Source organism: Sphaerodactylus townsendi, linkage group LG05 (assembly GCF_021028975.2).
Source record: "Sphaerodactylus townsendi isolate TG3544 linkage group LG05, MPM_Stown_v2.3, whole genome shotgun sequence".
NCBI classification, from domain to species: domain Eukaryota; kingdom Metazoa; phylum Chordata; class Lepidosauria; order Squamata; family Sphaerodactylidae; genus Sphaerodactylus; species Sphaerodactylus townsendi.
In genome coordinates this window covers 52,619,351-52,680,298 of record NC_059429.1, presented here as the reverse complement: position 1 = coordinate 52,680,298, position 60,948 = coordinate 52,619,351, and the positions used below count along the sequence as shown (strand labels likewise).

The 60,948-nt window shown below is 40.8% G+C and overlaps 1 protein-coding gene across 1 annotated transcript; it reads left to right on the top strand.

Moving 5' to 3' along the window:
- The first annotated feature begins 487 nt into the window (after positions 1-487).
- Positions 488-29,278, top strand: GIPC2 (GIPC PDZ domain containing family member 2). The gene is made up of 6 exons (XM_048496886.1): positions 488-749; positions 13,145-13,330; positions 21,501-21,681; positions 23,936-24,045; positions 25,269-25,350; positions 27,359-29,278. Exons 1-6 carry the CDS (start codon positions 489-491, stop codon positions 27,508-27,510), a joined length of 972 nt encoding a protein of 323 aa, XP_048352843.1. The 5' UTR covers position 488; the 3' UTR covers positions 27,511-29,278.
- The last annotated feature ends 31,670 nt before the right edge of the window (positions 29,279-60,948 follow it).

Sequence of the window (60,948 nt, the reverse complement as noted above, 5' to 3'; positions counted from 1 at the left end):
GCTTTTTCTACCAAAGTTTACAGCCTGAAAGTTAAGTGCGCCTAACATCGTGGCTTCGCCCTAACTGCGTATATTGACTGAAGAATATCCTTGGCGTTTTCTTTTTAGCTGGGGGAAAGGAAGTTTATATATTTCTTTATCTCCTCAGGCTGCTTTGACAGAAACCGTTAAGAGAGACCAGGGGGATGCAAATCCCATAGGCTCTGCGAGTCAAGTCCCGGGGCAGGGACGGCGCGTTTACAACTAAGAAGCTATTTGCGGCGTAAAAAGACGCCTGGTCCCGTGAAAGCTTCAGCCGCCAGGTTGTCCCTTTTCTCATCCCGGCCGCAAAGCGGCGCCGCCATTGGCTGCGAGTTGCAGTCACCTGGCGCGTGAGCAGGGCGGTGCGCGCACAGCCTGCAAGGGCAGAGTCCAGCATAGCAAATAGCAATCGCAAAGTGCAGCAGGTGGTTTGAGTTTCTAGCATTTTTTTCCGGGCGGGCGAGAAGATGCCACTGGGGCTGAGGGGCAGGAAGAAAGACAAGTCCAAGGAGACTTCCATGCTGGTGGAGGCTGAGGCTGTCGTGGCGGGAGGGAGAGGCGACGAGGCCGCCGCCGCCGCCGCCTCCCCACCCGCTCAGGTTCCTATCCGGCTCCTCTTCCACACGCAGCTGGCGCACGGCAGCCCCACGGGGCGCGTGGAAGGCTTCGCCAGCGTCCGAGAGCTGTACGCCAAGATAGCAGAGGCCTTCCACATTGCTCCGACGGAGGTAGGTCACTTTTGCACTTTCCCGGAGTGATTCTAACTTGCCCTCGTTCTCCCCGGCAGGCGGGCGTGTCCCGGCAGAGGCTCGGGGCCATGAACTCTAGTGCTGCAACTGCGCTCTCTCTTCACCTCCCAAGTAGTATTCACACCTGTGAGCAGTCGGCTTTACTCTCCAGTAACCTCATACAAGATTGCATCTTCTTTGCCGCTTGTGTGAACTACTTTTGCCCCAGCCTGCGTGAATGCCCGAAATGGGGATTTTAATCTTTATAGTATTTGCAAGGAAGGAATTCTTAATTCCAGATTAGTTGATGCCGGGTACAGAAGTTTCCAGAGGACATCAGAGGACGTGTAAGGAGAATTTCTGGAAAACGGAATACCCGAGGAGGAGTTGTCTTTAGATTTGAGTATACAGAAGGATAGGCTCAAGTTGTCCTACTTCAGCTGTGAAAGAAGTGAACTCTCTGTACTCTCAAAGGCAATTTTTCATGTTTTACTTCACATGTTCTACAGCTGAATCTTGGTCTCTGTTGTCCAGGTGACAGTGGAAACAAAGAAGTATACAAGGCGGTGTGCTGTACATACAGGGTCATTCTCCCTGCTTCCCTTTTGACTCTTTGTCATGTTTTTACTTATACAGTGTGGAACCTCGGTTTTCATTGCCTTCAGTTTTCATCAGTTTTGGTTTTCATCGATTTTTTCAGTGAAAAATTTGTCTCGGTTTTCATCGATTTGCCTCGGTTTTCATCGATTTGCAGTAAGGTGCAGGGGTTTGTGGAGAAAAATCACCCGGACAAAGCTGTTGCAGGCCGTGTCTGCAACTTGTTTAATGATAATATCTTGCCCCATTTCAGACTAATCTTAAAGAGGTGTCAGAAACAGACCTCTTTGGACAGCTTTCTGGTGTGACTTTGGTCCACTGGCTCTGAAGCTGGTCCTAGTGTTATTGTTTGTTACTGTTTTCAGCCAAAGATGTGTTTTTGGTATGTTTTTTGGAGTTCCTAGAACAGATTAATTGGATTTACATTGATTCCTATGGAAAAATTTGCCTTGGATTTCATCGATTCTTTTCAGATGGATTACCAACGAAAACTAAGGTTCCGCTGTACTGTGCTACTCTTTCTTTTTGGTGGCTCCAGACCTCTAATGTCCCATTTTTTAAATTGCACTGACTCATTGCATCTAATTCGTCTGGAATCCTTGTGAGAAAGGCCGACTATAAATAGTATAAATAAAGTAAAGGCTTAATAAAAAATAAATGCTTAATAAAAATTATTCAGTCTTAAATCAGGCAACCATTTGTATGAGAAACTTCCTGCGTTCAGCTGTTACGTGAGCTGGGTGCCCCCTGTCATCTACACCATTATTCATCTTAATTGGAATGTCTAAAAGTGTATGTAAGTAGCACATGAGTTTCCAGTGATGTTTTTGATTGTGCATATGGAACTGTAAGTAGTTATTTGGTATGTTGAAATGGTAGTTTGGGTTTGACGTCCGTGTGGCATCAGATTTAGTTGCTGTAGTCATAATATCCAGCCTAGGACAATTTTGGTGCCTGAGTCAGAAAAGCTAATTGAATTCCCTTGACAGAAGAAATATATTTTTAAAAAATGAACAAGAAACCAAATAATTGAGGACATGCTTCTTTTTTTTTCTTCCTCCTAACAGTTCATTTAAATTTGCTACCTGAGCTGGGTTGTCTCATCCTGCCTAATGTCTGAGCTGGCCCTGTAGCTATTGATTTCAGGAAAATATGTTTACACCATTTGATAGCTGTCATCAAACCTTTTTACTTTGGGTAAAACTTGAATGCTGCTTTGCTGGTAACAGGCCAGAAAAGGGGAAAAAATCTTTCATTTTCAAAGTTGTGGGAATTGTCCTATTTGTATAGCCTTGGGTATAGCAAAAGAAGCAAGCTTGAACACATGTAATTATACGCCTAGCTACATGGATCATTTTACCTTGACATTGCAGCTTGCTACAATAGTATCTCTCCTTTATTATCTTGAAGAACAGTTAGGCCTTTGAAAGACATTGAAGCTTTCCTGAATGACAGAGAATTGTTGTTTCACACCAGAAATTGAGCTGAGCCTAGCCCAGCAAAGCACAACCAACTTTTCACACCAAATAGGGCAACTCTTTCTCATTTCATTAAGTTAATCATGAATTCAGAGTACTTAAAATTATCTGTCCCTTATATACTTGTTCATACTCTAATAACTCTGATTGTGTGGTATTCTCATTCATTTGCCAAAAAGGTCTAGGAAAAACTTTTGGCTTGTGTATTTGCTTTTTAAACAAATGATTATGTTTTACAGTGCAGTCCTAAGGAAAGGTAATCCAATCTAAACCCATTGAAATGAATGGGCTTAGACTGGAGTTACTCTCTTTAGGATTGCATTGTTATACTGTGATTTTCAATTGTAAGGTGCCAGAAGCAGAACTCTGAAGAGGCAGTGTAGAAATATTCTAACTAAACAATCTGGGACAGGAATCAAATATGCCTCCTCTTCACACTCCTGTACTTTGAGGGGGCAGGAAAAAAACCCTTCAGGTGAATAGTTTTTTCCCCTCTAATAGTGCTGGGTTAGATTTTTTTTTAAAAAAAGTTACTTTGGGAACAAACCGGATTCCTTGGTTCATAAATGAAACAAATATAGAAATTTAATTTTTTGCAGAAAGTATTTAAGCACATTATGTCACTGCAACTTGCTGAAATTTCTGTACTCAGTCATTAAGTACTTAGTTTATATTGGATCATGTTGTTATGAGAGGCTTGAACTATACTGGACTGCCACAGGGAAGCCTAGTCAGAGAAAGGTGTCTTGGCACAGCCAGACAAGGTTTGGAGTTGAAAAAGGAGAAACTGAGCCTAGCAACTGGAGCCTCCTCCTGGTTTTTAGCTGGTGGTAGAGTCAGGCCTCCAGATTCCTCGAATGTTAGATGTGGAGGGGAAGGGTTGTGCTCGTCCAGGTCTTGCTTTTATTGGCTTGTCTTTTCTGTCCCCATGTCTTTGCTGGTTCTGAGATAGGAGTAGCCCCAGCCACATTTTCCTCCTTCTTTAGACAGGCTCTCACAGCTTTTATGTGCCACAGTTAGTAGTTCTTGGGCCACTCAGCCCTTTAATGCTTCCTCCACCTCACTTTAGCTTCCTCCCCTCATCCACTTCCTCCCCTCAACCCTAACCCTAACCTGCACCCCCCCCCTCCCCGTGGCACTCCTTCGCTGCTCACTTATCTTTGTTCAGCTGGCTGTAAAAAGAGCTGCAGCCAACGGAAAAGCTTCTGCCTGGCCTGACAGGGGAAGGGGGATGGCCTGTCCCCTGCGGCACCTCGCCCCCCCAATTACCTTAGTTCAGCCAGCTGCAAAGAGTAGCCAGCTGAAAAGCTTCTTGGGGGCCTGGGCGCCCCCTCCCCCCACAATGCCTCACCCCCCCACTTACCTTAGTTCAGTCAGCTGCTCTTTGCATCCACCTGAAAAGCTTCTGCCTAGTGGGGCAGAGTGAGAGGGAAGGGGGCACTCCACCCCCGCAGCCCCCAACCCACCCACCCACTTACCTTAGTTCAGCCACCTGCAAAGAGCAGCCATCTGAAAAACTTCTGCCGGGCCTGGCAGGGCGGGATGAGGGGGGAAGGGGAGGGATGTGGGGGCGATTTTCCACCCCACGTGACTCACCAGGGGTGCCTGGGGGGTTTGTCCATGGATGTCCCTATTATAGCGACGCCAGTGGACTGTGCAGTGTTGCTTAATACTGGCATAGTCTTAATAGTCTCAGAGAGAACAAGGCTATATGGGGTTCTTTGTGACCTTTCCGTTGTCCTCTTATGCAGCTGTTCCTTTGTATTCCAGAATACAACTCTCAGGGGTTCCTTCCTTTCAGTCACTTCCTTTCTCTCTCCGTCTTCCTTTGTCCTCTATGAGGACTGAACATGCTTTCTACAAACTCTTTCCATCTTACCTTAAATGTGTAGCTAGAAGCCGTTATTCTGCCTTTCCTATTTAGAATTGAGTTTTCTTACAATAAAGAACTTGTTTCTTTTCTGAGTAACAAGCCTAAGCGTGAACCTCAGGTAACCAGACTATAGAATTCAACTGTTCAGAGATTCAGTTCCACTTTAATCTGCTGACCTGGGGTGGCTGGCCTGTTGCATCCTGTTGGCAGCCCACTGCAGGGGCCCTGCCACAGTGAGAGCATCAACAGGGACGTGGCAAGGCTCTCTACCTTCTTGTGGATAGTTGTGTTGTATCAATTTGAAACTGGGCCAGTTTGAAACAAGGCCAGTTTTAAAAAATAACTGCTTGTCTGCCTAGATATGTTACAAGTGAACATCTGAGATTTTACTGATTTCTTATGTCATGTATGACACAACAATCAAATCAAAACCAAGGAGAACAGAAAATTGGCCACAAATATCAAATCTGCACACAATGGCCACAAAAAGAAAATCTGCACACAATTTCCAATTCCTAAAGAGTTTGTTCCATGTGATGCCCTTTGGTGATTTTTTGGAAGGGCATATGATCTTCTTCATTCCCACTTGGTGGCAATCCATTTCTTTTTTTTCATATCATCTCTTGAAGGTTTTTTTCCTGAGAACTCCTAATATTCTCATTGTAATTACATTTTTGGATGAAGCACAATTGTTCATGCTATTGGAGCAGAGTTTCTCCATATGATCATTTGTTTCATTGAGGCAGATAGATTTCTCCATAGAGTTTTCCAAAGGATTGGAGTCAACAATCTCATTGAGAGATGAGGAAGAGTCTTTTGTGAAATTTATCTTTGTGAAACAAATTAAGTAAGAAAACTGTGAAGGAAAATCTTAGCTAAATCTGGCTTTTATCAACAAGATTTGATAAAGAAATAGTTATTTGTAACCAGTGGTTTGCAGATGAAATCCTAAAATTAATCATACCTTCATTCATATACAGTGAAAGAAGCAAAAAAGAAGAATTTAAGAGGGGGGCAAAGCAGCAAGGTGAAGGACAAAAATATGGGGGAGGAAGCACTAAAGGAGAAGTTAAATGATTGCACAGTGGCATGAATAACAGCCCACCATTTTAAGTATAATCATTTTAAGTATAATCACACTCTGAGGTAATCTAGTTCAAAACATTTCAGCTAAAAAATGCAGTAAAAGGTCTTTTTCACATGAGTAACAGTATTTCCAGGATGATAAGGAAATATTTATGTGTTTTTAGAAACAATGGAGAAAACGGTGGTTGGAAACAGCCAAATGGGGTGAGGGTGAGGGTGGCGGGGGGGTGGGGGGAGGGCAAGGAACTCTAAAGAGGAAACGATTTATCACCTAGAAATGTTGTAAATTACTTGTGTGGAAAAGATCTTAGACAGGAATATTTGCAACAGCAGCAGGAAACATGTTAAATTAACAGAAGTCCCTTTCAGTTGTTCAAACTTAAGAATTGTTCGCTAGGAGTCTGATTTGCAGATGTATGCAATTCTGTAACATCTTTCTTAAGGATAGTCTCAGCATACAGTTTTGGTTGGCTAGATCATTTTATTTTCAGTTTCACTTATTTCCTTTTATTTTTACTTGCCTAAGCACAATTTTCTGTAGCAATTAGATTTTATTACTGTGCAAAATATATATTTCTCTCTTTTGACTCCTAACTGTAGAGAGAAAATAGATCTTGTTATTGATGGTAACTTTTTAACATAATGCTATTATGAAAAACTGTCTGTTCAGTTATTCAGTTCCATTAGATAATTAGGCAGTATTGTTTGCATTCCTCTGGGTACCAGTCTTCACTTTCTCTGATTCTACCTGTGCCTGTTTCTCCACCTTCTAGTAATTTTTGGTCAGTGTTTCATATGATTTATACCCAAACGTACCACAAATAGATTGTATCTATCTCATGCTGTGTCCTTTTCCATGCAGCACTCTGCTTTCCCCCATGGAAGGCTGAAAGTTACTTCTGATTTTCATGCAATAAGAACAGAAGAAGAACCTTGCTAGAGCCAAACGAGTAGTGTTGTTCAGCATTCTGTTTCTAACAGTAGTCAGCCTGATATTCCAGAAAGCCTACATGCAGATGTGAATGGAACATTTCTCACTATTATACGTTCCTAATGGATACCAAGGCATGGGATGGAAATTAATATAATTTATCAAGGCCCAAGGGTTCAGGGGAGTCCAACATGTGGGGAAATGGGTTTCACAAGCATTTGTTTCCTTCTGTGTGTTCTTGAGGAAATTATGCGGCCATCCCAGGTCAGGTGGGTATCACTGCCCAGTTTTTAGGTCATTTTCTGCCTGGGACCTTGAGCTGTTAAAGACATTCTGTGCTTTGGCTCCTCCTATCTTTGCACTTGCTACCAAGGCAAATAACATGCTTAGTTGAACACTCTAGAAGATTAGGATTAATTGCTGTCCCCTCCCCCTTTTGCTAAGGTTGCCTTCTCTGGGTTAGGAAATACCTGGAGTTCCCCATTTTCACCAGGAAAATGATCATGGTCATTTGGAGATCAATTTGTATGCATACATTAGATTTGTAGCCCACCCTTTCCTGACTGTAGTCAGGTTCAGGGTGGCTCACATCAAAATTCAGACAACAAATATAACAATAATTTAAAAACCCTTATAATTAAAATTCTAACTTTAAGTGCAACAAATTTAACCCCCTGATGAGGACAACCAGAGAAGGAGGAAACAGAGGGAAACAAGAAAATATAGGGGGTCTGCAGGTGCCACCTGGAGGTTGGCAACCCTTTTCTTTAGCTTTTGTTAATCATGCATTAAACAGTGGCTTTAATATGGGGCACAGAGATGATTGAAAATATAAGAAAATAATAAGTGTGCACATCTTATGTAAACACTGCAGACTGAGCAGTAATAAAAATAATTATTTCATTTTTGGATTGTATAAGCATCTATTTTGTTCATCTCTAGCAGAGGCTCTTTCTTTTCTTGTCTGCATAAAGGTCTCCCATACCCTTTAGCTTCCTGCAGTTTTCTGTAGCTGTATTTTTTTATTTCAAAACTAGCTGTACCTGGCCACGCGTTGCTGTGGCTCATTTGGTGGAATACCATCTGGTGCATGCCACCCCTAACTCCCTCCCATTCCTTTGCTTGCCACCCCTTCCTTCCCACCCCCTCCCTCCACTAGGGGCCAGGCCCCCTTCCCCCTCCCTCCCCTCCCGTGCATGCCACCCCTCCGGCTCCCCTCCCTCCGCTTCCAGATAACACCCCTCCCTCTCCTCCCCTCCTTTCCCTTCCCTTGCATGCTACCTCTTTGAGGGTCCATAACTTGAGGGTCCATAACTTGCCTTGCATGCCACTCCTTTGAGGGTCCATTTACCAACACCATGTGATGTTTAGATATGGGGCACCCTACCTCTCCTCCCTTGCATGCCACCCCTCCCTCCCTCCCCTCCCTTGCATGCCACCCTTTTGAGGGTCCATAACTTGAGGGGCCATAACTTCCCTTGCATGCCACCCCTTTGAGGGTCCATTTACCAACAGCATGTGAAGGAAGAAGCATGCATCCTGATTGGCTGATGCAACATTGTGTCAAAATTCAAAAGGAATGCATAAAAACACGCATGGAGTCAAATGGAACGTTATGTCCAAATTTCAGAGTAATCGGTGAAGGACTTTTGGAGATTTGGAACAAATGAACAAACGAACACTTACATTTTTATAAATATAGATTTATTAGCTGCCTTTTCACCTAGTAGGAACTGCAGACTGCCTACAATGTAAATAATAGAATGCATATTAAAAAAACCCCAATAACACCCCCCAGTTAAAACCAATAATTTAATACTGCCACCAGGCAGAAAAACCGATAAGAACATTTTCATTCTAACCCATTTCAGTGGAATCTGCTGAATTGGTTCAAAGGGTGGTTTGGTGAGTGCCCACAGGACTGTAGGTAGGCTCCAGGTCAGAAACTGGTGTATTTATGGAGGATCCACTTGCACCACTCCCTTAAGAACCATGCTACGTGGGGATGGCGAGATAGTGGCATATACTTGAAAGGAAGTAATACCAGGGATAAGGCAGCAATCTGTCTTCAGAGAGTAGGACATTGAACATGCAAGGTGTGATCATCTTGCAAGAAAGACAGGAATGAGGTCAGCCTGGGTTCCAGCATTGAAACTGCTTTTCTGATACTACTGATGACCGCTTTCCAGGTAGCATTATAAATGCGAACCATGGATGGTCGCTTACATCATGACATCAATGAGATGAGTACTCCAAGCCCACTATCTTGGGCTGCTCAACCTCCAGGCAGTCAAATGGAACCACCCTGGTTGTGGATGTACCATTGGGCTTTGCTGTAGCATGTCCCATTCCAGTGGTATCTTCATGGGATGAAAGCATGTATTTTTCTAACCCATTAAAACAGTAATCTGACTAGTGGCCATCCCCAAATCCTATGCCAGTGAATTCCTTAACGGAACTGCATTGTATTAAAACATTATCTACTTCCAGTTACCTGAACCTATGACCCCACATTCTCGCATTACGAGAGAAGGAAAAAAATGATACGCTTTCAACTTGGCTGTGCAGATATTCTCGTGATCATTGCCTTGCCACTTCTCTTCTGGAATATTTTTACAACGTAATGTATGAGATAGGTAGGTGAAAACACTTCCTTTTTGTTGCCATTGATTTTTTCCCCTGCCACACTGCCTCCAATGGGCTAAAAAAAAAGTGACTAAAAGAAAAAAAACCCACCTCTCTGGCTGCCTGGAAGTGCTCCTTAGGGCTAATCGAGTTAATGGGTGCCCCTTATACCAGAAAGAGGACAAACACTGGCACAGCCCTCTGCTGTTCCCTATGCCGTTTCAGCTACCCCTCTCCATCTGGAATGGGCAGTTAGATTCTGAGATCTGATGAGATCAGTCTGCACCATGTGCTTCCTTCCCTCCCCCCTCTATAGTGTCGCACCAGATTATAGATACAATTTATTGAAGACTAGGGAAAAGAGGATACTGTTTGGGAATGTGTATGGTCTATTTCCTTTTTTTTGGTGCTAACAATATTTGTCAAATTAACACGGAATCTGGATTATTTTTAGGAGTACAGAAAAACAGTGTTTTGTTTTTCTGGCATTACCAACTTGTATAAAAATAGATAGAGAACATAATGAGTCAGCTTCTAGCTAACATAAAACTTATTTGTGCAGAGGCTGTAATTTGTGTTCTCTATCCATTTGGAATTTTAAATAGTTACATTATCTCATGTTTTTAAATGTCACATATCTTTCCTGATGCCAGTTTTAATCTAGTCAAAAGTGTAAAGCTAGTTATATGATGGACTGGATGTAGAGATGCCATCCTCCAGGTAGGACCTGGAGATCCCCCAGAATTACTGCTTATTTCCATACTACTGATATCAGTTCCCCTGAAGAAAATAGATGCTTTGGAGAGAGGACTTGATGGCTGAGGTTCCTGTCCTCTCCAGGCTCCATCCCCAAATATCCAGGAGTTTCCCAGCCTGGATCTGGCAACCCTACTGTTTATCCCCCACAGTTGGCCAGGAGGACCTGCCAACCCTTGTTGGAAGAGTTGTATCCAGTGGTAAATCTCCACCAATAGGAATGGGAAGATTTTTTTTGCTGCATTTCTATTTTCACTGCTGATTTACCTCTCATGCTGTTCCTGTGGGGTTCCATGTCCTCTAGGAACAGCATTTGTAGCAGATCTTTGGACTCCAGTGAGATGGGGGCAGCAAGGAAGTCCCATTCTGCTGATTCTACAGAATCCTGCCTGATAAGTTTATGTTGACAAGGTCAAAGAAACTTTGTTTTTTATGGGGGAAAACACAGGAATAGAGATCTTTTTGTTAAACAAGAACACCAGGGTTTAAAGAGCTTGGAGGCTGATAATGAATCAGTGGTTATTTTCTATAGGATTTTCAAAAAATCAAATGTAATCTCACAACAATCCTATTTCAATCACATTTTCAATGATTAATTGCAAGTTGAAATTTATCATATGAAATTATTGGAAGCCATTTTCCACATGCAGATCATGAGACATGGCAACTCTTTCTCTTCTGCAAATACATTGAAACTAGCAGTCTAGAAAATTGTTGGTGGGTTAATGGCGCCCACTGAAGGGGCCAACCCCTCCTGCTTTCCTTTTCCTTGGCCCCACATCACCAGCTCCTCCTCCTCCTCCTCCTCCTCCTCCTCTCCCCCCCCCCGCACACCTGCATTGGCATACAAGGGTTAATGTCTCTCACCGAAAAGGGCGACTCCTCCTGCTTTTCCTCCCCCCCTTCAGCCCTGTGTCACAAACTCCCTCTTCCATCTCTTACCAGACACCTGTATCCTTTCATGTTTAGACTGCTATTGGGTAGCTAAAATTGCCCTAAAATGGCCTGAACTGAATTAATCTTGATTTGGTTTTAGACCAGGTGAAACTTCATTTGTTTATTTTAGAACTAATGTAATATATACACATTTTGCTATCATTCTGCATCACTGTGTTGCCAAACATTTTGTTCCATCCATCTCTCTGCCCCTTGATGTCAGATATATATTCCACTTTGTTTGCCTTTGCAATCCATTAAACAAATTTTGACTATTTCTACAATAAAAGGCAGGACAACACGTAGTTTCACTGTGGTAGTATAGGCTGATCAAACACCCCACATGGACTTTCAAGTGGTAAGTATATTTCCTTGCATTCAGTCTTGCTTTGCCCTTTTAGCTTCCTGCTTCACCTTGTCCATTTTTTGAAGTGACTTGCTCTTCATGTAGGCTTCTAATATGATGTGCTATTATTAAATGGTTGGAATTAGCTTGAGGCTTGAGTTTGCTAATTTCTCAGTCTAGGGCTCATTCCGCACATGCAGAATAATGCACTTTCAAACTGCTTTCAGTGCTCTTTGAAGCTGTGCGGAATGGCAAAATCCACTTGCAAACAGTTGTGAAGGTGGTTTGAAAACGCATTATTTTGCGTGTGCGGAAAGGGCCTTGGTATTTGTATTGTTCCCCTCAATAAGATTTATTTCTGTTTCTTCTCTATCTGAATTCTCAGATACCATGTCCCTTTCTCATAGTGTGAATAACCACGCCGATTGGTAGCGTTCCTGCAATCAGTGGAAGGTGGTTTTCTTCCCTATGCTTAGGCTTGTTCAGTGTGGATTAAAGCTTGGATCTGAAAATGAACCATATTCACATTGTCTACTGTTCGTATATCTTCCTGGTTACACTTTATAAATGGGTCCATAACTCTTAGAATGCTTATAGAAATTGCAGATTAAATATTTTGTTTAAAACTCCTCTGTATTATTGGCTATATGTTTTGTGCTTGGTGAATTCTCTGTACAAAGTGCATTTTATTTCATTGAGAAGGAAAGATCATTAGCTTGAACAACTTTATCTCATATGAACCTATTAGAACTCAATATCAGGAATATGACAGTATACAGCCCTATATGCAACTACCAGTGGAGCAGTAGCACTATAAAAGAAGTCATCACTAACCTTCAGAGGTCTTAGAAAAGTTAGTGATGACTTCTTTTATAGTGCTACTGCTCCACTGGTAGTTGCATATACTTTATCTGTCATATTCAAATAATAATTCATATGAATAAAGGATACTCAAGATCTGGAGATTCTTCGCAAGCTCCAGAGGGTGGCCTTTCTTTACTTTTGGCTGTAGCTCCTCTCAGTGGATACCAGTGAAGCAGCACAAATTACTATAGTTGACACAGCCACCATCCAGTGCTCTTAAAATCCACCTAGCACTTCTGATGAGAACACTAGAGCCCTGCTGGAAGATACCAGTGGTCCAACTAGTTTAGCATCATGTATGGTATCCAACCAGTTACTGTCAAGGCTAACAGCTTACTACTGATGTTTCCTCTTGGCGCTGATACTCAGATATTCCATTGCTTACTTTCCCACATTTCCTATTCTTTTATTTCTACTTTCTGTTTCCTGCCATTTAACTAATTTTCAATCCTGTTTCTTGTCATTTAACCAATTTTTAACCCATCCTGTTATCCCATGACTGCTAAGCTTATGCAGAAGTCTTTGGTGAGGTACTTTGTCAAAAGCCTTTTGAAAGTCCAAGTGTATAATGTCTACTGGTCACTGTGGTGGACATGTTTCTTCCCTTTCTCAAAGAACTCCAAAAAAATTGGGAAGGCAGGACTTTTCTTTGCAAAATATAATTTGATTATCCCTCAACAGCCATTGTTCCTCTATGTGCCTGATAATTCTATATTTGATTAGAGTTTCTATTCATTTGCCTGGGACAGATGTTAAAAGTAACTGACATGTAATTTCCTGGTTCTCTCCCTTGTAAAAATCAGTTTAATGTTCCTGTTCTCCATTGGTAATTTCCCATGCCTTGGTGGATGTCTTTCTGAAAGTTGGATTTATGATACATTTGTTTCGTTATTTCTTTTGTAGATCATATTTTGTACTCTGAATACACACAAAATAGATATGGACAAGCTATTGGGAGTGCAGATTGGCCTGGAAGATTTCATATTTGCTCATGTGAAAGGAGTGAAGAAGGAAGTAGAGGTTTTCAAATCTGAAGATTCTCTTGGGCTTACTATTACTGATAATGGAAATGGATGTGCTTTCATAAAGGTAAGTGGAGTCATTTTTGATGGAATGAAATAACTGTTGGAGAAATTTGTGCAGCAACAACAAAGCAGAGGGACTATTTTAGTAGATTGTATCAGCAAAAATGTTTCATATTCTGTTTCCCCCATGTTTTTATTAATCAAAGAGTTCTACACAGTTGAAACAACTTTTCTTTAAAAATGTGCTTGCTTCCCTTAAGCTTTGGGAATAAAAAGAATGGGAGAGAATGTGATTGGAATGCATGGACCTTTAGTTCTGTTCAGTGGCGTAGCTAGGGAAAATGGAGCCCGGGACAAAATCTGAGTTTTGCGCCCCCCCCCATATGGGCAGCGTCCCTCCCCCACCATGACCAAACAACATTTTTTTGCACCAGGTCATCTCAAAGTCACTATCACATTATAGAACATGCCCCAACACACAAATCTGAACACACCCAGGTTTCCCTAGTTTAAACAACATTCAAAGTGATGCTATTTTTTGAAGGGTGGGAATCCACCCTGAAACAGCATCACTTTTAAAGTTGTTTAAACTAGAGAGCCCAGATTCTCCTTTTAAATCCACCTTAAAGAGAGACTCTGGGCTCTCAAGTTTAAACAACATTAAAAGTGATGCTGTTTCAGGGTAGATTTCCCACTCATCCACCCCAAACAGCATAATTGTCAATGTTGGTTGTTGTGGGTTTTCTGGGCTGCGATGCTGTGGTCTGGTAGATCTTGTTCCTAATGTTTCACCTGCATCTGTGGCTGGTATCTTCAGAGGTATATCACAGAGAGAAGTCTGTTATACACTGTGTCCAGACTTCTCTTATAACAGACTTCTCTCTGTGATATACCTCTGAAGATGCCAGCCACAGTCTTTGGAGATAATTTCATGAATTCCTGACCACAATACAAAACCACAACAACCAGTTGAAACTTTGGTTGTGAGAAAGCCTTCAACAATACTTTTAATGTTTTTTTTTAATCTAGGGGCCAGATTCTCCTTTAAATCCACTCAAAGGGGTGGATTTAAAGAGAGAACCTGGGGAAAATTTAGGGTGCCTGTCAGGAGAGCAATGTTTAAGCTAACAGTACCAAAATTTAGGCTATCTTTAGGAGACTATACTGATTATACCACCCACGTTTAGTGAAGTTTGGTTCAGGGGGTCCAAAGTTATGGACCTTCAAAAGGGTAGCCCCATCTACCATTACCTCCCATTGGAAACAATGGGGGATTGAGCCTGCACGGGGTCCCATAACTGGATCCCCTGAACCAGCCTTCTGGAAACACAGGTGAGTATCAGCGCAGATACTATCCTGATGATACCACCTAGGTTTAGTGAAGTTTGGTTCAGAGGCTCCAAAGTTATGGACCCTCAAAATGATAGCCCCATCTACTGTGGCTCCCATTGGAAACAATGGAGGATGGGGTCACCCCCTTTGGGGGTCCATAACTTTGGACCCCTAGAACCAAACTTTACAAAACTTGGCTGGTATCATCAGGAGAGTCACCCTGACGATAGCCTGAAATTTTAGTTGCCACTAGCCCAGGGTAGGAACCTGCGGCTCTCAGATGTTCAGGAACTACAATTCCCCATCAGCCCCTACCAGCATGGCCAATTGGCCATGCTGACAGAAAACTGATAGAATTCAGTTCCTGTAAAAACTGCGCCCCCTGCAGGCCAAAATTGAAAAACGCAGTAAAAAATACAGAAAGCCACAAATGAACCTGCAATTTTTGCGCCCACCACAAGGTGGCGCCCGGGGCATATGTCCCCGGATGTTCCCATGGTAGCTACGCCTGTGTTCTGTTTTCCCCGCCTGGGAGAAGGAATGATGAACATTTTAAGGCTGTGGGAGAAACATACACTTTGAGAAACATAACCCAGTTTCCCCTCCCTAGGAGACGTGCTCCAGTCAGGTGCTTCCTGATTAGAGTAGAAGAGCAGCTCTAGTGGGGAACCTGAGAAAGCTGTTCTCCTTGAACTGGGTATGTTATGGCACAAGCAGAATCTTTTCCTAGATTGGGCTCTGTGAAGTCAGGAAGCACACGTTTACTGAGGGTTAAAGGTTAAAAAGGACAAAATCGCCTCTTTGTGCTGTTCTATTTCTCTCTGATTTTTTCCCAATGGATGTCAACTTAGTTTGCTGTCAGATTGTTCTTAATGAAGGGGGAATGAGCTCCCCTGATTCCTTAATACTTAAGTGTTTCAAAGAACCATTAATACCACCTTCCAGATAAATTCCAACATACAGTTATTTTCATTGTTTTCCTTTTGTCCAGTTTTCTTTACATTTAGATTTTTCAAAGTTCTTTGAAAGTAACATTTTCTACTTCTCTCTTAGTATGCTGAGTATGTTTTTGAATTTAGTTTAACACAGTGAAAGCCAGTAGTTAGCATGACAGAGCTAAAAGAGTGTGACATTTTTCATACCAAGCAATGATAATTTGATCTTGCAGTAGAGATTTATTAGAGTTGAGTTTTGTTGTTAATGTTGGATATATTGGTTAATATAGCACAATTTTGCCCAGTCACAGACATGTGATGCTGAATGCAGTAAAATCAGTCTTCCCAAGAAATAAAATGCAAAAGGTTAAACTTACATTTATTCTTGTTGCAGTTGAAAGGAAAATAGAACTCCTTGTCTAAATAATATACTTCCCTATACAAGTGGCCAACTATTTCTGGCATCATGTGAGTGCAAAGTATGGGGTATTTGCTTCTACAGGACGAAGCTATAGAAATGTTTGTCCCCATGCAAGTCCATTTGGAGAGAAAACAAAGAGCAGTGGCTACTGAGTCATAAGGACAAGTGATCAGATGGCACCTCCCAGATACAGAAAAACAGAGGAACCAAGAGATAACACTTATATACTTAGAGAGATTTAGCAACCCCTCCCCCCAATGTCTAGGCATGTAGAGTCACTGTCTCCAACAATTATGTACACCCACACATACACCTCTTTCATTTGAACCCTTTTTTTCTTCAGCAAAGACTCCTCAGTTAATAAGAAGCTTTTTTGGAAAGTTTATTGTAAATCTCTAAAGTTAGATGTTAAAATCAGCCAATAGATAATAGGTTGGATCTGAGCTAGCAATTGCATTAGCAGAAGATACAGGTTCTTGCACATGCCTCTCCTCCCAATTCATGCAAGTTTTCTTCTCCAGTTGCTGTTTTCCTACACAGTTTCTATGGATCACCTGGCCTTCTGAAACTGCTGCTTGGGTGATGCAGGGGGTTATTGCATGCAGGGGGAGATGGGAAAGATAATTTCTGTGAACCAAGATTTGCTTGCAGTTCATCATTCTGACTCAACCAAAAAGTGTAGATTTGATTTAAAACTTAGTAGATATAAAACACTGTCCGGATCTGTCAACCAGATCAGCAAAATCTATCTGACATCTAGAAGGAATGATGCAATCTCCTTCTTGAAGAAGTCAGCAGGTTTAGGCATGACTCATACCCTCATGAAGCACATCTGTATAGATAAGATGCAACACTATCATTGGTTGTATATATGTATATAAGTTGACATGGTGCTGGCAGTAAGGTGTGCTTTGGTTCACCAGTTGCTGCCCTGCACTCTGTCGGTCAGTTTCGTGATTTGCACGAATAAAGCCCTTCTGTGAAGTGAACAAGCTTATGTTCCTGTGTCATACTTATCCTGATTGCTGTTACTCATACTCCCACGAATACTGCCTGCTGGATCCTTAACCAACACAGTATGGTGTGTCTGGACAATACATAAAAACAGAGTTAGGCAGTGGCATAGTGCCAACGGGATAGGGGGGCGCGATGCCCTGGCCAGACACTGGTGTGGTGGTGTGGTGGGGCATTCCGGGGCAGGTAACAGCTGTAGAGTAGGAAAAACATTTTGCTGCTTTATTTTCAATTGTTACCCACAAAATTAGATCTGCTGCAACCCCAGTAAGGTTACCAGATTGGCATCTGGTCTCAGCACCCCCTATAGAGAAATTAATTACTAGGCTAAAAATTAACTAACTACAGAGATGCGATTATACACCTACTGTGGTGTTAATGGTTTTTAAAGATAAATGGATTCCTTTACTTGCCCATTTATTCACCCTGATAAATTCTTCAGGAATAATGCTGGTCTTGGAGAAAATCTATTCCTATTTATAAAAGATGTTCCACGGATAACCCCAGCAATTACAGTCCCATAAGTCTTTTGTCAATTATAGGAAATCCTTATGTATTATATCTACTGAGGCTTCTATCAGACTGGGCTGAATTTCTCTTGATAATAAGTTGAGAGTAATGAGGATTCAGAAAGGGTAGATCAAGTATTGATAATTGTTATAGCCTAAGCTTGCATATAAATATGGTAAAGACCATGGTGGTGTTACCCTAAGCAGGACATTTCCACTTATAAGTTGATTGAAGGAACTAGTTCGAGATAGAAAGCAAGAGAGGGTAACTGGGATGGATAACCTATGTATACCAGGATCATCCTGGGTGAAAACTCTCAAATGAACAGGCATTTTATTAAACAATAAAAATCATAAAGCAAGCAATATATTTTAAGCAATTAACATACACACACAAAAAATACAATAGCTGACTAAGAGAAAATGGAGGAAGTTGGAGTGGGTTTCAGGTATAGGTATTAGTTACTGGCCTTGAAGCAATGTCTAGGGAAAGCAGGGCTGAAGAGGGAAATGACCAGCATTGCCAGGAACAAAAGAAAAAGCTCACATGCAAATGGGGAAGTGCACACAGATCAAGAACGCACACACTATGAATGGCCATAAGACCAATAATTATACTCTAAAATGGGTTCTGAGGCAGTATGAGGTAAGCTGGCAGAAACTCAGAGGCAAGGTTTTGATTGCTTGTCTGGGGTTCCAACAAAAAGTTAGGATAAGTTTGATGAGTTGTCAGGACCCAGGAGAATGCCTGGACTTAATTTTGATTACTGATTGATAGCTGGGATGAGTGTAGATAGGGGAAGTAATGGTCCGCTCCAAGCACTGATTAGAATGAAGTGATAGAATGAAGATTAACTTGCACCATTGTATAGCTAGGCATACCTTAGGGCCAACCACCTTCATATAGCCAACCATCTTTATTCTTAGGCTTGACACACAAGTTGGATCCCCAAACTATCTGAAAGTCATCCATCTTGTAAGTAGCAGTGTCTTGCTCTTATTCAGTCTTTGACCCTTGCGCCACTGTGGCTCCCTTTCGCAGCAGAATGGGTCTACCTGCTTACAGTGGTGTTCTGCATGTGATCATCATTGATTTTTAAGCTGTGTTTGACAAGGTAACATGAAAAATTGTCGTCTAACCTTCAAAGTCTGAGCAAGGGAAGTTTTTCTTAAAATAGAAAGCCCCAGGAGCCATACTGAAAAAGAGCACAGTGTTGTGTATAAGATCTTCAATAAAGCAGGGGCATGCTTTCTTCCACCCGAGTAAAAATGCCTGCATAGAAGCAGCCTTAGTAATGATTGCAGATCTCATCTTCTGTTTTCACTTAATATGATAGCATTAAAAGGTTACACTATTATAGTCAGCGTACAGATATTAATATGAAATATTATCCATGCTATATGATTAATTGCTGTCTCTAATTTGGACTATAGTGAAAGATTCCCTGAATAATTGGAATTGTACAGTGAGAAAGATATAAAGAAGAATTATTTTAACTGTATGGGATTGGTTGTCTAATGAAAAGGTGAGGGAGAATAGTTGTAGGGGTGTGTGGCTTTGTTCTTTTAACAGATTAGGTGCAACAAACTAATTCAGAAATGCTTTGTTGTCTTGTTTGATGATTGTTGATGGGATGGAAAGTAAGGTATACAATTGCATTTTGTGTCCATATGCATTAGAAATTACATAACCAGGGGAGGGGGACCTGAACATTCCTACCATATGCATTTATGATAACAAAATTTGAAAAGAATCCCAATGTGTTCCTCAGAAGCAAAATACGGACCAAAATTATGGAATTTTCCTGATATATGAGAACATTTGGAGTATGAAATGTCAAAGAGAAGGGTAGTGTAAGCCCTCTGACCAATCCTATAAAATATATATATTTCTCACAGCAGTATATTTTCCTTTAAAAATCATATTGGCAAAAGCCAGTTGCCAAAAGCACTCCTATGGGTGTAGGTAGCCGCATGATCACCTGACCACAGCCAAAAGGTCAAAACTACTTTAACAAAAGCTAAGATAATGAGTTACTCCAGCATAACTTGGAGGCCTCATTTGAGTCACGAGAATGCTTGATTACCACACCTTGCTATAGAAACTGTTAAAGACAAAGAAGATGGAAAGCTACATTAGCATCAGTTGCTGAATTTCACTATCTCTTCTAGCAACAGATGGTTCCTTCCTTTGCATTTTCCCCAACCTATAGATATGAGTCTCCTACAAGAAGATCCCATCCTGAATCAATCAAAGCCTCATTCAAATCTGAATACTGAAGGCAAAGAGACTGTAAGAGTTACTTTGCATAAAAGCCATTCTGTGCTTCCCTGATATAATCTAGGACCAATTGACTCCCATTGTCCGAAGGTGTAGAACAGTAGACGAGGGGCGAATTAGCTCACGCAGCAAGCCCAGCATGTGAAATTCGAGAGAATTTAGAAAAGGGAAACTTAGAACTCACTTGTTCCGCCCTCTTCCTGGGCAAAAGGGTATAAAAGCTCAGGTCACCCCAACACATGTGCTCTTGGCCACATGTTCCTCTCTTGGTCATGTTGGTCTTGAGACACAATATCATCTTCACTGGGTCTCTGTGCTGGCGTGGATTCCCTGCCTTCTACTTCTACCCTTCTAAGAATCGTTAGGTAACGTATTACCCCACAAAAACCCCTCCCTCTCTATCTCCAATCTATATTTTTAACACCTTTCTATATCTCAGGAACTTGAATGTATGTGCCCTTGTGTCTTACTGTGTGTGTGTGTATTTTTAAACAAATTTATATAAACATTTAAATTCAATTTGGACTCTTGCTTCTCTGTGGAATATTCATTGCCAGAATTCATTCCCCGTATTATACAGTCTAAAAGATCTCCTCTTGGCCCCTCTCGCTGCCAACGTGAGAGCTCATTCCCCTTTGCTACTTTTGTGTGCTGTTACACTTTTTAGCAGCTGGTGGAGAATCCCTTTAATAAAACCCTTGCCCCTGTTAAGGCCATAACAGTAGGATAAAACTGTTGTTTCCAGTGTATGAAGTTTTCCTGGTATGGGGAATTTTCCAAGTATTCAAAAATTTACATTTTAGAAATATGGGGTAATATTTAAAGATTGGTAGAAAAAGAGGTCATACAAAATCAGTTTCTCAGATCAGGTTTTTTTTTCAATACCAAGAGAATGAGGGTAACTGCAGGGATTCTTAGATTGAAATTGATCTTCTTTTCATTTTTTCCTACGGTAATTATCTGATTATTAATTACTGGTAAAGAGTTGACTAGATTGATGATATGAACCAGAAGGTAGGGACTATCCCTGATAAAGAGGAACACTTTGGAATATCTGAGAGATCAGAGTAAAGTATAAGCTATAACTGTGCTCCCTAACATATTAGTTTTCTAAGGGAAGGCAACATCCAAGCGTACAGTCTTCTATATATGTTCTTTTTGGTACTGGACTAAAATTTATTTATCCAGGCTTTTAACTAAGGTTTGTTTGTTTGTTTGTTTGTTTAAAAAAACAGGTTATATGGCCTGCTTCTAGCATGAGGACTGTTTCATGAATATCCTTTTAAAGTCATATGACCTGGGTTGTTTTTATGACTGTTTATTATTGATCACTTTATGCTGTTTTGTTATTTTGTTGGTTGTATTGTTTTACTTTGCAAGCCATCTTGACTGTTTCTTCATTATATTTAAAATCTGAGCTTTGTATGCAAAAATGCATGAATATGTATATTGCCAATATTACCACGTAAAGAGGAGCTATTGCCATGAAAAGAAGAAAAGGTTTCTAATAAGCTCCTAGGATTTTGAAAGTGTGCATGTCAAGGACCTGTCAGGTCAAGCAACTGCTCATTTTTAAACCTAGGGTCTTTCCTTTGCTTTTTTGTTCATTTCCACTCCATCCAACAATTATATTAATAGTTAATATTTTTGTCAGTGCCAGTTCTTGACTCAGGATAGTTCTGTGAACCAACATTTTGTTTATAGTATCAGTTTCCACTAATATATTTTTTCTTACCTTACAGAGAATTAAAGCAGGCAGCCTTATTGATCAAATAAAAGTGATATGTGTTGGTGATCACATAGAATCTATAAATGGAAAAACTGTAGTGGGCTGTCGTCATTATGAAGTTGCTAAGAATTTAAAGGACTTGGAGAAGGGTCAGACATTTATGCTAAAACTGATAGAACCACTGAAATCCTTTGGTGAGTGACATATATAGCAATATACCATAATTGGTAGCCCTGGTTGGCGTTTTTTAAAAATCTGTTATCAAATAGAGTAAAACTGCTTACTTTGCCACCAAATAAGAGTCTGGTCACCTTGAAAGTAAAGCTTAAAATAGGTTTTCACAACTTTTGACCAATTAACTACAGCCACCAGGAACTCAATAAATCAATTTTTTCTTGCTTAGATACTGCAAATAAAATGGATGTCAGGGCTACATATAATTTGGTGGTTCATATTAAGTAGACTTGTTTTAATCCATTAAACAACAAAAAATTTCTGAAAATAAAGTGTTGGAGTGATAAGGAGAATAGTGCTTTGAAAAGGAACTTTTTAATAGTTTTGTTTCAGCTTCCCAGCTTACTTATCAGTGACATAGGTATAGATTTTTATGGAGGGGTTGGGGGGCAGGGCCACACCCCCACCCACCCCTAGGGGGGTGGCCATGTCTCCCCAAGCCCCACCCCTGGCCTCAGAGCTTATAAAAGCAGCTCTCCAAGGCCAGGGATGGCAGACTCCCCTGCCCTGCCTGCCCTGCACCCCCTGGGCTGGGTCCTACCCAGCAGCCGGCAGTCCCTTCTGCCCTCCACTCTGGGCAGAGGTGTAGCTAGGGAAAATGGAGCCCGGTGCAAAATCTGAGTTTTGTGCACCCCCCCATGGGAGGCCGCTGTGATGCTGGAATCCACCCCCAAGCAGCATCACTTTCAATGGTGTTTAAACTAGAGAGCCCAAATTCTCCTTTTAAATCCACCTTAAAGGGAGAATCTGGGATCCCAGTTAAACAACATTATGTCTGTTTAGTGGATTATCCCCACCCTGAAACAGCATCATTTTCTATGTTTAAATTGGGGACATCAGATTCTCCCTTTAAATCCATGTCGAAGAGGGTGGATTTAAAATAAGAATCTAGGCAAATTTGGGGGGCACCTGCTGTCAGGGGTGCAATTGTTAAGCTAGCAGCACCAAACTTTCAGGGTATCTTTAGGAGACTCTCCTTCTGATACCACCCAGGGTTGGTGAAGTTTGGTTCAGGGGGTCCAAAGTTTTGGACCCTCATAAGGGCAGCCTCATCTACTATTAGCTCCCATTGGAAACAATGGGGATGGGGGGGGACCTCCTTTGGAAGTCCACTACTTTGGACCCCCTGAACCAAACCTGGATGGTATCATCAGAAGAGTCTCACAACAAATCCCTGAAATTTTGGTGCTGCTAGCCTAAAAACTGTGCCCCCTGCAGGCCAAAAACTGAAAAAAACATTTTAAAAATACAAAAAACCCAAAACATGGGGCCGGAGCTTTGGACATGTAATGGGGGGTTTGAACCCAAGAACCCCCTATCCTTGTTACTTACCCACCCGCCAGAAAAGTGCACACTCCTAAAAAGTTATTATGTGGGACTTGTATAGTAGCATTGCAAGCTATACAAAACTGTAAAGCAAGCCCCAGATGTTCGCTAAATATCCCCATACAGTACAGACTACTTTAATTTTGACTTTGCTTTTGATAACATCTAGAACAAAAATAATTATTTTTTGGGCTAAAATTCCAAATTACTAACCGTATATACTCACGTATAAGCCGAAGTTTTCAGCCTTTTTTTAGGCTGAAAAATGCCCCCCTCAGCTTATACGCGGGTCACACACACACACCCCGTGCGGAGCCACAGCGCTTACTCATGAGACACGAAGCCTCGTCCCCCTCACTAACTCACGCTTTCTTTCTTGCAGGCTCTAAATTTAAGGCGTGGTTTCAGGGAAGCTGCCGTCTTTCTTTCTTGCAGGCTCTAAGTCTACAGAGAAGCTGCCGCTCGGGGCATCCTGTTCTATGGTTTTCTTAAAAGGGCAAGAAAGAACAGGCTATAGCGACAGCTTCCTTGAAACCTACTCTTAAAATGTAGAGCCTGCAAGAAAGATAGCGTGAGTTAGTGAGGGGGACAAGGAATTCTCTGCTTCGCTTTCTCCTCCCTTCAGCCACTTTCCCTCTCCCCAGATCCATGCGCGCCCGCCTCGCCCCTCCTTAAAAAGCCTCCCAAAGGCTTCTGGGGCACTCCTTTCCTCCAGCTGTGGCTCCTTTGCCAGCTCAGCACCCTGCCTCCTGATGGATCTTTCCCACCCTCGGCTTACATGCGAGTCAATAAAATTTCCCAGTTTTTTGAGGTAAAATTGGGTGCCTCGGCTTATATGCTGGTCGGCTTATATGCAAGTATATACGGTACATGATATGTCTGTTGCAGATATGATTGAACCAAGGTCCAAAGGTGGAAGTTTTGCTGAGGGAAAAATCGTCAGAGGAAAAGAGACTCTTCGACTGAGATCGAAAGGCCCTGCAACAGTGGAAGAAATGGTGAGTTCATACTCCATAACTTGTTAACTTTTGTTGCTGAGAAGTCATAATTAAATATCCAGTTTCATTTTCTTTCCATTCATAACATTACATGTGAAAAATCCCAGGAGTTTTAACAAAGCTCCTTGTCTACCAGGAGTCATTATTGGTCCATAATTTAATGGTAGAGTGGAAAACTCTTTTCTCATTGGGAAATGACATGCCACTGAGCTGGGGAAACTACTTGTTCTGCTTTCCATGGGCAGCACCCTTCCTCTTCTTGAGAACTGCCAATGTCGTGGCTCAGCCCATATGCCTTTATGAGATTCCAAGTATCAGATTCCCTGGGATTAGGCTGTAAAAGAGGGTGCCTGTTAAAATAACTAAATACAAAATAAGCGGAAAACCCTAGTGTCTAAAGCAGGGGTCTGCAAGCCGCGGCTCTTTCAGCCTTATACTGCGGCTCTGCATGACCTGGAGGTTGGAGGGTAGTGTGGGCATGTCCCTCCAGCCCTCCAGAGCAGCGCTGGAAGGAAAGGTGAGTGGAGGGGCTGAACCAGAGATGGCTCTGTGCGTGAGGGCACTGCTTTTCGCATCCCCTCCACTCACCTCTCCTTCTAGCACTGCTCTGGAGGGCTGGAGGGACACGCCCATGCTGTCCTCCGACCCCTGGAGGTTGTAGGGTAGCATGGATGTGTCCCTTCAGAGCAGCTGCCATCCCCCCTCTGTCATCTCTGCAGCTGCCATCCCCCCTCTGCCCCACAGACCAGGCAGTTGCCTGCTCCGTCGGGCAGAGGAGTTTTCCCTGCCCAGCGTCTCCTCCTCCCAGTGCTGGAAGGAAAGGTGAGTGGAGGGGCCAAACTGGAGGCTCTCCGGCTCGGTAGATCTTCGGGGCTGTGGAAAACGGGTCCAAATGGCTCTTTGGGTGGTAAAGGTTGCCGACCCCTGGTCTAAGGGGTCTTGGCTGGATGAAGGGGTGGGGTCCATACACTAATCTACATTTTACAATTCAGGGATTGCAGATTGTAGTTCATGTGATAATTTTAACTGTAATATGTTTTGGGTAAAATTTAAATGCTAAACTTAAATCAGTTGTTGCAAATAGATAGATAGATAGATAGATAGATAGATAGATAGATAGATAGATAGATAGATAGATAGATAGATAGATAGATGTTTCAATTTAAAATGAAGCCATTTTGGTCACCAGAATTCTATACTTGTCTTTCATTGTTTTGCTAAAGCCTTCAGATATTGAAGAAAAAGCTGTTAAAAAGGTGGATGATCTTCTGGAAATGTACATGGGAATAAGAGACCTTGAACTAGGTAAGTGTTTATTTAACTTTGGTAATCTTCTCTAGTTTTCTCTCACAACAGATTTGCTAAAATCTGAATTGGAAAATTTCCTGTGAGTGGCATGATTATTTTCTGTTTTAGCTACAAGGTTAGAGAATGGATGACTATATAGTTCTACTATTTATTGTATTTGAATTATTTCTGTTGATGTTATGTTTGTATTAATATTTTTAAATATATATCCAATGTTATGGTAGAAATTCATTTAATTAATCATAATCATATGACTTTCACAATCCAGTTTCCACAGTGAGAGAAACTGAGCCTTCGGACACCTTAACCAATTTATGCATTATAGGCTTTTGCAATCCAAAGAAGTCTACGTCACAAATTTGCTGATCTTTAAGGTGCCACAGGACTGTACTGCTGGAACAGATTAAAATAGATGCAGATTAACATTCAGTTTGTTACTCAGGAAATTTAAGTTTTGCACATGGCATAAAACAAGAAACATGTAAATCTAAGGTCTGTAATCATGTGTAGAATTGCACTTTAATCAATTATTTATATGTATGAGAAAAGATAGATTTTTATAAACATCTACCAGCTAAAGCAGTTCAATCAATGATCACTAGAGGTCAGTACTTGATCATTAAATATATATGCATGACTGAAATCAGATGTTTGTTTTAAAATAACACCATAATATATTTGACTACAAAAAAGTCCTAGTAAATGTAATTACCAGAGTAAAAATAAAGTGGTTTCTAGAACTCTGATTGTTATAACAATAACTTTATTAGAAATAAAATGTTACTGTTTGGAAAGCTGCTCAGATTTTGAAGTTTTTTTTCAGACTGGCAAATGAAATGTTTGAGTCTGAATCTAGTAAACTTTTATCTCAAATTTGAAAATTAGACATTTTTTCTCTTCTGTTACATATTTCATTTTTTCTCTCTTGTCATTGTGTGTTTCATTTTATTTATATACTTTTGTGGGCAGGGGGAGGGTGGGGAGAAGGCAACAATAAAAGCTGCTTTGGTTCCCAATTAGGGAGAAAGGCAGGATATTGATTTCTGTTCTTTCCATCACTATAAGTTTCTACCTGGTTGGAAATCCTGAAAAATGTGAGAGAAAAGATCAAAAATGTAAGAACTGGATCGATGTCATAAGATTTGTCCTGACTCCTTTGTACATTGAACATGATATTGAAAGATACTTGCAGATAGTTCACTTTGAGACCAAGTGAGAAAGGTGGGTTCCCCCAAATAGATTTTTAAGCCATCAGCCATGCACCATGCTGCTGCAAATGCATTTCCCAGATGTGTAAGATACTGACCCCCATGCCACATTCCCAATCTCAGGTGGCCAGAAGCAAGCCATTTGCCCCACTGGGGAGCTGCATGGGCGGTTTCAAGCCAGCCTACACTGAAAACTCTTATTTCGTCATATTTATCTACATTGTCATGACTCGGGATGGAAATATCCCAGTACAACTGGAAGCAAAGTTTACTCCTGCCTTTCTACCCATTAAAAAGGTTTACACGTAACCTTATACCCCTCCTGCCATGATCTTCATGCCAGAAAAAAAGACAGAATCTCTTGCATACTTGACCAACTGTCCCCCTGGCATTCAGAAAAATAATGAGGAAAAATGTTTGATTGTGTGAACATCTGTGGACAACTGCCATTTTCAATCTTTAATCCATTTTAGGGCTTTCTTTCCTTCTGATGCATATGTATGGAGTCAGCTGACAGACTTTGGGAATCGCTGATCTCACAGATGTTCTGTGGGTTTTCTCTTTACTGGCAGTTAATTTTAATTTCATAACACTCTGAAAATGCACCAAGTATACCTAAATTCTTTTTGGACACTTCCCATTTGAATTCCAGATGCTTGTAGCTGGCAGCAAGGGCTTGGTTTCTGTGACGTCCTTTCAGGCTTTCTTGGGATATCTGAATGGCTGCCGAGTAAAACAGGATGCTGGACAAGATGGTCCTGAATGGCTCTTCTTATGTCCTCTCTTTTTGTTTTCAGCTGCAACAATGGTAGAAGCTGGAAAAGGCAAGAACAACCCAGATGAGTTTGCAGTTGCACTTGATGAAGCTCTAGGCGATTTTGCCTTTCCAGATGAATTTGTCTTTGATGTATGGGGAGCCATAGGTGATGCAATGCAAGGACGGTTTTGATGAGAATTAGGCACATTTAAGATTAGTCACAATGTTAAGTCTGGGGACTTAAAATATACCTGCTATCTGCATGGCATGGTTTGTAAACATGTCTGCTAAATAGAAACATCTGATGTATTTTAAGTTAATATGGATTTCTTTGCAAATTGATTTGGGTTCAAGATTTTACTCATAAGAGGCTTTTAAGCTGATATGACATTTAATTTGAATTGCAGTCATTGGAAATCTTTATTTTTTAAATTATTCTTTGGGCACTTGTTTTGCACATTTACTTTTCTTAATTTAACATAAAGGGCATGTTGAAAATCCAATGAAAATGGACTGTATTCATAATGAAAAGATTATTGCCAGTAGTAGTTGAAGCAAAATAGTGTTGATGAAATGATTTGCTAACCAACGTCTGCCTTTTCTTCTTTCCTGCACAATGACTGGTAGTTTGTTCAAGCACTTTTTCTTTAAGCAACTCCTTGCTGTGCAGCCCAATGCATGTTTACTATTAAAGGGGGCTTTTTCCCAGGTGAGAGTGCAGAGGATTAGAAACATATGCTTCAGCTCAAATAGAAGCAGCCAGGGTTGAGGGGAGGAACTTCTGCTTTGAACATCCTTGCACATAATTGGTTCAATGCATAGCATATTTCAAAGCAAAGGCTGTGAATGTCTGATAGGTACTGCCAGTCAGGGTAGAAAGGAGTGAACTAAATGAACAGTTAGTCTGGTTTAGTATTAGGCAATTCATCTTTTAAAATTTATGGTGTTACATAACCACTAGGTACAGGAAACAACAGTTTCTGATGGCGTTGCTACAGATAATAGTCTCGAACTCTGGAAAATTCCCAAAATGATTGTTATATTCACTTTTGCACTTTTGAAGTCTATAAATCATAAATACAGACTAGGTATAACTTTTTATTTGTATTCTGGTTTGTCTTTTGTACTAATGTCATTTATAAATAACACATTCCAGACTGAATAGCATTATTTGTGTCGTTTGGAAAATGTCTATGTACTGTTAGAGAGACTTAAATTATTGTATTTAAAACAAACAAAAAAATCTGGAAACACTCCATGTTCAAAGTTCCTGAAGTTTTCTTGTAACTGATTACTAAAAATTTTGTTTAATGCTTCATCTGTGGTTTGGAACATTGTAGTGTAATTAGTTCTCAACTATGCAATGTAGGCTACAATGGAAATATAAAAAACTGGTAATTAACTAGTTCTTTGATGCAGTTCATTATGAACTGATCTTATGAAAACCATTTTGAAATGAAAAATATGAAACAGCATATTTTTAAACATTATTCCCAGTTATTTTAATGATGCAAGTACAGGAAGCATTCTGTGGGACTTCTTAGTAAGTGATTTAGATTATTATAGTCTTATTGTTGCATGAAAGCATGTCAGTTTTTCTAAAAAAGTACAAGTGTAACTATTTATTGATGTGTTGATGTCACAGTAACAATGTACAGTTTAAGTTTTAGCATTTGATTTTTAAAGCAATTTTTGTAAATCTTGGATTATGCAGGTTTTTAATGTGCCAATAATTAATCAAAGCAGAAATGAGATTAAATGGGATAATTCTCAGTTAGATAGTGTTTCACTGGAACATCTTCTGTTTGAAACTATGCAAGCTTTTGAGTTATGCACTTCTCTTCATCAAATAGAATGAAAAGACTGCTAAATCTTAGCAGTGTACTGAACAAGAATGTTTACTAATTGGAACAGTTTAGCCTCTTCAAAAGTTGATCTTCAAATAAAATTTTGTGACTAATATACTGTCCTCTTGAAGTGATTGAAAGATACTAGAATTTGAGACCTTAAAACAAGGTTTTTTCCTTTTTTATCACTCAGGTTTCAGGCTAGGGTTGCCATCCCTAAAGTGGGAAATATCTGAAGATTTTGGGGTGAAGCCTCAGGAGGGAAGGATTTGGGGTGGGAAGGGACTTCAACAGGGTTTAATATCATAGAACTTCTACTCTGCCCTTTCCCCCAGTTCCCCCAGGGGAACTGATATGTCAGCTGGAGATCAGTTGTAAAAGTGAGAGATCTCCAGCCATCCCCTGGAGGTTGCCAATTCTGTTTCACTCTGAGTGATAGTGCTTGATACCACAGACGAGTAGATCAGCCAGCTAGTAGAAACAACAACATGGGATGCATAAATAAGTCAGATTGCCGATTGAAACAAACCTGGCAAAACATTGAGTTCACTTAATTTGGAATTAACCATAGAAATCTAAGTTTTTGTTTAAAAAGCTGACATTTCTTATGATGATGTCAACAGGAACATTACAGGCCTTTCCAAACCTTCCCCATTTCCCCTGTTTGTGCCAGTCCATCTTATCTGACTGCTAATGATGGCTGCTGTTGTCCCCTTTCCTCTCCCCCCACCCAACTTGGTACATTATATTCTATGTTATATTTATATTATATAGAAAAATAATATATGCAGTTTGTTGTGCACTGTAGAAAATGTAGTCCCTAGGTACTGCTTGAAATGGCATCTGAAATGTCAGAGATGGGGACAGAAACATAGGAAATGTTTGGGGCAGAGAGGTTCTCTGTCTGTTCAGCTGATTGGACAGCTTCCATCTGCTACCAACTTGGTACAGCAGGAGCACAACAATGGGGAGAGGAATCCTTGAGCTTTGATCTAAACATGCGGAGTCAGAGGAAAAAACACGGGTGTAATGGTCACCTTCATATTGAACTGAGTGATGAAATTCTGAATGATGAAATTAGTGACATCTCTTTTTGATGTGAAAATGGTTGGGATATTTTCATGAGGGAAAATGTTAAATTTGAAACATGCTTGGCTGATATTCCTGTATCCTTTTGATATACTGTGAAGTCTGTGGTCTACTTCATACACCACTAAAAACTTCCCTGTGTACTGATGGTCATAAGTATATTTGCTCAAATAGTTTTCAACAGCATAATTTTCAAGTCAGCATCATAACTCCCCTGAAGGTAATGGCTCTAAACAAGTGGGACATTAAAATAATTGGTTCAAAGTGCTTTATTGTAATAAGACTATGTGTTACCAGAGGCGGAGCGAGGAGAAACTGTGCCCGGGGCACCACTGCCCCCGCCCATGCCCTCCCCATGGCCTGACCACACCGCTGCAGATCCGCATGGAGCATTGCACCCCCCTGCCCTGTGGGCAATATACCACTGTGTTACTGATGATTCTGTGCAACAGATTCTTTTGAATCTTTAACTATCCTGCCTGGTTCAATAACAGTATGGTGGAGTAGTGTCTCACTGTTAATTCATTTTACTTAAGTAACGGAAATGAAAGCTGACAGCACTTTTTGGAGGTTAGTATGAAGCACATCCAACTCTATACTGCTTAATACTTATGCAGTACACAAAATCATACACATACACATACACATGCATGCATTACTACAAATAATAATAAAGTCCTGGTCTCTGTGAGAATCATAAATGCTGCCCAGGGGAACCAGAAAAAAGAAAAGAAAAACTGAATCTTTCAGGTAGGTTGAGGACTATACATGCACCATTCTCACACAGACAGGTTTGACAAAAACGAGGGGCTTCGCATCCTGTTTCAAAGTTTCCATAGGGCTAAATTAAAATATAATTTCAGGATGAATGGGGATCAGTCTAAAAACAATAAACACTTTGGTCTTTTCCACATATGCTATTTATGCCATTTTCAGGGTGGAAATAAAATGTTTCTTTGGTGGAGTTCTGCACTGTTTTTCTATCCTTTTGTTTTGGTAACTTTTCCAAATCACTTTTTCCTCTGTTGAATCTGAAAACACTTTTACAGTGTTTATTTTCACTGAAACATTTCTGATCCAGCTTTCCTCACAATGCAATCATTCTGAAATGTTTTATTTTTCCTGCCAAAACCATGGGCTGTTTTCCATGCTCCCTGTTTTGGAGCTTGCTCTGCCATTTTTTTGGTCCCTTACTTCACAACTTCACCCCTCTTAAAATTTATAATTTCTGCCCCCCCCCTCCACTTTTGGTGTGATTGTCTCTTTTTAAGCCAGGATAAGTAGTATTTAATTTCTTGATGAGTTGTAACAATGTACTTTGGTTTTGTACCTTAACTTAAAAGAAAAGCAACAGAAGCTTGCAGAGCTGTAACAGTGTTTCTAGGGATATTAAAATGGGACTGCCTTTCCTTGATTACACTTTGAAATAACTGTATGTCACTGATAGTTTAAAATTATTTAAAATATCCTGCCTTTCTGTCAGATTCCATTCAAAATTACAAGCAATATGCAAGAATAAAACTAAAATACTGAAACGTTAACATAATAAAATCGAAACTATTAAACAGCATCAATTCATTCATCACTATTATATCTCATTCTTTTCCCAGGGGCTTAAGATTTAGTCAAGGGATAAGGTTTTCCCCTTCTCCACAACTCTGAGCCCCCTCCGCATGGGCACCTTAAACAAATCTGTCCTGTGTTATTTCCTCCAAAGTGGGTTTTTTGAGAATCGCGCTATTCACGTGTCTTTTCAAAAATCCTGGGTTGCAGCCACTTGCAAGCGAACAGCTGGTCAGGAGGCGCTTTATTTGCCTCTGTTTTCCTTTAAAAAAAAAAATTGCGGCTTACATCTGCATAGGCACATAGGTGCAGATGGACATCAGCATGACTGTGGGTGTTCATTTGTGCATGCCGGCATAGCTATGCTTCAATGGGAAATAATTTTTTTAAAAATACACGTCTCCATGCAAAGGCACGACAGCAACCTGGATTGTTTCCATGGGCTCCAATCGCTGCCTGCACAGATGCATGTGAATGTGAAAATGGGAACATGGGTTACTTTATCCCGACTGCAACCCATTATACAGGACCTGAGAGGTTGTTCTGATTGCCCCAAATAATTCAGTGAACTGTGTGACAGCAGATCAGGCATTTGGACTAGGGCCTGCTTAATCCAATGCCACACTTACCCACATATATATGAGAATATTAGCAATAATATAGCACAATTTATTAATGGCAGTATATAAATATATTGTCCAACTAACTTCCGAGCCTTCTAAAACAAAAGCACCGTTACAAGATCTAAAAAGGTAAGGCATGATACAGCAATGTGGCCTTCTTGGGCAGGAGGGGGAGAGCTCCAAAGTCTGACTGAAACGAGAAACGGCTGAAAACTGCTGAGAATTATTCCATTCATTCTAATGATAAAGCCTAAAGTTAGTTAAGTACTTCTTCTATCATCTTTCCAAGCAATGGGAAAGACACACATTTTGGTGGACTCCCTTATCCTCTGGGTTGTGTATGTAGGAAATGTGGAAGACATGCAATGTTTATAAAATGAAGTACTGAGTAGAAAAATGCACCTATGGAATGTTCTCTCCCTTAAGCGACAAAACCTAAGGTAATTTAGTGATTCAGGGATTTCAGTCAACATATAGAATGAGAGTTTGTATTTATAACCCACCTTTCTCTCCTGTAAGGAGACTCATGGTGGATTACAAACTCCTTTCTCTTCCTCTCTTCACAATAGACACCTTATAAGGTAGGTGGGGCTGAGAGAGTTCAGAATGAATTGTGACTAGACATTCCTGGTCATCCACCAGGAATGTAGGAGTGGGAAAACAAATCTGGTGAACCAGATAAGAGTCCACTGCTAATATGGAGGAGTGGGGAATCAAACCTGGTTCTCCAGATTGGAGTCCACCTGCTGTTAACAACTACATTACGCTGGCTCTCCTGATTAATTTCTGCAGAAGATTGTGATGGCTTATACAGTTTCAAAAGTTTTTTTTTCAGATGTGGACAATCAAGAATAGTTAGCTTTTTTGCTGATACCAAGTATTGGAATGGAAGTGGGCAGGTCCACCCTGAAATCCCAGGTCTTGCTGGTGGTTTTGGGCTAGTTTTTCTCTTCAGCCTAACCTACTTTGCAAGATTGTTGTAGAAATAAGGTGCAAACTGGAAGAACCATGTAAACCAACCTGAGCTTCCTGCAAAAAAAGGGATAAAAATGTAACTAACGATCTCTACTCAGATTAAAGAGCCGCGTGGCGTAGTGGTTAAGTGCTTGCGCTGCCACTCACACGGTCAGGAGTTTGAGCCCCCTGTAAGTCAGATATCCTGGCAGCTGGCTCATGGTCAACTTAACCATCCATCCATTTCTTGGTCAGTAAATGAGTACCTAGCTCATAGCTAGGGGGTAAAGAATTGCCGGGGAAAGCAATGGCAAACTACCCCACAAAAGCGGCTTGCCTATAAAATCACTGCTTGCAGTGGTACTTCAGGGTCAGATACGACTGAAGGGGAAACTTTACTTTTAAAAAAAAACTCAGATCCAGCAAGGCAACTCAAATTTCCTTACTATATAATTTAGTATACAATAAAGTTAATGTAACATAACCAGAAATATGGCTGTCTGGGATCACCAGCGATTTAAGTCTTCCTATTTATTCCACCACACCATTAATATACATTTGAGTAATTGTCAGCAACATCAGGAAGCAAAGAATGCCACTTTCAAAATGGTATCTGTGCTATTTGGGGGGAAGATTTACTACATTATCATGAACACCTTGCTTGCTGATCATCCTCTTTAAAACCTCCTTTCCAAACAGTACAAAAGAACAGAACTTATTTTACCTATGTAAATCAGGGAGGAAGAAAGCCAGAAGAAATACATTTTGCTTGCTGTTGGAAATGATAGTTGGCTTCCAAGCTCACCCAAAATCTGGATCCCTGAACTTAACAATTGGGTGACTGCCATTTGCCCATTAATATCCATTAGGAATAGATTTTGTTATACCAAGGGAATGGGAAAATCCATTTTTGTATGGGAAAAATCCAAAATGCTTATTAATAGGGTCACTGTGAAGTATGCCTTGCATGTGAATAATTCCTAATGCTATGAATTGAGCATACCCCTGCATTGACACAACTTACATCTTGTGCAAGACTGAGGATCATGGAGAAGCCGCTTCTTAAAACTTGGAAACCGGACACACAGTGGTGGAGTCAAGATTTTTGGGAAAACCATTGATATCCTGAAGAATAACAATGGATTGAAAGTAAGGCTAAACAGGTAAGCGTTTAGTATGGACAGGGTCATAGTATGGAAAAGGACATATATATTAACAATTTTAGGAGTCCTGACCTGGCTGCAGCCCATTACCATGAGAATCATATAATTAAAAAAATGAGACTTTCTTCTTTGTGACGTGTGTGTGTGTGTGGATAGGGGTGTGTGTGGGGGGGAGCACTTGTACAAGTTTGTTTTCAGATTAGGGAAATACTACTTTGAACCCTGAGCCTAGGCTGTTCTCCTGCATTATGTCTAAAGAAGCCTTGGGTGGCAGAAAATAGAGTGATACAACCTCTGAAGTTCTTCACTCTACTTCATGGAGAGTCCATGTTAGGACCAGCTCAGGATACTCAGTATAGTCATTTTAGCTTTTAGTGAAAGTTTAGCCTTGATTTAATCTAGATACAACTTGTGTGTGTGTGTTTTAGTGGTCTATGGTATCCATAATACTCTCTTCTGATATAACATTTCAAGGGAATCTACTTTCTTCCTGTCAGCTTCATTGTCCAGCTTTCAGACCCATATAGAATAACTAGCAGGCCCGGCCACGTGTTGCTGTGGCTCAGTCTGGTGAAGTGGAAAAGAAAGAAAATTGGGAACATAAGAACTAGCCTGCTGGATCAGTCCAGAGTCCACCTAGTGCAGCACTCTGCTACTTGCAGTGGTCCACCAGGTGCCTTTGGGAGCTCACATGCAGGGTGTGAAAGCAATGGCCTTCTGCTGCTGCTGCTGCTCCTGAGCACCTGGTCTGCTAAAGCATTTGCAACCTCAGATCAAAGAGGATCAAGATTGGTAGCCATAGATCGACTTCTCCTTCATAAATCTGACCAAGCCCTTTTTAAAGCTATCCAGGTTAGTGGCCATCACCACCTCCTGTGGCAGCATATTCCAAACACCAATCACACGTTGCGTGAAGAAGTGTTTCCTTTTATTAGTCCTAATTCCCCCCCCCCCCCCAGCATTTTCGATGAATGCCCCCTGGTTCTAGTATTGTGAGAAAGAGAGAAAAATTTCTCTCTGTCAACATTTTCTACCCCATGCATAACTTTATAGACTTCAATCATATCTCCCCTCAGACGTCTCCTCTCCAAACTAAAGAGTCCCAAACGCTGCAGCCTCTCCTCATAAAGAAGGAGCTCCAATCCTTCAATCATCCTCGTTGCCCTTCTCTGCCCTTTTTCTGTCTCTTCGATATCCTTTTTGAGATGTGGTGACCAGAACTGAACACAGTACTCTAAGTACGGTTGCACCATGGCTTTATATAAGGGCATGACAATCCTTGCAGTTTTATTATCAACTCCTTTCCTAATTATCCCCAGCATAGAGTTTGCCTTTTTCACAGCTGCCATGCATTGAGTTGACATTCCCATGGAACTATCAACTAAGACGCCCAAATCCCTTTCCTGGTCTGTGACTGATAGCACTGACCCTTGTAGCGTGTATGTGAAGTTTGGATTTTTTGCCCCTATGTGCATCACTTTGCCTTTTGCTACATTGAACTGCATTTGCCATTTCTTAGCCCACTCACCTAATTTATCAAGGTCCACTTGGAGCTCTTCGCAATCCTTTGTGGTTCTCGCCACCCTACATAATTTGGTATCATCTGCAAACTTGGCCACCATGCTACCCACCCTTACTTCCAGGTCATTTATGAATAGGTTAAAGAGCACTGGTCCCAAAACGGATCCTTGGGGGACACCACTCCCGACATCTCTCCATTGCGAGAACTTCCCATTTATACACACCCTTTGTTTCCTGTTCCTCAACCAGTTTTTAATCCATAGGAGGACTTCCCTTCTTATTCCTTCATTGCTGAGTTTTCTCAACAGTCTCTGGTGAGGAACTTTGTCAAAAGCCTTTTGGAAATCCAAGCAGATAATGTCCACTGGTTCCCCCTTATCCACATGCCTGTTTACACCCTCAAAGAACTCTAGTAAGTTTGTAAGACAGGACTTGCCTCTGCAAAAGCCATGCTGACTCTTCCTCATCAGGTCTTGCTTTTCTACATGTTTAATAATTTTATCTTTAATGATAGATTCTACTAATTTACCAGGAACAGATGTCAAACTGACTGGCCTGTAATTTCCTGGGTCCCCTCTAGACCCTTTCTTAAAGGTGTGACATTGGCCATCTTCCAGTCTTCAGAGATGGAGCCTGATTTCAGGAATAAGTTGCATATTAAAGTGAGAAGATCAGCAATTTCATGCTTGAGCTCTTTAAGAACTCTTGGATGAATGCAATCTGGGTCAGGAGATTTGGTAGAATTTAGTTTATCAATGGCTGCCAGAACTTCTTCCTTGTCTACCACTATCTTCGCTAGTTCCTCGGATTCACCTCCTAAGAAGCTTGGTTCAGGTGCAGGAATTTTCCTCACCTCCTCTTGGGTGAAGACAGATGCAAAGAATTCATCCAGCTTCTCTGCAATCTCCCTGTCATCTTTTAGCACACCTTTTGTTTCTTCGTCATCTAATGGGTGTTACGGCCTTAACAGGGGAAGGGGATTTTGGGATACGATTCTCCACCAGCTGCTAAAAAGTGTAACAGCTCACATAAAAGTAGCAAAGGGGAATGAACACTCACATTGGCAGATCAGGAGAGGGGCCGAGAGGAGATCTTTTAGACTGTATAATACGGGGAATGAATTCTGGCAATGAATATTCCACAGAGAAGCAAGAGTCCAAATTGAATTTAAATGTTTATATACATTTGTTTAAAAATACACACACACAGTAAGACACAAGGGCACATACATTCAAGTTCCTGAGATATAGAAAGGTGTTAAAAATATAGATTGGAGATAGAGAGGGAGGGGTTTTTTTGTGGGGTAATACGTTACCTAACGATTCTTAGAAGAGTAGAAGTAGAAGGCAGAGAATCCACGCCAGCACAGAGACCCAGTGAAGACGATATTGTGTCTCAAGACCAACATGACCAAGAGAGGAACATGTGGCCAAGAGCACATGTGTTGGGGTGACCTGAGCTTTTATACCCTTTTGCCCAGGAAGAGGCGGGAACAAGTGAGTTTTAAGTTTCCTTTTTCTAAATTCTCTGGAATTTCCCATGCTGGGCTTGCTGGGTGAGCTAATTAGCGACTCTTCTATTGTTCTACACCTTGGGACAATGGGAGTCAATTGGTCCTAGATTATATCAGGAAGCACAGAATGGCTTTATGCAAAGTAACTCTTACAGTCTTTGCCTTCAGTATTCAGATTTGAATGAGGCTTGATTGATTCAGGATGGGATCTTCTTGTAGGGAGATCATATCTATAGGTTGGGGAAATGCAAGGAAGGAACCATCTGTTGTTAGAAGAGATAGTGAAATTCAGCAACTGATGCTAATGTAGCTTTCCATCTTCTTTGTCTTTAACAGTTTCTATAGCAAGGTGTGGTAATCAAGCATTCTCGTGACTCAAATGAGGCCTCCAAGTTATGCTGGAGTAACTCATTATCTTAGCTTTTGTTAAAGTAGTTTTGACCTTTTGGCTGTGGTCAGGTGATCATGCGGCTACCTACACCCATAGGAGTGCTTTTGGCAACTGGCTTTTGCCAATATGATTTTTAAAGGAAAATATACTGCTGTGAGAAATATATATATTTTATAGGATTGGTCAGAAAGCTTACATGGGCCTACTGCTTCCCTAGCTGGCTTCCTGCTTTGGATGTACTTGAAGAACTGTTTGTTGCTGGTCTTGATGTTCACAGCCATGCGTTCCTCATAATCCTTTTTTGCCTCCCTTACAGCTAACTTGCTTCTCTTTTGCCACCATTTGTGTTCTCTCTGGTACTCTTCATCAGTTAAGTTGGACTTCCGTTTTCTAAAAGACATCTTTTTTTCCTAATAATTTCCTCAACCTCCCTTGTTAACCATGGTGGCTTTCTTTTGGACTGGGCGCTGCCTTTCCTAACCTGCGGAACACATTCCAGCTGAGCTTTTAAGACTGTGTTTTTAAATAACGTCCAAGCATCTTGGACAGTTTTGACTCTCTTGATTTTCCCTTTTTTAAATAATGTCCAAGCATCTTGGACAGTTTTGACTCTCTTGATTTTCCCTTTCAGCTTCCTGCGCACTATCGCCCTTATCTTTGAGAAATTTCCCTTTCTGAAGGCAAATGTAACTACATTAGTAGTTGTCACTTGTTCGCATGCAGAGATACTGAATCTGACAGAATTGTGGTCGCTGTTCCCTATCGGGTCAACAACACTGACTTCCCGCACCAGGTCCTGGGTTCCACATAGAATTAGATCTAGGATCACCTCTCCCCTGGTTGGTTCTACAACCATCTGCTCTAAGCCACAGTCATTTAGCATATCCAGGAATGTTCTCTCCTTACTGAGACCTGAACATGCATTTTTCCAGTTTATATGGGGTTAGTTAAAATCACCCACTACCATTACATTTTTGCTTTTGCTGGCCTCTCTAATTTCTTTTTCCATCTCAGAACATGTGTCCTTGCACAATGTGTCATTGCACAATGCTTGCAAGGGAGGGGAGGGACAAGGGGCCCCTCGCTCCCCGCCCTCTCTCTCATTCCCTTGCATGGCAACCCGGCAGGTCCCTCCTTAATGTTCCCCTTCCTCTGCTAGGGTGGGCGGGCCATGTGCTGGTGGCTGGTCCTGTCCCTTTCACTTCCTTCCCTTGCAGGTGAATTATCTAGCGTAAAACCACCTGGGAGGCATGAGCTACGTTTTGTTCAAATTTCAGAGTGTTTGGTCCAGCAAACCGCCGGACCCTCCCTCACCTTCTCCTTCCTTCGCTAGGGTGGGTGGGTCATGTCCAGATGGCGGGCCCCATTCCTTTCACTCCATAAGGCAGTGATTTTCAAGAAAGGCATTGTTGTTTCCCTTGTATCAGAGGGTGTTGCTTTGACGGCCAGTAGATGGCGCTGTTGTGGGACAGTACTGTGGTTCCAACTGTCACAGGTGTGGCATGTACACAATAACTGGCACAGTTGTGACATGTACACAACAGGAGGTATGGAAACCTCCTATTCCATATTTGTTGGCATATTCTAGTCAAGGTTTTGATAGATGGTCTCTGTGGCTTGAAATAGTTCTCTGGATGTCCTATCTGCTTCTGGTGATTTGTTTCTCCCAGTTGCTTTGTGGAGCTTTTACTTCCCTTTCTAAAACTGTATGTTTTTTCCCCCAAAAAGATTCTTCTCAGAAGGAATCAGTCATCCTTTCACCTTTTCTGTCTAGTTCTTCAGTGTATTGTTCCCACCTTTTCTTTATTTTATCCTGTTCAGTTAATGAATTGCCATGTTGATCTTTCTGCATGCTTTAAATTTCCCTCTAATTTTTTGGATCTTGGGGAACAGATCTCTTGTTTTTCCTTTTTTGTTGTTTCCTCATATTTCCATACACTGGTTATTATAATAGTTCTCTTTGTCTCTGCATGCAAATTGCTGGAATGCTGCACTAGACTTTTGATTCTGTTTCTGTCTCCTTTACTTTTGCTTCTCTACTATCTTTAGCAATTTTTAAAGTTTCCTTAGTTATCCATCAAGGCTTTTCATTTCTTTTGGCTATGGGAATTGTCTTTGTATATTCTTCCCTGATAATATCTATAATTTCAACCCATAGTTCTTCTGGTTTCACTTGAACTTATTAATGCAAACCTGATGTTTAAATGGTCTCTTCAAGAACATTACTTTTGATTGTATTCTGGCACCATGAATGTTCTGATGTTTTTCTTCAGCTGTAGTCTAATTTTTGATATTAATAATTCATGGTCAGTACCATAGTTGGCTCCTGGTCTTGTTTTAGCAAACAGAATAGAGTTTTTTTCATCTTCTATTTCCAGTTATGTAATCTACCTGGCTGTCTGGTGGTGTCAATGTATACAATCATTGATTTGTTTGCCTGAAACATATGTTTGTGTTGTCCTCGCAGTGTTGTCCTCGCAGAATTCAATTAGTAACTCTTCTGCTTCATTTTGTTCTCCAAGCCCAAATCTGCCAACAATATTTTATTTTTCTTTGTTTCCTACTTTTGTGTTCCAGATGTGGGATCAGTTTTTTCCTGGACACTTGCATAAAAGCTTTCATTTTATTTTTCATCATCAGCACCTGTAGTTAGGGCATACATTTGATGATGGTGATGTTGACAGGCTTACCCTGAAGTCTGATTGATATTACAGCTCCTGACTGCCTGTGTTACATCTCAACTCGCTATTAAAACAACTTCATTTCTTCTGTTTTTGTCATTCCCTGAGTTAATCACTTTGTGATTTTCTGAGTAAAAATGTCCTAATCCAGTCCACTTTAGTTCATTCACTCCCAGGATTGAAATGTTTAAATGTTCCATTTCTCATTTTAAAATTTCAAGCTTACCTTGATTTATGCTTCTCACATTCCATGTTTCTAGTATATGCATGAGACAGCTTTGGACTTTTGCATCCATTCATGTCAGCAACTGAATGTCCTTTTACCTTTTGTCTAATCACATCGTTAAGATTAGCACTACTTGTACTTCTCCACACTTTCCCAGTAGCTGATTGAGTGCCATCCAACATCTTCCATAACTTTTTTTCATTATGGATTGTCTCATCATAGGGTTTTCTAGATAAGGGTTTGTCAGAAGTGGTTTACCATTGCTTTCTTCTATGTAATACTAACAAAGGTTAGCTGTAGTGACATTGCTATTTTCTATAAAAGATCCTCTGTCAGGGTCACCTTCCTCTACTGCTGCTGACCAGTACTTAGCCTTTAAGGAATCCTCTGTTCCCATCACCACTGGAACTGTCTGTTCTCTTCCTCTGAGTAGCCATTGATCCCTGAGGGGGGTGGCTGCATCTTAGTCTGGTGTCTCAAATGTGATAATTTCATCTTGAGTGACTGTGCTAGGAATGATTCTGCTAAGAGTTTAGCCTCTTGACAAGCTGTCAAGACCCCTTCAGTGGTATTGCTCCCAGTTTCACTGACACGCACAAACCCCAACCCCCCTTCACCACATTAAGATGTCCATCCAAATAATAGCTTAAAAACACAAGAAAATAAGAGCATATAAAAGCTGAAAGGCATAAAATGTGATGATTAGCCCTCTAGTCCACTACAACATTTAGTAATAGTTAATCTATAATATTGCATAATCAGGTTAAACATGGTTTTGCCTTTTATAGTGACTGGTACTGGGTTCTTTAAAACTGTTTTTTAAATGATGTTATGTTTTTATGATTTTATCGAGCTTTAGTATGTATAAATATTTTAAATAGTAACTAAATAAGAGGGGCCACATTGAGCAGCAATGTCAGTAATTTTTACACATTTTGTATTTTTGATGCAGACTATGGATATAGCAAATAAACTCTATTATAGGTAAATATGTAAAACAGTCTTGTAAGGTCAGACATTTCTGTTATCTCCATGTTACAAAACTGAGGCAGAGAGATTATGGCTTGTATTTAATTACAGCAGCAGGACTGACCCTGTCCAGACACTGGAAGACAGCTTATATTCCAGAGGCAACAGAATGGGAAAACAAAGTTCAACAGTTGTATTTGTTGGATAAATTCACATTTCAAATAAAAGGCCAACCAGTAGAATTATATCTAGAAAAATGGCAATTATGGATAGATTATTTAAGTAAGGAAACTGGTGCGAAGTCTTACCCGGTCATGTATTAATTAGTTTTTTTTTCTTCCTCCTTACTATAGAAAATAATTTTATAATGTGTTACAACTATAGATAAGGAGGTAAATAGATATTTAAATGCAAGCAGAATCAGAATGTAACAACTTCAAAGTTAGCTATCTTATCAGAATGTAAACTATTTCTTTCTGTCAAAATTTTTGACTGATTATAGGTGAAGAAGTCTAGTTTAGGATTTTGGAAAGAGAATATAAAAGGGTGGATATACATCCATTATAGAGACTAATAGTTAGGTCAACGAGACCGCTATTGGTCTTTTATGTTAGTGCATATGTTTTGTCTGATTTGTCCTGGTTTGTCTTCCAGTTTGTCTTTTGTATGTTTTTACTAATGTAAACCATACAGATTGTTTATTGTAAATATACTATCCGAAACTTCAATAAAATTTATTATACGAAGAGAGATTATGGCTTGTCTGATGTTGTTCAGCCAATTCATAGATGAAATGAGATTTGACCTGATGATTTCCTGGCTTACATCTCATGCTCCTATCCAATATTCTTTATTGGTCCACATAACTCCACAAGCATCAGTTGGTGTTGTCATTCAACAAATTATGACCTCACCATTTATGAAGGGAACCAGTCACTAGATCATTATTCTGTTTCTTGCTTTTTGTTTTTGTCTGGCAGTGGGTGTAGCATTTCCACAATAGTTATTGACATTAGGTATAGTATTTCCACAGTAGTTATTGAGGTTTCTTATGGGTTACAAATAGTACAATAATGTATTTGTATTTTTTCAAGCATCATTTTTTGGGGTATTAAGATGTGGAAGAGGGCAAGAGTTACCTCATGAAAACTCTTTTTATAGTCAGTTTTAATAACCCTTCAATAATGAGAAAACAGACATTTGACTCTCTTTTTCTTGTCGTGACTCAATTCAGTCTTATACACTATAAAATTATTTTATTCGAACCCCCTATTATTTGGAAACATAATATTTATATTTACTACTTTACATACTTGATTCCCCTACCCTTCTTAATGTTTATAAATTGCTACCTTTTGAGATACTTCCTGTCTTTTCAATAATTTGTAATATGTCTGTAACCATTTTTTGTTCATTTGGTCATGTTATAAAATCCTTATAAGTTTAAGGTACTTGCAATTTTTTTAAAAATAGCTCTGGATTCTGCTGCTTGGCCAATGCAATTTTCCATTGTCAAAAAATGACATCACTTTATTACTGCTGCTTGTGCCTTCAAGAACAAGGAATTGAACACAACAAATTTGCAGTCTGATTCTCATTATTTCTGTGGATGTGAATATTTTAAAAGGCTTTGACTTAAAATTTTGTATTCTTAAGAATAGTTTACCAGCTTGTTCTCACAGGTCAAAAGAAATTAGTTTTAATTTAGTGCCCCACTCAGATCTTAATAATAGTTCTTTATTGAATAATATTCCAGAGTATTCTGTTCACATACAGAATGACAGAGACTTTCAGAAATTAAAAAATAAGGTCCATCTAGCATTGTGTTTTCTGATTGCTGCAGAAAAAAGGATTCTGTATTTCAGAATAGAATATATCTAAAAGAGACTGAAACCTTGAAGTAGCCAAGAAAGTCAAATGTTGTGTACTCGCCCAATTGAAATCTCCTGACATTAGTATAGGGTTTTCTTTTAAAAAACAACAACACACACAGTGTTATAAATTAATTAATTGTATACGAGCCACTGTGGTTTATTGGTTAGAATGCAGGACTTCAACAAGTGTAAACAGAATTAAAACCATGAAGCTGAATGAAGCTTTGAGCTCTTTAGAGAAAAGATGGTATAAAATGATAATATGAAATGTTGTGCTTTAATAGCTGTTTTGCAAGTTGTACAAGCATGGGGGGGGGGTTAATTAAGTAGAGCGTGAATTGTAGTCTACATTGACTACTTCAAGAATAGCTGGTACAAGTGTAAACTTGAATTTCTAAACCCAAAACAAAACTGAGGAGAAGACAGTGATGAAGAAGCTGGTATTGTTCAAGTGACCTTTATAGGCTTGTTTTGAAAGTGAGCTGAATATGCAAGAGGATGCTGGTTTCTGGCATTATTCAAAACATAAACCTTTCTGTGCATAAATTGATTCATTTATGACTTCCCTTCATTTATTAAAAGGGTTCTTTATTGCTCAGAGTTTTGGTATTTGCAATTATAGTAAATCAATGATATCGCCCAACTGTATGGTTAAGAGATAAACAGACTTCTGCATAATAGCTAGTCAGGAGAATGCGCAGAAATGGAATAAAACATGTTGGTATGTCACTGCATGCTGATGAAAGATTATAATATTGAAATATCAAGCAATCTTAAACAATTTAACTATTGGCTTCATTTTTCACAAGCAATGTATTTTGTATGATATTCTTCTGGAAACTAAAACCAACTTTGGGGGAATCATTCTTGAAATATGACACAATTAATCATATAATCTACCCCAACTGTAGTTTTAATTGATAGAATTATTGTTTATAAAACAGTTTAAAGATACGGTTGCAAATACACTTATTGCTCATGGACCCTAAAAATCAGTTTAGACTCAGGAGAATAATGGCTTGTAACTGAACGATGATATTTCTGAAAATTGTGTCGAGAAAGGAAAGATGGATGTACTTCTCTATATTTGGGTACAGAACGCGAGCAAGTTTTTGAATAGTTTAAGGGTAGGCCATGCCATTGCAATTAGCATCACAACAGGAACAATTGCATGTTTTCTGATCAGCTTGCAGACCAAGGGGCAAGGGAGACAGCAGGGCTAGGACACCATCACATACAGAGATGGGGGGGAAATAGGCCACAACTTTATTGGATGCAACTGAAGGACCATTGGTGCAGCAAGGAGTGGAATCCAGCATTGGGTGACTATCGTGACATCTGTCTCTATCCCTCCAGCCCACCTGGCAGGAGAACCATGGGGTTCCAACCAGTGGTGGGATTCAGCAGATTCACACCACTTTGGGAGAACCGGTTGTTAAAATGGTGCTTGTAAACAACCAGTTGTTAAATTATTTGAATCCCACCACTAGTTCCAACCCCTGGGATCCCATATGGAAACAAACTGCTTCATGGTTCCTTTGCTAACTGCTGGTGAGAGCCAGCTGACAGCACTTGAGCTGGGCATGCTGCAAAATTTGCTGCACCCCCTAATACCCTGAAAAGGAGTCCCCAAAATGGAGGAAGATGGGCTTGCAGGCACAGCCTCACCCCCCCAGATCCAAAACAATGCCCAAACTGTCACAAGAGCCAGCCAAACAGCGCAGCTCCTGCCAATGCTCCTGCAGCCAACAAAGCAACCCATCTTAGAAACCTAAGGAGCCAAATTTCCACAGCTCACTCAAAGAGGTGGATGCCATCAATCCTGATGAGAACAGGGTTTTAGTATAGCAAGGTTAATGAATAACATGCTGTGTCAGTTGTTTCTCTTGTGTTTTGGTTACATTTATATTGGTTCTGCCTGTGGGTTGAATATGAAAAGTTTCCAAGTGGAATGTCTGTCTAAATAAAACCTGCCTAATTTAGGCTGATTTTGCATGCTGAAATCTCTCTTCTGTTGGCACAGGGAATGCCCCAATGCAATTGGGAGTTCTGCACTGCCCCCGGTGCTGCAGCATGGCTGCCACATTTTTGCCCCGAAGCTGCCTCCCGGCATTGGCTTTCCTCTGCAAATTTCCTGAACTACTGATGAAGGCTGGCTGCTGCTGAAGATCTCCAACGGCTAGGACCTGCACCAACCTCTGGTGTCACTTAGCCACAGGACTTTGGACAAGAAATATGCACAAAACAGCAGCCTTGCTCACTCAGTGATGTGAGCAGGAAGTAGCCAGTACTGCTGCTGTGAGAGTAGCTCCCCAAAGCCTGGGCCTGAGCACATGGTAGCTTGGGGAACCAAGCAGCATTACAGAGCTGGAAAGAGGTAGCTCTAAGTGCAGAGCAAAAGGCAGAGTGAGGGAGAGGCCCCCTATATAGTCTGGGTAAATAGGAGACAGATGGAGAGGACCCATGTTGTGGCATGCATGTGGGTCCATTCAGAAGTCAGCACTGTTCCCTAGCCCACCCATGGAACAGCCTGTTGCTGGCCCGGGCTGCAGGGTCCCATCCCTTTATACCACTGGCTCAGAGCTTGCAGGAACAACCTCCCTGTTCTTGCTCCTGGATTGCAAGCATGGCCCTCAGGTAAGTCCAGGGCTGATTCAGCATCAAGGTAAAAGGCTGAGGTTCATAGCCAAGAAGATAACATAGATTTTCATTAGTAAGGAGACAGTTATGTTAGGCTGCGGTTAACAGAAGCAGAATAGGCTTTAGGTACCTTAATATATAGATCATGCAGGCTAGCACAGATAGTGGCATCCTATGAGAGGTTATGCAAAAATAATTTTTGATTGGGCTATAATATATCAGATATTCTGCCCAGGCACTTATTTCAAACCTGAACTTTTTAGGGAAATATGTAGGTGATGTTCCCAGGCCCTTTTTTCTTGCCTGAAAAGAAACCTCAAACAATATTTGAAAAAAACAACTGGTTGTTTTTCCCCTTCTGGGACATTGAGGAGTATTACTTAGAAAGATTGTGTGAAACAGCTTGCATGGGGAGCGGGGACAGACTGTATGAAAGCTAGCAAAACTTTATCCTATAGCTACTAAGGCACAGGATTATACCAAAATGCCTCTTCCAAGAAATAGTTGTGCACCCATTATGTAACCAGAGAAAGAAAGAAAGAAAGAAAGAAAGAAAGAAAGAAAGAAAGAAAGAAAGAAAGAAAGAAAGAAAGAAAGAGAGCAAAATCAATTAAAAATAAACATTTGTAAATGCAGAAGAAAGCAGCACTGGCAAAAAAATAATAATCACAGGCACAAAGCAATTTAAGAAGTACACTGTGGAAAAAGAAAAATTCTGCCAAGTGTAATGGAGTACAACCACTTGCAAATTAGTAGCAGAACTGGGTAAAATGAACAAAGGAAAACGATACATTACAGGCATATTTTCTACGGGTCATCTAGAGTGAATGTTCAAAAGAAGAATTTTTGTTAAAAAGACTATGAAAAGACTATTGAAAAATGTTTAAAAGTTAAAGGCATTGTGACAGATTGAAATAGTATATTAGGCTAAGTTTTTCTGCTGTGCTCTTAATGCAAGTTCTTCATTAGTTTGTAATTGCCAGTTATTTTTATTCCTAAGTGTAAATTAATTCATATTAACCCTTCATGTCTGCATGATATGATTGATATCCAAACATACAGGGGCATGGAGATGGGTACCAGAGGCCTCAGAGAGCATACACACCCAGTCGCTGAAGGTTTCCCATTTATTATTTCTGAATTGTATAGATAAACCTGCATGGATAAATTGTATTTTGAATCTTCTTTTGAGTAATAATTAACTATCTAGTTAGAAAATAATCCCCCACCCCCACAGGTAGCTTATTTGTAAAAACAAAAACAAAAAACTCCATTTTTAATTTTTCTCCATGTTTCCCAGAATGTGATTCATCATCAAATTAGAACTGGTAAATTTCTAAGAACTATAACTTTCAAATCTAAGCCTTTACTACACCATAAAACAGGCACAAAGTATTGTTCATAGGTGCAGCTGTTGTAGTTGAACTATGTAGCACCAACTGGCTGTTTGTGTATCATATTGGAAATACCTAGACCATGACTTGATCTGTAGAACTGGTTGGACTTTTGATCTGATATCTCTTGTCAGTCCAGACTCAAAAGGAAAGCTTGAGCTCTGCTTTTACTATTGGCACTTATTATTGTCAGATGATTGCATCTACCAAGAGCAATGCTCTAGCTCTGATATGAAAAAGCATTTGTACCTAAGAAGGTGCACTGTGTACCTGAAATGTAAAGTTATGATGGATCATCAGCTCTTTATTTGCTGAAAACAAAAAGTTGTTCAGGCAGAGAAATGTAACATATAAAAACAAACCTTTATGGGGGATAACAAAAGAAATGCTTGAGACACTGCCAGTAGGCCCGACATTTCTTTGTATTTATTGCCACCACTGATGTGCTTAAATCCTGTTAAGCTGTTGCTTACATTAAAAGATGGAAATTGTTGCCCTACCCTTTCTACCCCGCTTTATTAAATAACGAATTTAATACGATTTTTCTTGTTCACACAATATATACTGGCAAATGTCAGCACCCATGTGTGTGTAGCAGAAACCAGAAACAGGCCAAGCATACAAAAAGACCTATAGCAAAATTAAATCACTGAAAGGGTTAATCCAGTCAGCAGAGACTGGAAGCCTCATGGACATATCTTTGAATACCACACCCTGCCAAGGTTGCTACAATACAAAGGATCTAGGAAACTCCCTGCCATAAGGATTGTATCTCACTGCCTTTAGCAACCAACTCCTTTGCAATTGCTCCTTCCCTGATCAACTCAAGCCCAAAATCTACATGACATATCTGGACGGAGACTCCCAAAAGAAACTCTGCCCATGCCATTTAAGGCTACCCCTGATATTATCACAAAACAATTGGTTCTACTGTCCCGATATTTAGAAATCAATATATAGGCTGTTAATCAGCTCAACCCAGCAATCCAGAATGGAAATCCAAGAAATCCAGGAAGAGAGCTCTTTGCTATGGGGTATAAAAGTACGGCGCATCCCAAGTTCCAGGCTTGCTCACTCACTTGCACTCTCTCTCTCTAGAGCTCTAGCTGGCCAGCGAGCTTGCTGGCTCGTTCCAGCTCTTTACTAGCCTGAACCTCTCTTGTGTCCAGTTGGTTACAGTCACAATATCGTCCTTCACTTGGATTCACATGCTGATCATATGAATTCTTCAGGAACTTCTCCACTGAACCTAGATAATGTATAAGTCCCCGCTATTCCCCTCCTAATCTTTCATCCAAACCTATTTTTCCTCCCTGCTTATATCTCTCAGTAATCTCCCTGCTTATATCTCCCTGCTTATATCTCTCAGTAAGCTTTTCCACATCTCACTGTATGAATGTTTTTACCAAAAAACTAAAAAAAAATTAATTTCATTTTGGTCTCCTGGTATTCTCTGTAGAACATTTCAAGCCATTTTCTTGTATAGTTGTTCTAAAGATCCCGCCGCTAGCCTACCTCTCGCTGCCAAGCTAAGTTATTCCCCACCACCATTTTAAAATGTTTTCTTACTGTTGAGCTAGTGTAACAAAGTGTCTGCATTTGCCATGAGTCAGGGACTTATCAGATATTAGTTTTGTTACATGATAAAATGTACAGTTTTTATAGGAGGTGAAACTGGTCAGCCAGAAGGAGAATGTGTTTTTCCAGAGTTCAAATGCCTATAGAATTTTGTTCAGAAAACTCTCCAACTCCATTTGCATTGACCTGCTATGTAAGTGATACAAGCACCAAGTCTATAGAGACTGATAATGAATAATACCTTCTGCTGTCATGGCTGCACCATTTTGAGAATGTCTAGGAAAGATTTTTAAATGTTCATGTCTGTCTTGTTAAAGAGGCTGTCAAGAGCAGTTGAAATATTGGAGTTGGACCAGTGGCATTCTCTAGCATTTACAAATATTTTTTTACTAATCTCCATATATTCATAGTGTCAAGAAGAGTCACACATCTATATATATAAAAATCTAACAGTTCGTTTTTCTCCTGACAAGTGAACTCCCAAACTACTGGACCGATTGCTTTGAAATTTTCACACAACGTCGCACTCACGTGCGACCAGGTTTGCATTCTGTTTCCACACATCCTGTTGTGTACATGTCACAACTGTGGCCGTTTTTGTGAATCTGCCACAACTGTGACAGTTGGAACCACAGTTCTGTTCCGCAACAGCGCCATCTGCTGGCTGTCAAAGCAACACCCTCTGATATAAGGGAAACAAACATGCCTTCTATTCCAGACTATTCCAGACTATTCCAGCCTTTCTCAAAGCAAAAAGGACTTTCAAATCCGCACAGGCTAACCGTATATATGACCGCCTGGAATGTGCATTAGTACATGAGAGAATTCACACCACCCGCAAAGAACTTGCAGCCATAGACAAGGTGTTACTACTTCTCCACATCCACATCAGTCAAAAAATGAGAAGCCAGGACTGGGACAAAATTGACAACCTCACCTACAGAAAAATGGAGAAAGACATTGCCAGCCACACAAACAGCAGAGGAATTAAGAGGACAAACAGCAAGAATATTATAAAAGCAAAACTTCCCCCCACTAATATTACATGAAAGGAAAGAAATGATATTAAGAATCTCAGCTCAGATCCAGAAATCATCATCCTTCCAGCAGACAAGGGAAATGCAACAGTAATCATGAAGACTGAACAATATAAAAAAAAATCAGAGAACTCCTGGATCCCACAACATACAAAAAACTGAAACAAGACCCAACCAAGAAACTCACTCGCCAAACCATCACATTGATTAAGAGCTCCTCCATTCAACCAGACACATGCCAACGACTCTGCAAGTCAGAAGCGCTTCCACCCCGGTTATATGGACTCCCCCAAATCCACAAGGAATCCATCCCACTCAGACCTATTGTGAGCGTGATTGGTTACCCCACGTATGAACTGGCAAAATTCTTGACTTCACAGTTACAAAGCCACATTGGACACACAGCGCATTATGTTAAAGACTCAGCCCACTTCATCGAAAAAATTAGCTATCTCCATCTCAACCCTAGCGACAGACTTATCAGCTTTAATGTTGTCTCACTGTTCACCAAAGTTCCAGTGAAAGACACACTTGCACTCATCAGCCAAATGTTTCCAGATGACATCACTGCTTTATTTCAACACTGCCTAACAACCAGCTACTTCCAAGGGGACAATGATTATTATGAGCAGACCGATGGGGTGGCCATGGGAAGCCCCCTCAGCCCAGTGATAGCCAATTTTTACATGGAACATTTTGAGAAAGAAACCCTCAACACAGCACCCAGGAAATCTGCAACTTGGTTCCGATTTGTGGATGACACTTTTACAATCTGGAGCCATGGTGAGGAGGAACTGCTGAATTTTCTGAACCACCTTAACAGCATCCACCCAAATGTACAATTTACCATAGAAACTGAAAAAGAAGGGAAACTGCCTTTTTTAGATGTCTTGGTCTTTCGCAGACCCAACCACCAACTGGGCCACACAGTATATAGAAAACCGACACACAGAGACTGGTATCTACATAAAAAACTCCAACCATCATCCACAACAGAAACAGGGCATAATCAAAACTCTGACAGATTGTGCAAAACGAATCTGTGAACCTCATCTGCTCCCTGATGAAATCAACCATCTATACTGGGCTCTGCAGGCTAATGGCTACTCCACAACAGAAATCAGAAGAGCTTTAAGACCAAGAGAAACCAAGAGGACTAAGGAGAAACAGTCTACCGCAGGAAAAAATATTTCTACCATACATCAAGGGAATCACAGATCAAATAGGGAAACTGATGAAAAAGCATTACCTACAAAACCATTTTCAAACCCACTAGGAAAATACAGCAGATGCTACGCTCAGCAAAGGACAAGAGAGACCCCCTCACTTCTGCAGGAGTATATCGCATACCCTGTAGCTGTGGAAAGGTCTACATAGGAACCACAAAACACAGCATTCAGACCTGTATTAAGGAACACGAAAGACACTGTTGGCTTAATCATCCTGAAAAATCTGCAGTTGCAGAACATGTGTTAAGCAATTCTTAAATTCTGGACAATTCAGAAGCCTACTATGTCAGACTGCACAGGGAAGCCATTGAAATTCACAAACACCAGGACAATTTCAATAAGAAAGAAGAGACTTTGAAGATTAGCAGGGCCTGGCTCCCAGTACTTAAAAAATGGACTGATAACCCCACCTGCAATACAATGCACTCAACCACACCTTTGCATAGCAAGTTCCACCCAAACAGTTAATGATTGGTTCCCCACCCTGGGACATGGACAATATACCACACTAAACTTTCCCTTCTCACTTAGACCCAGTAAGAAACAAACTTTTCTCTGTGATACACCTCTGAAGATGCCAGCCACAGATGCAGGCGAAACGTTAGGAACAAAATCTACCAGACCACAGCCACACAGCCCGGAAAACCCTCCAGAACCAAGCATGCCTTCCTTGAAAATTGCTGCCATCTGGAGTGAAAGGGATGGGGCCCGCAATCTGGACATGACCCACCCACCCTAGCGGAGGAAGGGGAAGGTGAGGGAGGGTCTGGGGATTTGCTGGACCAAACGTTCTGACAAAACGTAGCTCATGCCTCCCAGTGTGTTTTAAGTTAGGTAATTCGCCTGCAAGGGAAGGGAGTGAAAGGGACAGGGCCAGCCACCTAGACATAGCCCACCCACCCTAGCAGAGGAAGGGAAACATTAAGGAGGGATGGGGCGGGGTGCCATGCAAGGGAATGGGAGAGAGGGAGGGGAGCGAGGGGCCCCTTGCCCCTCCCCTCCCTTGCAAGCATTGTGCAATGATACATGTTCGAACCGTTCGCTTCCCCTTTTCTTTCTTTTCCACCTCACCAGATTGAGCCACAGCAACGCGTGGCAGGGCCCGCTAGTTCTTTATGAAATTTTGGCATGTAAAGTACTGTATGTTATACAGAATCCCCAAGGTTAATGACTTAGTCCTTGGTTGATAGTTAAAATAATCCTGTGATCCCACCGGACAGATAGGTTAAATTAAGAAAACTAGTGCAAAGTTTAAGATTTTAGGGACCCTTGTGATCTCCAGGATTCCCTTAAATAAGAAAAGGCAGGGTATATAAATACAATTTTTATATAAAGGTTTCTGTGCCCTTTGTAAAGTGAAAATGGCAATATGGTTGGCCAACTGGCCTCTGGATAATCTTGGTACCCCATAAAATGCCCAGGACACTAGAGAGGGCACTAAAGGAATGCTACAAGAAAAAAGAAGGGGTATAGTGAGTTTCTTCCTTTCTTAATATTTAAGAGGCATATAAGAGTAGTAAAAAATGTCACACATGATGATTTAAATTTCACATTTCTGGAGTGGCCAAAGGGTTCTAGATTTTTGCAACCAAAGCTTGGAACCAGTAAGAATAAGGTATGTATGAACCCAGGCAGGAAGAAATTAGATCAGAGATCTTCAATGTGGTTCCTGCTTGATACCATTCCTGATACTTGCCAAGTATTTTTAGAAAGTGGATGGGGTCAGGTGGGCCTTTTTCCAGAAAGGCTTTTCATTTGCCACTGCAGATTTGACTGCCTATACAGATTTTTTAAATGATTCGGCTGCAGCTACTACTATAGCACGAGAAGTTTCATTGTGTGGGAAAGCTGTGACATCCATTTTATGGCTGGCAATGAGTTTGTGGCAGCTACTTTGTGGTTGTTACCAAACTGACCCATGGCAGGTGAGGGGGCTTTGTTTTAAGACCAGTGTTTTTACCCATCCTATCAACTCTTGGGGTGCCCAGCAGTGCATCATCAAAATGAGAAACCCATTATCTGCATTGACTAGTGCACCCAGGGCATAGCCAGGGAAAATGGAGCCCAGGGCAGACTCTTGAGTTTTTCGCCTAGAACACCCCCTCCCCCCAACTACTTTAGGGCCTGGCGGGGTGGGGCTGGACAGAAAGAGAAGAGAGAGAGAGAGAGAGGCAGATTGAAATAAACAGGAAAAGAGCAGAAAACGGGTGGTGGTGGTGGTGGTGAGAGGATTGCTAGAGAAGATGGTGGGGGAGAAAGGGGGAAACTGACAGAAAATTTGTGGGAGAAGGGGTGAAATAATAGATAAACAGTGATAGATAAGCAGTGGTGCAGAAAAAAGAGGAGGGAACTTTGATGGAGAGAGAAAAGAAATGAAATGTGGGGGAATGGCCCCTCCCTGCAGAGTGGGGTTCCCAATGATAATATATATGACTGAACTGCCTATTTGTTTATTATGAACATAGATTAGGACTCAAAATACACTGCATATTGAAATGACACTAGTCTAAAAACTGGATCTGTTGTATTTTAATTTTGATGAAGAATTTATACTTTCAATGAGATGATCCCTTCACAGGTTAATGCCATCTTGAAACACCTTAGTGAACATGTTAATAGTTTATAGGGTACAAACTCCCCTTTATTTAAGGATGGCCCTAAGGCATTGATGGCACAACTTTTGGACTTGGCATGTCAAACATTTGGAAAACGCCTAACTTGACTCTTCTGGGGTATCACTCTCCTCTCTCAACCCAAAGAGAAACAATTATTTGCATATTCATTTATTTTAAAAATATAGTCCAATTGTGTGGTGCCAATAATTATATAAGAAAATGTCAAAAATTACAAAAATGATTCAAACAGGGAAAATAGTTGTTGGGCTTTAGTGAATGTTGACATGTCATCCAAAACATCATGGTGTGTCACCTTTGGCACGCATGTAATTGGTTTGTCATCACTGCTCTGTTCCTCCCTTAATTTCCAGATGCCTTTTCATTCCTCCATCTTACAGTTGCAATATACTAAGATCATGCAGCATAATTTAAAAGTTTAGAAAGTCTGCAAGTGGTTACAGCAATCTCATTCAGTCACTCCTGTCCTCTGACCAGTAGGAAAAAGAAGCTGTTTCCGCTCCAGTCAGGGCAGAATGGGTTGAGTCCTCATGCCTCTGCCAAAGAGACAGACCCTCTGTTTGCTACGTACATAGTGATTTTATTAAGTGATCTTCTCCTACATGTTTGAGATGGAATTGAACTCCTGGGCCATTCACAAAACTGGTCTTATTTTGGAAAAATCAGAAGGTTAATGTTCTTCTAGCTCTACCTTAAAATACTCTGTCTCTTAGATAATGATAATGATTATATTGTACAGGAAGAATTAGAAACAGAACACTCAGTATCAGACATAAAGACAGCCCTTATCAGATAATAAAGAGGAGGTAGAAGGAAATAATAGGGTTTAAGGGATTGATTATTATAGATGTTGAAAAAAGTTTTCAAAGGTTTTTGACCTGAAGAAAGTTGTAGATAGAGTTGCTAGTGCTCACAACTTGTATATCATTAAAAAGTAATACTTGGGAATATTATTAGATTTCTATCTATTAAAATACCCCCCCCCCCTGTAAATACCATAGCCCTTCGGGGGAGGGCGGTATAAAAATGAAATAATAAATAAATAAATAAAAATAGGCTCTTCTTTTGTTCATAGAGCTGCGGGAATGAAAAATTCCCACTATTTTTTAAACATCTCTCTGCAAAAAAATAGGATATCAAACTCCAGGTGGGACCTGGGAAACCCTGGGATTTACAGTCCACCTCCAGACTACAGAAATCAGTTCCTCTGGAAAAAGATGGATGCTTTGGAAGAATTCTCTATTACACTGTACCCTACTGAGATCCCTGTCCTCCACAGACTCCACCTCCCAAATCTCCAGGAGTTTCCCAACCTGTGTCTATTAGCCTCACCCACCATCTCCCACTGGCCAGGAATGGGGTTGGGGTGATAGAACCTAGCAACCCTAGCAAGAAAAGTCTCACACATTAGCGGTAACATATGTCCTAAGACTGTTTTTAGATGGGAGGTTCTATGTCAACATGAACCTTTGAATAATTGATCTTAGGATTAATTTCACTGTCATTTTATTTGCATGCATTAATTAACCAATTTTTGACATATTGGAATGAAGTTTGCTTCAGAGCACATTTCTGTTAGAATATTGGTTAAAACATTTATAAGCTCACCTTTCTTCAGAAGACTGAGGTCCATAAGCAGATAACAAAAATAAAACCAATATTTCATCAAAACATCAAAGCTAGAGAACTAGAAATACTTATCCTACAAACTGAAAAGCCCTCATCAAAGGTTCAAAAGGGATGTGGATTTCATTATGTCTAGTGAATGCCAACTTGATTCTTGCAACCATATAAAAAGGTAAAAAAAGTTGGAGGGGGAATGAAACTGTTTGAACTCTTTCAAAAACTAAGGAATTGGAATGTATATGTTTCAAGTTTGAAACCCTATTAATTTCCCACCTTCTTTTCAAAGTGGATATTATTTAAACAGCCTACAAAAATGAGATATTCAATGCTGCACATTGAGCTAAGTCAGCAAAAAGGTATGAAACTTCCAAGGGAAATATGCACAAACCCTTGGCCCTGTTGGGGTTAATGTAGGGAGTAAGGGGAGACCAGCAATAGGCTGTACATATAAGCTACAATGACTCTATGTCTTTCTGCTGTCCCAACTGAAGCCCAATTTAGCACAGGTTGGCTAAGGGAGATCAATTGCGGATAACCCACGCTTGGAGCTGAAGAAGGGGGATCCAGTCCAGACAAAGCCTAGCATTCTTTTTGCCTTCCAGGGCCCAGATTCCAGCAAAATTATGAGGAATACCTTGGGAAGGCTACAAGAGTGGTGACTGGAGCAGCAGCAACATCACATACAAGTGATCTGGGTAAGCCAGAGTGATGTGCTTTTTTATCCCAGAGACACAAGGAATTGTGTGAGTTTTCCCTAAGCTTTTAAGCACAGCAGACCTCTGGTCATGGTGGCAGGGATTAGTTTTAACGACATCAATTTTAGGAGGGGGGAGTTAACTGTAGTGTGACCATGGACAACTTGGAATAAGTAGAAAAGTCTGTGAACACAGTGGTCCTTTGTACACATAACACTTCCTGTGCTGCTGAGCAGTTGCTTAACAGTCTTTGCTCCAAAGTGGCAGTTTTGTACGTGTGGTCTTTTTGTTTTCCCTGTATCTTTTTGTTTACATTAACCTCTCCTGAGGTGTTTTTATCTGGGCTAATCTGCCATTCTCTCCCCTCCACGCCCCCTTTTTTGTTGCTATGAATTTTTAGAGGTTGTCTGCCATTTTTGTTTGTTTGTTTTGGGATCATCTGGTTTATCACTAGATCTCTGGATAGATAACTCAGACATTTTCAGAATCCCCTGTGTTAGCATTTTGGCAAGTGTCTGCCACACTGTTCAGACATGAAAGTGTTAAATGTTCATGTTAATTAGTTAGTGAGCTAACCTAATGTTTTGTTGAGCTAGCTGTAGGAGCAGAAGTAGCAGCATATAGCAGTAGCAGTAGTGATAATTGAAGTCATTAGAGTAACGTGAGATTAGAGTAAGATGGCTCACAGTTAGCATAGATAGAAAGCAGTTTCTTGTTTTTCTTCCCAAAGTAACCTTTTTCTCCTTTTATACTGAGTAAAGTTTTTTCTGATAACAGCAACTGACTCTGCATTCTTTTTTGTAACTCTGCTAATGTACATCACCCTGCAGGCGCCCTCTGAAGTGATCATGGTGTGTTTGTGTGTGTGAGTGTGACTGGTAGCAATCTCCCTCGAGTCCAACATAAAGCGTTCTCCCCTTCCCCCCCTCCTCATGAGGCTGACTGGTTTAAAATGTTCCTACAAGCCTTGTCAATTTCACTGGGTTCACAGTACCTTTGATAAACAGCATTGAATTTTTTTTAAAAAGAGCCCACCAAGCAAACCTCTGATCATTTCAATATAGAGGAGGCACAAAAGGTCGGTAGGCAGTGGAGTGAGAGGAAATGATGTGCTGTGGGCAGTGGAAAGTGGGAGAAGTGAGAAAATTCAAGAACATAGAGATCTTTTTTGCTTTGTGTTTAAAGAGCAGTTGGAAAAATGCCCCAGGAATTTGCAGATCTGAGAGCAGGGTGAGTGCCGAAGAGGGGAAAACATATGCGTAACTGAGAATCAAACCAGAAGGGAATGTATACTCAAAACAGAGGAGACCACATATGTTTAAATGTCCTGTGACTGCTACAAGAACCTAGGGTGTAGTATATTTAACAGTTAGATAGAAAATTGCAATTATGCCACCCCATTTTTGGGAGATGCTGAATTTGGTTGGATTGTTGCTGGAGTGCAGGTCTAGGTCACCTGAAAACTGTCCATAGATGAGGGCCATGAAAATTTCATGAACGATTATTGTACAGTTATCACCATTTCTTCTCAAAGGGCAAAATCATTAAGTCAGTTGTATACTTCTATGCTGCTCACAGATACCAGTTCTGATACAACATATAGTATTGCAGCAGTACTTGAAATACACAGTAGGATGGTCTGTGCTATAAAATAGGCTTAGATTTAATAGTTCTGGTTACAGTACTTGATCGGTAAATTAATTGTCCCCTTTAAGCCTTTTGCTTTCTTTTAATGGTGTATTGTTTATACTGGTCTTATACTTGCCTTATGCTTGTTTATACTGGTCAATAACCCTCCAAGGCAATAAAAATTCTGAAGTTCGAAGTGGTATAGTGTGTATTTTGAGTGTTGAAAATTCCAGATTACTGGGATCGCCAGTTGGACTGGGGATCAGCAGTATTTCCTTTAGGCTTTGTGGGGTTTGCTGTTTCCTTCCTTTTCTTTCAGATTGCCCCATGAATAACAGCTTAGAATAAATGCCTTCTTTTCAGGAAACATATTCTGTTCTTCAGCCCATGACACAAGGACAGCACTGGAATAGAAAAAGTGGATCCTTTGAAATTAATCAAATTGCATGGAAAACTCAATTTGGTTTTACACACAACACAGCCTTAATATACAGTGGGTTTTAAAATTTAAAATATTTATACAGCAAGATTTTGTGAACATCATGTCTATCTGCTCACAAATAGTACATTTGCCTGTTCTGATTATTCTGTTTGAGTTGATGTGCAATATAAAAGACATACTGTCTGAAACAATTATTCAAGGGTTTTCTACAGTGTTGTAATGGATAGAAGAGACAAGTAAACACTGAAGCTTGGCTTGAATGGTATGGGAAATTTGGGTAGCTCTTCCATATTAAGTCCAAATTTCATGAAGAAATTTATGTCCAAGATTTCTCTGTCTTATAAGAATGATTTGAATATTGGGACTGATACTTCTACAAACTCCCTTATTAAAGATTAGCTACTTGATTGTTTTTTTATGATTACCAAATGACTTTTAAAGCATAAGAAGATAACAACATAACAACATAAGAACAAGCCAGCTGGATCAGACCAGAGTCCATCTAGTCCAGCTCTCTGCTACTCGCAGTGACCCACCAGGTGCCTTTGGGAGCTCACATGCAGGATGTGAAAGCAATGGCCTTCTGCGGCTGTTGCTCCCGATCACCTGGTCTGTTAAGGCATTTTCAATCTCAGATCAAAGAGGATCAAGATTGGTAGCCATAAATCGACTTCTCCTCCATAAATCTGTCCAAGCCCCTTTTAAAGCTATCCAGGTTAGTGACCATCACCACCTCCTGTGGCAGCATATTCCAAACAGACCAAATCAACACGTTGCGTGAAGAAGTGTTTCCTTTTATTAAAGTCCTAATATTTCCCCCCCAGCATTTTCAATGTATGCCCGCTGGTTCTTAGTATATTGTGGAGAAAAGAGAGAAAAATTCTCTCTGTCAAACATTTTCTACCCCATGCATAATTTTATAGATCTTCCAATCATATCCCCTCAGTCCGTCTCTCTCCAAAACTAAAGAGTCTCCAAATGCTGCAGCCTCCTCCTCATAGGGAAGGTGCTCCAGTCCCTCAATCGATTCCTTTAAGTACAGCCCTTCTTTCTGCCCTTTTTCTATCTCTTTCAATATCCCTTTTGAGATGTGGCGACCAGAACTGAACGACAGTACTCCAAGTGCGGTAAAACGCACTCACTGCTTTATATATAGGCATGACAATCTTTGCAGTTTTATTCTCAATTCCTTTCCTAATGATCCCCAGCATAGAGTTTGCCGTCTTTCTCATTGCTGCCATGCATTGAGTTGACATTCCCATGGAGCTTATCAACCAACCACACCCAAACTCCCTTTCCTGGTCTGTGACTGATAGCATCTCGACCCCAGTAGGCTGTGTATGTGAAGTTTGGATTTTTTGCCCCTATGTGCACTTCACTTTGCTCTTTTGCTACATTGAACTGTGCATTTGCCATTTCTGGAGCCCATTCTCACCTAATTCTTATCAAGGTCCACTTGAGCTCTTTCGCAATCCTTTGTGGTACACTCGCCAATCTCTACATAATTTGGTATCATCTGCAAACTTGGCACACCACACTACCCACCCCTACCTTCCAGGTCATTTATGAATAGGGAGAGGCGTGCACAGGAGTAAATGGCTACCCGGAGACAAATTGTCCCCCCAGGATGCCCCTTGCAGGCTCCTTGCCTCCCCCATCACCGCAGCTCTGCCCCCTGATGCCTCAGGCTCCACTCCTACTTCAATCCCGACCCCGCCCATGTCACCATGGACATGGGCAAGATCTAGGGTGCTCCATCTGTCCCCCCCACCGCTGGCTGGCCAGCAGCGGCATGAAGTCTCTTCTGGACCTTCCCTTTCAGGCAGGCCAGAAGAGACTGGCAGTCCCAGCCTCGAGACCTTTTGATAAGCACCTCGAGGTTGGGAGGTAGGAGGCCTGGGGAGCAGGAAGGGTGAGACTTCCTGCTCCCTCAAGCCCAACCCCCCCCAGCCTCAGTGGGGAGTTATAAAAGCAAGTCTCCTCGGAGGCCAGCACTGCAGTCTCTTTCCTGGCCTGCCCAGAGGGGAGTCTTCAGAAGAGATCTGCGTCGGCCACCGTCGCTAGGAGCTCGCTTGCAGCAGGGGAGAAGGGAGGGGGGGGAGTCCCTGGGTGGGGCTGAGGGTGCTTTGGAGTGGGCAGCAGTGGCTGCCCGGCGGGTTTTGCATGCCTCAGAGGGGCTCCAGGCACGAAAATCGACGGAAATAGCAGGGGACTTCCTGGCTCCGCTACATGGGGACTGGATTTTGCGCCCCACACATGACCAGAAGAATGGCGCCCGAGGACAATGTAGACATGTGGCTTAGGGATGCTACT

Excerpts from the sequence above, each read along its gene's own strand:
- GIPC2 (XM_048496886.1), top strand. The coding sequence starts at position 489 with ATGCCACTGGGGCTGAGGGGCAGGAAGAAAGACAAGTCCAAGGAGACT. Across the intron at positions 750-13,144 it reads TCCACATTGCTCCGACGGAG|ATCATATTTTGTACTCTGAA; the intron begins GTAGGTCACTTT and ends TTTCTTTTGTAG. Across the intron at positions 24,046-25,268 it reads CTGCAACAGTGGAAGAAATG|CCTTCAGATATTGAAGAAAA; the intron begins GTGAGTTCATAC and ends GTTTTGCTAAAG.